This window comes from Heliconius melpomene, unplaced genomic scaffold, assembly GCF_056956725.1.
Source record: "Heliconius melpomene rosina isolate 202511_hmr_F unplaced genomic scaffold, ASM5695672v1 ptg000036l, whole genome shotgun sequence".
Classification (NCBI taxonomy): Eukaryota; Metazoa; Arthropoda; class Insecta; order Lepidoptera; family Nymphalidae; genus Heliconius; species Heliconius melpomene.
The window spans coordinates 20,177-81,124 of NW_028181859.1; the positions used below are offsets into that span (position 1 = coordinate 20,177).

At 48.8% G+C, this 60,948-nt stretch overlaps 3 protein-coding genes across 3 annotated transcripts; 2 read left to right on the top strand and 1 right to left on the bottom strand.

Annotated features, from left to right (window-relative positions):
• Positions 1 to 6,374: 6,374 nt before the first annotated feature.
• Positions 6,375 to 8,537, top strand: LOC146526599 (uncharacterized). Its single transcript, XM_085206935.1, has one exon. It carries the CDS (start codon positions 6,375 to 6,377, stop codon positions 8,535 to 8,537), a length of 2,163 nt encoding a protein of 720 aa, XP_085063061.1.
• A 30,108-nt stretch (positions 8,538 to 38,645) lies between these two features.
• Positions 38,646 to 39,630, top strand: LOC146526600 (uncharacterized). The gene has a single exon (XM_085206954.1). The coding sequence runs from the start codon at positions 38,755 to 38,757 to the stop codon at positions 39,508 to 39,510; it is 756 nt and encodes a 251-aa protein (XP_085063080.1). The 5' UTR covers positions 38,646 to 38,754; the 3' UTR covers positions 39,511 to 39,630.
• A 16,687-nt stretch (positions 39,631 to 56,317) lies between these two features.
• Positions 56,318 to 57,175, bottom strand: LOC146526601 (uncharacterized; the record flags this gene model as incomplete). Its single annotated transcript, XM_085206952.1, has 1 exon — positions 56,318 to 57,175. A coding segment is annotated over one exon (711 nt), but the record flags the coding sequence as incomplete, so codon positions are not given.
• Positions 57,176 to 60,948: the final 3,773 nt, after the last annotated feature.

Sequence of the window (60,948 nt, forward strand, 5' to 3'; positions counted from 1 at the left end):
TTCAGTGGACTATACAAAATTAAAATCCAAGATGGCCGCCGCTACAAGATGGCGGACAAGTTAGTTTTTTTCGATCCCATCAATATGGGTATCAAATGAAAGGGCTAGTCAAGTAGAATTCAGGGCACTATACAAAATCAAAATCAAAGATGGCCACTGCTACAATATGGCGGATAATGTAGTTTTCAATCCCATCAATATGGGTATCAAAATAAAGGGCTTGGTAAGTATAATACAGTATACTATACACAATTACAATATGAATCTCCCACCTAAGTCAAGATCTGGTATCCTGTCGAGGACTGTGTGGCTATAGGGTGCCTAAAAATGAGACGTCGCTAGGGGTACACCACCCAAGGTAAAAGGTAAAAGCGCGCCGAGAACTGTATGGCACTAGGTGGATAAAAATGATATGTCTTTAGCGTTTTCCCCTCAAGATTCAGGCACATCTTGTTGTACATAGCCTTGCTCCTCTATTGGACCTCTGGGGGGTCGATCGTAACATTCTCCATTAACCTTGCAATAATGAGGCACTCAACGAATTGAATAGTAGGAGAAATAAAAACTAAAAACTTAAAAATAAAAAAGTAAAAAAAAAATTTTAAGTTAAACGGTTTTATATTGCAGATAAATGTACTAAAAAATAAAAAATAATTTCATGGAAATTATGATTACTAAAATAAAATCGTGGGGCACGTCCAATATCTACAATCGAAAGACATGGCATGAGACTTCACCCACCTAGTGGTAAGTAGAAAGTGTCCCCACGATTTTATTTTAGTAATCATAATTTCCATGAAATTATTTTTTATTTTTTAGTACATTTATCTGCAATATAAAACCGTTTAACTTAAATTTTTTTTTTTACTTTTTTATTTAACATGAGGAAATCCTTTTACGGATACCGGCCCGAGTGGGGACTCGAGCGGGTTATGTGGGACTCATGGACCGGCTGAAGGCCAATCCCAATACCCACTAAAACCTCACGGTGCTCCTCCTCGACCGCCACTGACCGCGAGACGCGGGGACTAGAATCGTCCACGAAACGCGGCGGCGGGAGCCTGCTAGGCACGTCGCGGAGTCAAGGGTGTGTGGGCACCCTCGACGGCCTGCTCGGAGTAGCGCGCGGGAGCAACCTGCGCGCGCCTACTCGGGCCAGGTTGGTAGGCGGCCAGCTTCCCCAAGCTGACCGCCCTCTGGCACATTAGGGCGGAAGGTGGCGGTCGTGTGCCGCCCTCCGGCGACCCGGTCTCTTACGGTGGATGGCGACTTCGGCAAAAGCCTCCTTCGCCCGTTCCGCTGACTCCTTCTCGGGCACCACTGCCTCGCAGAAGGATGGTTTTCGCCACTTACCGCCGGCACCTTCCCGCGCATTCCCGCGGGTTGTATACCACCTTGAAGGCCCCTCGGAGCCCGAACGATCGACACCAGTTTCAACTGAATCCGAGCGGGGAAAACTGAAAAAATCGGTTTTCGCCACTTACCGCCCGCACCTTCCCGCGCATTCCCGCGGGTTAAATACCACCTTGAAGGCCCCTCGGAGCCCGAACGATTGACACCAGTTTCAACTGAATCCGAGCGGGGAAAACTGAAAAAATCGGTTTTCGCCACTAACCGCCGGCACCTTCCCGCGCATTCCCGCGGGTTGTATACCACCTTGAAGGCCCCTCGAAGCCCGAACGATCGACACCAGTTTCAACTGAATCCGAGCGGGGAAAACTGAAAAAATCGGTTTTTGTCACTTACCGCCCGCACCTTCCCGCGCATTCCCGCGGGTTGGAAAAAATCGTTTTTCGCCACTTAGCGCCCGTACCTTTCCGCGCATTCCCGCTTGTTGTATACCACCTTGAAAGCCCCTCGGAGACCGAACGATCGACACCAGTTTCAACTGAATCCGAGCGGGGAAAACTGAAAAAATCGGTTTTCGCCACTTACCGCCGGCACCTTCCCGCGCATTCCCGCGGGTTGTTTACCACCTTGAAGGCCCCTCTTTCAGTTTTCCCCGCTCGGATTCAGTTGAAACTGGTGTCGATGGCGGTAAGTGGCGAAAACCGATTTTTTCAGTTTTCCCCGCTCGGATTCAGTTGAAACTGGTGTCGATCGTTCGGACTCCGAGGGGCCTTCAAGGTGGTATACAACCCGCGGGAATGCGCGGGAAGGTGCGGGCGGTAAGTGGCGAAAACCGATGTTTTCAGTTTTCCCCGCTTGGATTCAGTTGAAACTGGTGTCGATCGTTCGGGCTCCGAGGGGCCTTCAAGGTGGTATACAACCCGCGGGAATGCGCGGGAAGATGCGGGCGGTAAGTGGCGAAAACCGATTTTTTCAGTTTTCCCCGCTCGGATTCAGTTGAAACTGGTGTCGATCGTTCGGGCTCCGAGGGGCCTTCAAGGTGGTATACAACCCGCAGGAATGCGTGGGAAGGTGCGGGCGGTAAGTGGCGAAAACCGATTTTTTCAGTTTTCCCCGCTCGGATTCAGTTGAAACTGGTGTCGATCGTTCGGGCTCCGAGGGGCCTTCAAGGAGGTATACAACCCGCGGGAATGCGCGGGAAGGTGCCTTCGGTAAGTGGCGAAAACCGATTTTTTCCAACCTGCGGGAATGCGCGGGAAGGTGCGGGCGGTAAGTGACGAAAACCGATTTTTTCCAACCCGCGGGAATGCGCGGGAAGGTGCGGGCGGTAAGTGACGAAAACCGATTTTTTCCAACCCGCGGGAATGCGCGGGAGGGTGCCGGCGGTAAGTGGCGAAAACCGATTTTTTCCAACCCGCGGGAATGCGTGGGAAGGTGCGGGCGGTAAGTGACGAAAACCGATTTTTTCAGTTTTCCCCGCTCGGATTCAGTTGAAACTGGTGTCGATCGTTCGGGCTTCGAGGGGCCTTCAAGGTGGTATACAACCCGCGGGAATGCGCGGGAAGGTGCGGGCGGTAAGTGGCGAAAACCGATTTTTTCAGTTTTCCCCGCTTGGATTCAGTTGAAACTGGTGTCGATCGTTCGGGCTCCGAGGGGCCTTCAAGGTGGTATACAACCCGCGGGAATGCGCGGGAAAATGCGGGCGGTAAGTGGCGAAAACCGATTTTTTCAGTTTTCCCCGCTCGGATTCAGTTGAAACTGGTGTCGATCGTTCGGGCTTCGAGAGGCCTTCAAGGTGGTATACAACCCGCAGGAATGCGCGGGAAGGTGCGGGCGGTAAGTGGCGAAAACCGATTTTTTCACTTTTCCCCGCTCGGATTCAGTTGAAACTGGTGTCGATCGTTCGGGCTCCGAGGGGCCTTCAAGGAGGTATACAACCCGCGGGGATGCGCGGGAAGGTGCCGGCGGTAAGTGGCGAAAACCGATTTTTTCCAACCCGCGGGAATGCGCGGGAAGGTGCGGGCGGTAAGTGACGCAAACCGATTTTTTCCAACCCGCGGGAATGCGCGGGAAGGTGCCAGCGGTAAGTGGCGAAAACCGATTTTTTCCAACCCGCGGGAATGCGCGGGAAGGTGCGGGCGGTAAGTGACGAAAACCGATTTTTTCCAACCCGCGGGAATGCGCGGGAAGGTGCCGGCGGTAAGTGGCGAAAACCAATTTTTTCCAACCCGCGGAAATGCGTGGGAAGGTGCGGGCGGTAAGTGACGAAAACCGATTTTTTCCAACCCGCGGGAATGCGCGGGAAGGTGCCAGCGGTAAGTGGCGAAAACCGATTTTTTCCAACCCGCGGGAATGCGCGGGAAGGTGCGGGCGGTAAGTGATGAAAACCGATTTTTTCCAACCCGCGGGAATGCGCGGTAAGGTGCCGGCGGTAAGTGGCGAAAACCGATTTTTTCCAACCCGCGGGAATGCGCGGGAAGATGCGGGCGGTAAGTGGCGAAAACCGATTTTTTCAGTTTTCCCCGCTCGGATTCAGTTGAAACTGGTGTCGATCGTTCGGGCTTCGAGAGGCCTTCAAGGTGGTATACAACCCGCAGGAATGCGTGGGAAGGTGCGGGCGGTAAGTGGCGAAAACCGATTTTTTCACTTTTCCCCGCTCGGATTCAGTTAAAACTGGTGTCGATCGTTCGGGCTCCGAGGGGCCTTCAAGGAGGTATACAACCCGCGGGGATGCGCGGGAAGGTGCCGGCGGTAAGTGGCGAAAACCGATTTTTTCCAACCCGCGGGAATGCGCGGGAAGGTGCGGGCGGTAAGTGACGCAAACCGATTTTTTCCAACCCGCGGGAATGCGCGGGAAGGTGCCAGCGGTAAGTGGCGAAAACCGATTTTTTCCAACCCGCGGGAATGCGCGGGAAGGTGCGGGCGGTAAGTGACGAAAACCGATTTTTTCCAACCCGCGGGAATGCGCGGGAAGGTGCCGGCGGTAAGTGGCGAAAACCAATTTTTTCCAACCCGCGGGAATGCGTGGGAAGGTGCGGGCGGTAAGTGACGAAAACCGATTTTTTCCAACCCGCGGGAATGCGCGGGAAGGTGCCAGCGGTAAGTGGCGAAAACCGATTTTTTCCAACCCGCGGGAATGCGCGGGAAGGTGCGGGCGGTAAGTGATGAAAACCGATTTTTTCCAACCCGCGGGAATGCGCGGTAAGGTGCCGGCGGTAAGTGGCGAAAACCGATTTTTTCCAACCCGCGGGAATGCGCGGGAAGGTGCCGGCGGTAAGTGGCGAAAACCGATTTTTTCCAACGCGCGGGAATGCGCGGGAAGGTGCTGGCGGTAAGTGGCGTGACAAGCCGTGGTCAAGGCTATGGCCGGCAGCGAGACGTCGTGGGATGCGGTCTCATCCTTCTGCGAGGCAGTGGTGCTCGAGAAGGAGTCGGCGGAACGGGCGAGGGAGGCTTTTGCCGAAGTCGCCATCCACCGTAAGAGACCGGGTCGCCGGAGGGCAGCACACGATCGCCGCCTTTCGCCCTAATGTGCTAGAGGGCGTTCAGCTTGGGGAAGCTGGCCGCCTACCAACCTGGCCCGAGTAGGCGCGCACAGGTTGCTCCCGCGCGCTACTCCGAGCAGGCCGTCGAGGGTGCCCACACACCCTTGACTCCGCGACGTGCCTTGCAGGCTCCCGCCGCCGCGTTTCGCGGAAGACTCACGTCCCCGTGTCTCGCGGCCAGTGGCGGTCGAGGAGGAGCACCGTGAGGTTTTAGTGGGTATTGGGATTGGCCTTCAGCCGGTCCACGAGTCCCACATAACCCGCTCGAGTCCCCACTCGGGCCGGTATCCGTAAAAGGATTTAAAAATAAAAAAAAAAAAAAAAAAGGTTAGGTTAGGTTGGGGTGCTTGGTCGGATAACCTCCTCGTGTGTTCGCTCGCTGTTGGCCCTTTCTCGAATGCTTGTCATTCGGGGGGGACGAACAGTGTGCGGGTCGGTGCACCCTGGGCGGCGAGTAATTGGTGTCCACAGGATTCGTCCTTGGGTAATGATTGCTCGCTGGCTAATAATCCGACGTGGTTCTCCGCGTGTCCTCTGTCATGCAGAGGTCACAGTGTGAGGAACCGGAGGGCGTGGTGTGTACTCACCCTACCGCCACGCAGGTGCAGTGATGTGCCTGCGCCGAATATATCGGAACTCCACTCTTGGTTGCGGTCATGTCTCGTAATCAGGAGTGGAACCGAGGGCCTTGCCTTTACCGGCCGGGCTGTGAGGAAGAAAACCTCTATAAAAATTACCCCAACCCAAGCGGCGAAGCAGCGCGAGGGGTTTATGGCTGATGGGGAGATCAGTTGCTACTGCTGGTCCCGTCAGGGTACCGGCCGACACCCTGGCGTAATAGGCTTATCCGAGTACAGGGGGCACTGCTCGGATGGACCGTTTTTCCCCCACACTCGTGGGAACAACATGTTCAACACAATTTCTAAAAACAAAAAACCAAAACGATGAGGTGGAGTGTGTTGAGCCCGAGAAGGGCGGCGATGTGATGTTGCCTGAGAAGGGAGGAGTAGATGTGCTTAAGGCTTAATGTGATTGCTCGCTGGCTAATAATCCGGCGTGGTTCTTCGCGTGTCCTCTGTCATGCAGAGGTCACAGTGTGAGGAACTGGAGGGCGTGCGTGGTGTGTACTCACCCTACTGCCACGCAGGTGCAGTGATGTGCCAGCGCCGAATATATCGGAACTCCACTCTTGGTTGCGGTCATGTCTCGTAATCAGGAGTGGAACTGAGGGCCTTGCCTTTACCGGCCGGGCTGCGAGGAAGAAAACCTCTATAAAAAATTACCCCAACCCAAGCGGCGAAGCAGCGCGAGGGGTTCATGGCTGATGGGATCTCCCCATCAGCCATGAACCCCTCGCGCTGCTGTCGCTACTGCTGGTCCCGCCAGGGTACCGGCCGACACCCTGGCGTAATAGGCTTATCCGAGTACAGGGGGCACTGCTCGGATGGACCGTTTTTCCCCCACACTCGTGGGAACAAAATGGAAAATGTTAACTTAAAAACCCAAAATGATGACGTAGGGAGGCCCGAGGAGGGCGGTGATCTGTTGTTGCCCGAGATGGGCGGAGTAGTAGTTGTGCCCGAGAAAGGCGTAGGGAGTACTTTGCTCGAAAGGGGCAAAAGTCCGGCACTTGTGCCAATAGGAGGGGGGTGGAAGGATGCGCGAGTCGTGTTAGAGCGTCTGGACCATGAGGAGGTTGCCTCTATTATAAGAGATAGGTCCAGGTCGTCACTTTCGTCGCGAGGCCGTTTCTGGGCGGCTTCCGAGTCAGACGCCGATGGCGTGATGTCTGTTGGGTCGAACAGCTCCAATGCTATCGAGGGGGCTAAAGCGCAGTTCCGAAAGGACAGAAAGAGGCGCCATCACAGGAAGAGTAACTCTGAATCCTCGGATGCGGATGGGGAGACAGAGACAAGCCGAAAGCGAAGGTTGCTTCGGCCAGAGGGAGTCGTGGTCGTACCAAATATTCCTGATGAGAATATAGGGCTAGCTGCTGGAAAGAAGGCGCTAAACGATGCCAAGCGCGAGGAGCGCCGGCTGAGGGCGGAGGAGGAAGTTGCTGAAATCTCCGCGGCGATACAAACTAGAGCAAGTTCTAGGCTCTCGGATGTGCCCCTGGAACTTTGCGGTGAGGAGCACATGGTCTCCGACTTGCGTAGCCAAGTATCTGATAGCTTGGCTATAATCAATAGAGTCGCCTGCAAGTCGGGGAATCTGAAGGGCACATTTACTAGGGCCCTTAAAGACGCTGCCGGAGTTATCTCTTCTGCCGTTAATACTCTGGCAAAGAGGACTGCATCAGAGGAAGTGGATATCCTCAAGGCAACAAACTCGCGACTGCAGTCGGAGTTGGTGGAGTTGCGGAAGGAGTTTGCCCTTTTGAGAGCGGAGTTGGAGCGGTCTAGAGCATCGGACTTGCGACCCACTCCCACGGAGTCTATTGCTGTGGAGGACATAGTGGGCACTATGGTCTCCACCAGGCTGGAAGCCTTTAAAGATCGGCTACCACCGGAGAGAAATCTGCGACCTCCGCTAGCGGCGGACAAGCGCAAGGTGGATAGCCCAAAGCAGGCGCAAGTGGACCCTGTCGCATCCACTTTGATGGCGCCGGCTAATCCGGCACCAAAGGAGCAAAGGTCTAAAAAGGCCAAGAAGAAGAAAGGCCCGGTGAAGACCGCATCTACTGAGCCTCGACCTCTGCCACCCGCTCCGGCTGATATGTCTGAGGGCTGGACTGTAGTAGCCCGGAAGGGGGCCAAGAAGAGAAAGCCAGCTCCTAAGCCGAAAGCGCAAAAGGCTAAAGCGCAAAAGGAGCCAAAGTTGCGTCGTCCTAGATCGCAAGTTGTGACGATTAAGTTGCAGCCAGCCGTCGCCGACAAGATGTCGTATAGCGATGTCCTTACCCGGGTCAAGGAAAGTATAAAGTTGGAAGACCTGGGTATAGAGGACCTGAGATTCCGTGTTGCGTCTACTGGCGCTAGAATGCTAGGCGCTAGAATGCCTGGCGCCAACACTGCTGAGAAGGCGGATGCGCTAGCTGAGAAGTTGCGTGGGGTTCTCAGCCCCGAAGAGGTCCAGGTGTCGAGGCCAGTGAAATGTGCGGAATTGAGGGTGTTTGGCCTCGATGACTCCGCCACTGCTGAGGACGTGACGGCGGCAATAAGCCGAGTTTCCGGCTGTGCTGCGGGTAATATAAAAGTCGGAGAGATCCGACAGGACCGGGCCGGTCTAGGAACAGTATGGGTCCGATGTCCTGTCGGCGCAGCGCAGAAGATTAGCGGGGCGAGACTACTTGTTGGCTTCGTCTCTGCTGGAGTGAGGCTGTTGATGCCCCGTGCGCAACGTTGTTTCCGTTGCCACGAAGTGGGCCACATGGCTGCGAAGTGCAGTAGCCAGGTGGACCGCAGCAAACAGTGTTTCCAGTGTGGCCAGACCGGGCATCAGCAGAGATCGTGTTCGGCAGAGCCTCATTGTCCGGTGTGTGAGGCGGCGCAAAGGCCCGCTAATCACATGTTGGGGAATGCTGCCTGTGGAAAGGCTAGCACCAATAACGGTGGAAAGCGCAGACGAGTGCCGGCAACATCGGCCAGGTCTAATATCCCAGCTGGGCCTGAGGAGGTGCAACACATGGAAGACCAATAATGGCTCTCCGCGTGTTGCATGCGAACATTAACCACTGTGCTAGGGCCCAGGACTTATTGGTCCAAAGCCTGGCGCAGTGGTCTATCCAGGTGGCGGTTGTTTCGGAGCCCTACAGCGTTCCCGACAGAGACAACTGGGTAGCCGACAACACCGGGGTGGTGACTATTATCACCCAGGTCGCCGCGGGCTCCCCGCCTTTCTCACGTGTAGAGAGAGGTGTGGGATGCGTCGCCGCACTTGTCGGCAACCTAGTTGTCGTAGGGGTCTACTTTTCCCCCAATCGAACTCTCGCGGAGTTTGAAGAGTTCCTTATACGATTGGGGGAAATGGTAGAGCGATTTCGTCCGGCGGAGATGTTGGTGGCCGGCGATCTCAACGCGAAGTCCAGCGTGTGGGGCTTCGCAACGACGGATGTGCGTGGTGTGACGCTGTCGGAGTGGGTTGTTGCCACCGGTTTGTCTGTGCTCAACCGAGCGACCAAGAACACGTGTGTGCGAAGGCTGGGCGGATCCGTCGTGGACGTTTCGGTCGCGAGCCCGGCCCTAGCATGTCGTGTTCGGGGCTGGCGAGTGCTGGATGATGTGGAGACTCTCTCGGATCACCTCTACATCTTGTACGAGATCTCCATACATCCTGCGGTGCCACCAGCCCCCAGTCCAAACTCGCGAGAGTACGGACCGCGGTGGCAACAGGGTCGTCTCGATAGGGAGTTGTTGGAGGAGGCCGCGATAGTGAAATCCTGGCGGCCCCAGAGCTTGGCGTCTGCAGAAGACGCCGCATCCTGGGCGCAGGGGGCGCTGACGCGTATCTGTGACGCGTCAATGCCCCGTTCCGGGCGCCGCCCTCAACGGCGGCAAGTGTACTGGTGGTCGTGGGAGATCGCCCAACTGCGTAACACCTGCGTTGCGGCGAGACGCCAGTACAGCCACTATCGCAGACGGGTACAGAAGGTGCAGGAGGAGGAAGACCGACTGTACCGCGTCTATGTCGAGGCGAGAACGCAGCTGCAGGAGGAGATCGGTCGTGTGAAAGGCGAGTCGCACGACCGGTTGATCGCGGGGATAGACTTAGACCCGTACGGCACACCTTACCGAATGGTGCTCGGTAGGTTACGGGCTTGGGCACCACCACTGACGCAGACACTCCAACCGGACGTACTCCGAGGGGTTCTGTTGTCGCTATTCCCGCAGCGGGCCAGTTTTGCACCACCCAGTATGGCCCGCCCTGCAGCGCGTGAGGAGGAAGAGGAGGACGACGAGGACAGCGTCACACCACCGGTGGAGGAGGAGGAGCTCGAAGAAGCTGTACGCCGATCTCGGCTCAAGAGCACCGCCCCGGGCTTCGATGGCATTCCCGGCCGGGCGCTAACTCTGGCCCTCAACACCTTAGGGCCCAGAGTGCGAGGACTATTCACTGCCTGTCTGGCTCAAGCCATAATTCCACAGCGGTGGAAGACAGGCAGGTTAGTCCTCATCAAGAAGGAGGGTCGCCCGGCGGATTCAGCCTCCGCCTACAGGCCCATCGTGCTCTTGAGCGAGATCGCCAAGCTCCTTGAGCGTGTTGTAGCCAGGAGGCTACAACACCATTTGGAGGGGACAGGTCCGGACCTCTCGGACCACCAGTATGGCTTCCGTAGGGGGCGATCGACGGTGGATGCCATACTGGAGGTAAAGTCCTATGCGCAGGATGCGGTGGCCCGAGGCAATGGAGTCTTGGCGGTGTCTTTAGACATCGCCAACGCCTTCAACTCCCTGCCATGGCCCTGCATAAAGGAGGCACTGTTATACTATCGTGTGCCTCCATACCTGCGCCGCGTCATCGGGGCTTACCTGTCCGGTAGGTCTGTGACCTTTCCAGCTCCTGGAGGAGGTTGGAAGGAGTTCGTTGTGTCGGCCGGTGCTCCACAAGGATCGGTGCGGTTTTCGCCACTTACCGCCCGCACCTTCCCGCGCATTCCCGCGGGTTGTATACCACCTTGAAGGCCCCTCGGAGCCCGAACGATCGACACCAGTTTCAACTGAATCCGAGCGGGGAAAACTGAAAAAATCGGTTTTCGCCACTTACCGCCCGCACCTTCCCGCGCATTCCCGCGGGTTGTATACCACCTTGAAGGCCCCTCGGAGCCCGAACGATCGACATCAGTTTCAACTGAATCCGAGCGGGGAAAACTGAAAAAATCGGTTTTCGCCACTTACCGCCATCGACACCAGTTTCAACTGAATCCGAGCGGGGAAAACTGAAAAAATCGGTTTTCGCCACTTACCGCCGGCACCTTCCCGCGCATTCCCGCGGGTTGTTTACCACCTTGAAGGCCCCTCGAAGCCCGAACGATCGACACCAGTTTCAACTGAATCCGAGCGGGGAAAACTGAAAAAATCGGTTTTCGCCACTTACCGCCCGCACCTTCCCGCGCATTCCCGCGGGTTGGAAAAAATCGGTTTTCGCCACTTACCGCTGGCACCTTCCCGCGCATTCCCGCGGGTTGGAAAAAATCGGTTTTCGTCACTTACCGCCCGCACCTTCCCGCGCATTCCCGCGGGTTGGAAAAAATCGGTTTTCGCCACTTACCGCCGGCACCTTCCCGCGCATTCCCGCGGGTTGTATACCTCCTTGAAGGCCCCTCGGAGCCCGAACGATCGACACCAGTTTCAACTGAATCCGAGCGGGGAAAACTGAAAGAGGGGCCTTCAAGGTGGTAAACAACCCGCGGGAATGCGCGGGAAGGTGCCGGCGGTAAGTGGCGAAAACCGATTTTTTCAGTTTTCCCCGCTCGGATTCAGTTGAAACTGGTGTCGATCGTTCGGGCTCCGAGGGGCCTTCAAGGTGGTATACAACCCGCGGGAATGCGCGGGAAGGTGCCGGCGGTAAGTGGCGAAAACCATCCTTCTGCGAGGCAGTGGTGCCCGAGAAGGAGTCAGCGGAACGGGCGAGGGAGGCTTTTGCCGAAGTCGCCATCCACCGTAAGAGACCGGGTCGCCGGAGGGCGGCACACGACCGCCGCCTTCCGCCCTAATGTGCCAGAGGGCGGTCAGCTTGGGGAAGCTGGCCGCCTACCAACCTGGCCCGATTAGGCGCGCGCAGGTTGCTCCCGCGCGCTACTCCGAGCAGGCCGTCGAGGGTGCCCACACACCCTTGACTCCGCGACGTGCCTAGCAGGCTCCCGCCGCCGCGTTTCGTGGACGATTCTAGTCCCCGCGTCTCGCGGTCAGTGGCGGTCGAGGAGGAGCACCGTGAGGTTTTAGTGGGTATTGGGATTGGCCTTCAGCCGGTCCATGAGTCCCACATAACCCGCTCGAGTCCCCACTCGGGCCGGTATCCGTAAAAGGATTTCCTCATGTTAAAAAAAAAAAATGTTAGGTTAGGTTGGGGTGCTTGGTCGGATGACCTCCTCGTGTGTTCACCCGCTGTTGGCCCTTTCTCGAATGCTTGTCGTTCGGGGGGGACGAACAGTGTTGCGGACCGGTGCACCCTGGGCGGCGAGTAATTGGTGCCTACAGGATTCGTCCTTGGGTAATGATTGCTCGCTGGCTAATAATCCGGCGTGGTTCTTCGCGTGTCCTCTGTCATGCAGAGGTCACAGTGTGAGGAACCGGAGGGCGTGCGTGGTGTGTACTCACCCTACCGCCACGCAGGTGCAGTGATGTGCCAGCGCCGAAAATATCGGAACTCCACTCTTGGTTGCGGTCATGTCTCGTAATCAGGAATGGAACTGAGGGCCTTGCCTTTACCGGCCGGGCTGCGAGGAAGAAAACCTCTATAAAAAATTACCCCAACCCAAGCGGCGTAGCAGCACGAGGGGTTCATGGCTGATGGGGAGATCAGTTGCTACTGCTGGTCCCGCCAGGGTACCGGCCGACACCCTGGCGTAATAGGCTTATCCGAGTACAGGGGGCACTGCTCGGATGGACCGTTTTTCCCCCACACTCGTGGGAACAAAATGGAAAATGTTAACTTAAAAACCCAAAATGATGACGTAGGGAGGCCCGAGGAGGGCGGTGATCTGTTGTTGCCCGAGATGGGCGGAGTAGTAGTTTGTGCCCGAGAAAGGCGTAGGGAGTACTTTGCTCGAAAGGGGCAAAAGTCCGGCACTTGTGCCAATAGGAGGGGGGTTGAAGGATGCGCGAGTCGTGTTAGAGCGTCTGGACCATGAGGAGGTTGCCTCTATTATAAGAGGTAGGTCCAGGTCGTCACTTTCGTAGGGGTGCTTGGTCGGATAACCTCCTCGTGTGTTCGCTCGCTGTTGGCCCTTTCTCGAATGCTTGTCATTCGGGGGGGACGAACAGTGTGCGGGCCGGTGCACCCTGGGCGGCGAGTAATTGGTGCCCACAGGATTCGTCCCTTGGGTAATGATTGCTCGCTGGCTAATAATCCGACGTGGTTCTCCGCGTGTCCTCTGTCATGCAGAGGACACAGTGTGAGGAACCGGAGGGCGCGCGTGGTGTGTACTCACCCTACCGCCACGCAGGTGCAGTGATGAGCCAGCGCCGAATATATCGGAACTCCACTCTTGGTTGCGGTCATGTCTCGTAATCAGGAGTGGAACCGAGGGCCTTGCCTTTACCGGCCGGGCTGCGAGGAAGAAAACCTCTATAAAAAATTAGCCCAACCCAAGCGGCGAAGCAGCGCGAGGGGTTCATGGCTGATGGGGAGATCAGTCGCTACTGCTGGTCCCGCCAGGGTACCGGCCGACACCCTGGCGTAATAGGCTTATCCGAGTACAGGGGGCACTGCTCGGATGGACCGTTTTTTTCCCCCATACTCGTGGGATCAATATGGAAGATTCAAAAAATAAAAACCAAATTGAGGATGTGGTGGGGCCCGAGGAGGGCGGTGAGGTGACGTGGCCCAAGATGGGCGGAGCTGAAGGAGTCGTGCCTGCTATAGGCGAGAGGAGGGCTTCTGTGCCCACAAGTGAGGCAGGGAGTATGAAAGACTCGAAAGTTGTCTTGAAACGACTGGACCTGGCGGAAATCGCCTCTATCATCAGTGGAAGGTCCAGGTCGAACTCAACATCCTCACGTGGCCGTTTCTGGGCGGCCACTGAGTCGGAGGCGGACAGTTGTGTCTCTATAGAGCCACAAACTGAGGAGATGCGGAGAGACCGCAAATATCGGAAGAGGCCAAGGAGCAAGAAGACCCGCTCCGGCTCTTCGGAAAGTGGAGAGGAAAGAGAGAAGCCGAAGGCCAAGTTATCCACGGCTAGGCGAAAGGAGCTTCGTCTCCAAGCGGAGGAAGAGGTCGTAGGGATGGCGGAGTCGGTGCAGTCTAGGGCAAGCTCCAGGCTCTCAGATTTGCCCGACTTTGCGGGACCTAGGGTGGATGGCCCTTTGGTGCATGATCTGCAGCACCAGGTCTCTGACAGCATTGCCATAATTAATAAAGTCGCCAGCAGATCCGGCAACCTTAAGGGCACCTTTACAAAAGCCCTTAAGGAGGCCGCCGGCGCAATTAACACGGCTGTGGGGATGTTGGCTAGCAGGACAGCTAACGAGGAGGTGACGCAGTTACGGGCAGCAAACATCCGACTGACCCAAGAACTGTCTGAGCTGCGCAAGGAGATGTCCTTAATGCGAGCTGAACTGGAGCGCTCTAGGACCCAGCGACAGGGCCCCGAGGAGAAGAAGAAGGAGGACGACGTGGCGCGTACAGTAATGGTGCAGGTGGGCACATTGCTTAATACGCGGCTGGCGGCGCTGGAGGACAGGCTACTACCGGCAAAGCCAGTTCGTCCTCCTTTAGCGGCGGACAAAAGGCGTCAGGCGGCCGTCTCAGCGGTAGCCGCAGAGCCTACTGTGGCGACCCTAGTAGCGCCTGCCAACCCTGGCCCGAAGCAGAAGCAGGGCCCTAAGAAAGGGAAAGGCAAACAGACAGGAAGAAAAGCCCTACAAGCCGCACCGGTAGAGCCTCGTCCGCTGCCTTCCGCTCCTGCAGACCTGAACGAAGGTTGGAGTACGGTGGTGCGTAAAGGGAAGAAGAAGGCGACAGCAGCGAAACAGACAACGCAGAAGGCAACGTCGAAGTCGGCTGCTAAGCCCAAGTTGCGCCCTCCGCGATCCGCGGCGGTGACGCTAACTCTGCAGCCGGCTGCCGCCAGTAAAGAGTTGACGTACAAAGACGTCCTGTCGCAAGTTAAGCAGGCGATAAAGTTGGAAGACCTGGGCATTTCTGACTTGCGTCTCAGAGTCGCCTCTACTGGTGCCAGGGTTCTGGAGCTACCTGGCGCCAATAGTAGCGAAAAGGCGGATGCCCTGGCTCAGCGGCTGCGCGGGGTGCTGGACTCCAGCGAGGTGTTGGTCGCAAGACCAGTGAAGTGCGCAGAGTTGCGGGTCAGTGGCCTGGATGACTCTGCCACTTCGGAGGAGGTGGTGCAGGCCATAAGCCGAGTTGGCGGCTGCGATGCTGGTCTGGTCAAAGTAGGAGAGATCCGACAGGACCAAAATGGCCTAGGCACAGCTTGGGTTCGTTGCCCTGTTATGGCAGCGAAGAAGGTCAGCGGGTCGAGGCTCCTAGTGGGCTTCGTTTCGGCGCGTGTGCAACTGCTGCAACAGCGAGCCCTGCGCTGCTATCGCTGCCACGAGATTGGTCACGTGGCGGCGAAGTGCAGCAGTGCACATGATAGGAGCCAGCAGTGTTTCAGGTGCGGACAAGCTGGGCACAAACAAAATCAGTGCTCGGCGGCACCTCACTGCCCGGTTTGCGTGGCGGCAGAACAGCCCGCAGACCATACAGTGGGAAGCGCCATATGTGGAAAAGCCAGCTCCTCGAGGAAGAGGAGGAGTGGCAGGAAGGGAGGAAATGGGCCACCAGCGGGCAAGCCAGACGCCCCAATTGGGCGAGAGGAGGCGCAGCACATGGAAGACCAATAATGGCTCTCCGTGTGCTGCAGGCGAATATAAACCACTGTGCCAGGGCCCAGGACTTATTGGTCCAAAGCCTGGCGTAGTGGTCTATCCAGGTGGCGGTTGTTTCGGAGCCCTACAGCGTTCCCGACAGAGACAACTGGGTAGCCGACAACTCCGGGGTGGTGACTATTATCACCCAGGTCGCGGCGGGCTCTCCGCCCTTCTCACGAGTAGAGAGGGGTGCGGGATGCGTCGCTGCACTTGTCGGCGACCTAGTTGTCGTAGGGGTCTACTTTTCCCCCAATCGAACTCTTGCGGAGTTTGAAGAGTTCCTTATACGATTGGGGGAAATGGTAGAGCGATTTCGTCCGGCGGAAGTGTTGGTGGCCGGCGATCTCAACGCGAAGTCTAGCGTGTGGGGCTCCGCAACGACGGATGTGCGTGGTGTGACGCTGTCGGAGTGGGTTGTTGCCACCGGTTTGTCTGTGCTCAACCGAGGGACCAAGAACACGTGTGTGCGAAGGCTGGGCGGATCCGTCGTGGACGTTTCGTTCGCGAGCCCGGCCCTAGCGTGGCGTGTTCGGGGCTGGCGAGTGCTGGATGATGTGGAGACTCTCTCGGATCACCTTTACATCTTGTACGAGATCTCCACACATCCAGCGGTGCAACCAGCCCCCAGTCCAAACTCGAGAGAGTACGGACCGCGGTGGCAACTGGGTCGCCTCGACAGGGAGTTGTTGGAGGAGGCCGCGATAGTGGAATCCTGGCTGCCCCAGAGCTTGGCGTCTGCAGAAGACGCCGCATCCTGGGCGTAGGGGGCGCTGACGCGTATCTGTGACGCGTCAATGCCCCGTTCCGGGCGCCGCCCTCAACGGCGGCAAGTGTACTGGTGGTCGTGCACCACCCAGTATGGCCCGCCCTGCAGCGCGTGAGGAGGAAGAGGAGGACGACGAGGACAGCGTCACACCACCGGTGGAGGAGGAGGAGCTCGAAGAAGCTGTACGCCGATCTCGGCTCAAGAGCACCGCCCCGGGCTTGGATGGCATTCCCGGCCGGGCGCTAACTCTGGCCCTCAACACCTTAGGGCCCAGAGTGCGAGGACTATTCACTGCCTGTCTGGCTCAAGCCATAATTCCACAGCGGTGGAAGACAGGCAGGTTAGTCCTCATCAAGAAGGAGGGTCGCCCGGCGGATTCAGCCTCCGCCTACAGGCCCATCGTGCTCTTGAGCGAGATCGCCAAGCTCCTTGAGCGTGTTGTAGCCAGGAGGCTACAACACCATTTGGAGGGGACAGGTCCGGACCTCTCGGACCACCAGTATGGCTTCCGTAGGGGGCGATCGACGGTGGATGCCATACTGGAGGTAAAGTCCTATGCGCAGGATGCGGTGGCCCGAGGCAATGGAGTCTTGGCGGTGTCTTTAGACATCGCCAACGCCTTCAACTCCCTGCCATGGCCCTGCATAAAGGAGGCACTGTTATACTATCGTGTGCCTCCATACCTGCGCCGCGTCATCGGGGCTTACCTGTAGGTCTGTGACCTTTCCAGCTCCTGGAGGAGGTTGGAAGGAGTTCGTTGTGTCGGCCGGTGTTCCACAAGGATCGGTGCTAGGTCCGATCCTCTGGAACATCGGATACGACTGGGTGCTGCGGGGCGGCACCCTGAGGGGGATAAAGGTCCTCTGTTACGCCGATGACACGCTGGTCTTGGCGCAGCAGTGGACCTATCGAGAGGCGGCGGTCCTCGCGACTGCTGGAGTTGCGGAGGTAGTCGGCCGCATAAAGCGGCTGGGCTTGGAAGTCTCCCTCAACAAGTCCGAGGCAATCTACTTCCATGCTCCTCGAAAGGGCCCACCGGCAGATGCCCACATCGTCGTCGGTGGCGTCAAAATTGACGTTGCCCGGAGCATGAAGTACCTCGGACTTGTTCTGGATGGTCGGTGGAGTTTTCGGGGCCGCTTTACATCTTTGGCCCCGAAACTGTTGAAGACAGCGGCGGCACTGGCGCGCCTTTTGCCCAATGTGGATGAGCCGAGCGCCTCTAGCCGTCGGCTGTACACCGGAGTGGTCCGATCCGACCGGCACAACATCACTCTGCTGCGACGTGCGCAGAGGGTGATGGCCATCCGGGCGATACGGGGGTACCGGACCATCTCCGGTGAAGTGGCGTGCGTGCTGGCTGGAGTCATGCCGTGGGACCTGGATGCTCTTTCTCTGGCGTCGGTCTATTGCCGGCGTCGAGGCCTAGCGTCCGGGGAACCGGCAAGCCAAGCACGCACTGAGGAGGCGCGGGTAGCCGCGGTTGAAATGTGGGAAACTCGGCTGGCAAATCCATCTGCCGGCCTGAGGAAGATCGAGGCTGTTCGTCCAGTGTTCCGCCAGTGGTTAGCGCGGCGTCACGGCGTCCTAACCTTCCGCATGACACAGGTGCTCACGGGGCATGGCTGCTTCGGGGGTTACTTGTGTCGGATCGCCGGGAGGGAGCCCGACGCTCGCTGCCACCACTGCGACGACTGCCTCGATGAGACGGCCCAGCACACGTTGGAGGTGTGCTCAGCCTGGGCGTCTCAACGTCGCGCTTTGCGCGACGTCATAGGGGACGACCTTTCCCTGCCGGCCGTGGTCAAGGCTATGGCCGGCAGCGAGACGTCGTGGGATGCGGTCTCATCCTTCTGCGAGGCAGTGGTGCTCGAGAAGAAGTCGGCGGAACGGGCGAGGGAGGCTTTTGCCGAAGTCGCCATCCGCCGTAAGAGACCGGGTCGCCGGAGGGCGGCACACGATCGCCGCCTTCCGCCCTAATGTGCTAGAGGGCGGTCAGCTTGGGGAAGCTGACCGCCTACCAACCTGGCCCGAGTAGGCACGCACAGGTTGCTCCCGCGCGCTACTCCGAGCAGGCCGTCGAGGGTGCCCACACACCCTTGACTCCGCGACGTGCCTTGCAGGCTCCCGCCGCCGCGTTTCGCGGAAGACTCACGTCCCCGTGTCTCGCGGCCAGTGGCGGTCGAGGAGGAGCACCGTGAGGTTTTAGTGGGTATTGGGATAATACTATCCAATTAGCAGAAAATGTTAAATTCTTAGGCATGATTCTCGATAAAAGACTGAACGGAATTGCCCATGCTGAACATGTCAGTAAAAAATGTGAAAACGGCATCAACGCTTTAAGAGCTGTGTCTGGTGTGTGGTGGCGTGCACACCCTTATACTCTCAAACTACTGTACAATGCCATTATCCGTAGTCACATTGACTACGGATTATTTGTTTTAGACCCCTTTAACAAAGTTGCTACTGAAAAACTCAATAGGATCCAATACAAATGCCTACGAATTATTATAGGTGCAATGAAGTCTTCTCCCACCAACGCACTGCAGGTTGAGTGTGTTGATCCTCCTTATCCTATCCGTCGCCAATTCCTGTCTGATCGGTTTGTTGGTAAAATGTTACAGCTGTCATCCCACCCTCTATGGTCCAAGCTATCTGATTTAGCGGAATATTTTTCTTATTTATTTTATTTTTCAGAACTATAATTCCTATTTCATCAAATTCATGATTAGGATGCTGACTTGGCTTAGAAATTAATTTACTTAGATTTATCCCCTTAATCTCTTCCCCCAATAATCTATTAAATTCAGAAGCTTCCTTAAAATATTTTTTAACTCAATCTATTGCATCAATTAATTTTTTATTTTCTATCCTATTGAATTTATTTCTTATAAAAATATTTATTAATGATTTATTATCAATTATTATAAATTCTGCAATATTAATAAAAATAGGTTCTGTTCCTTTTCATTTTTGATTTCCTAATATTATAGAAGGATTATCATGATTTAATAGATTTATTTTAATAACATGACAAAAAATTTCACCAATAATTTTATTATCTTATAATATAAATTTTATTTTTTTAATTTTTGAATTAAGGATTAGACGGAGAAGAGGACAAGGGATGAGGAAGAGAGGTAAATTTCAGGAAACTATTGAGCAAGTAGGGTAGGGGCCTGCCCGGAGGAATGAGGTCCGCTAAATCAGATAGCTTGGACCATAGAGGGTGGGATGACAGCTGTAACATTTTACCAACAAACCGATCAGACAGGAATTGGCGACGGATAGGATAAGGAGGATCAACACACTCAACCTGCAGTGCGTTGGTGGGAGAAGACTTCATTGCACCTTTTGGCGGGTAGACACAAAAGTAGATAGACGCGTTTTTAAAAGCTCTGTAATTATTTTATGTAAAAGTTTTTAAAAGTACATATATGTATTGAAATTTTAAATACCTGTGCTTAAGTTGATAGTAACTACACTCACACACTTATTTTCTACACCAATATCACTATAAATATGCCTGTGGATCAACTTTTAAAAAGTATGGAAGAGCTCTCCGCTGTATTTACATCCAGAATGGGTGAGTTTGAGAAGAATTTGTCACAGTCTGGTTCTGCGGTCCCCAATCCCACATTAAAAACCTTGACTGCCGAGTTTAACTCCTTCAGGTCCTTTGTGTGGAAAACACTTGGTCTTTTAAAGTCTCAGATTGAGCATGTAGTAGTTGGGTTAGATCGCTTGGAGGCACAATCCAGGAGAAAAGTTCTACTGTTCCATGGTCTAGAAGAGCATACTAATGAGGATGTTATGGAGAAGATGCTTCAGGTATTATCCAACCATTTTAAGATGTCAGATACCAAGTCCACTGCAATTGAGTCGTGCCACAGGTTGGGTGTCAAAAGAGACTCTGCCCGGCCCATACTTGTTAGATTCAATAGCTGCCAGCTTCGTTCCAGAGTATGGAAGGCGAAAACTAAGTTGAAAGGCACAAAGATAACTGTGACAGAGTTTCTAACTAAACCTCGCCAGGAGGTGTTCACTGCAGCACGCAAACACTTTGGCATTAAGAAATGTTGGACGTCAGATGGTATGGTCGTTATTTTATTGCCAAGTAATTCGACGATCAAGATTTCCACTCTGCCGGAACTCAAACAACTTATAGAAAAAGGTCCTGTAAAGAAGCCCACCTCTAGCAAATAGTCTGTTTACATCATTTTAGTTTGGCCGGTTAATAGTACAATGTAAAAAATGTAGGGTACACTGTATGTTTCTCATTTCAAATTCCAAATCTAAAATTAAATTTTTTAACCCTCAAATTTAGTGCTGCTGCTGCTGCTGCTGCTGCTGCTGCTCTTTATTTATGGCGTTCCGAGCGTGCCAATTCAGCACTAATCACTTCGCCAGTGTCACGTTGAATGGAAAACACACAAAGGAGAATGTACGGTAAAACAGATAATATAACGCAATAGGAGAATGCACGTCAAAAAGAGATCCAGCTAATATACTGCCTTCACCTATAAGTAAAAAGAATAGATATTATATATATACAAATATAACAATATATACATAATAAAGGGTTAGTACTAAGTAATATTTTACAAAATTGTTAGCTTATACTTTAATATTATTATATTTAATATATTTACATAAAAACTTACACAAAGGAGAAAATACAAACATTAACAAACATTGAACATTAAGGGGGCGGGGAACTATATAAGGAAGGACATCATACAAGGGACAAATTAACTTGGGACATGTGAAAAGGATGTGGGAAGGGGAACCTTCATCCAGGCCACACTCACACAGTGAGTGGTCCCTGACCCTGATCTTAGCTAGGTGCACAGGTGTACTTGCATGCCCAAGGCGCAATCGACAAATAGTTGATATAATCCTCCGTTTAGCAAATTTTTGAGAAAAGAACCAAGGTCGCCTTGGGATATTGGGTTGGATAGTAGCATAAAATTTACCTTTCTGAGATTTTGATAATTCCCAGAACTCAGACCAAGACACATCCAAATGAGTTAATGCAAGTGACAACAGATCCTGGGCCGAAATAAAAAAGTTATCTAAATTTCCACACTGGATGGCTAATTTTGCGCAAGAGTCTGCAGATTCGTTCCCACTGATTCCAGAATGCCCTGGAATCCATGCCAAAGTAACATCCAATCCCTTTAGATAACATGAGTACAGTTCTTCACGAATCCTTAAAATAATTGAAGACCTTAATTTACTACGAAATGGATTTCCCTTTATCGCCAATATACAGCTTAATGAGTCGGTACATATGACAGTCAGTTTAAAGTCATGGGAGAGTGTGAACCGGATTGCTTCTAACAAAGCAACAGCCTCACCAGTAAACACAGATGATTCGGGAGGACATTTAAATTGTAATATAATTTTGAATTTTGGTATCCAGCATGCTGCACCAACACAGCTTTCCTTAGAAAGCTTTGATGCATCTGTAAAGATGAGGACATGGTTTGAAAAATTTTCATTTACTATGGCTTGAAATTTTGTGTTGGTGTCAACATCTCCCTTGATTAGGCCAAGATTAGTGATGACAGTAGGATGGTGTACTAGAGCCTTATAAGGCGTGCGGAATAAAGGATTAGATGGAAAAGATGACAAGGGATGAGGAAGAGAGGTAAATTTAAGGAAACTATTGAGCAAGTAAGGGAGAGGCCTGCCTCGAGGGATGAGGCCCGCTAAATCAGATAGCTTAGACCATAGGGGATGGGAAGAAAGCTGTAACATTTTACCAACAAACCGATCAGATAGGAATTGTCGACGGATAGGAAAAGGCGGATCTACACATTCCACCTGCAGCGCGTTGGTGGGGGACGACTTCATTGCACCTATAATAATTCTTAGGCATTTGTATTGAATTTTATTGAGTTTCTCAGTAGCAACTTTGTTAAAGGGGTCTAAAACAAATAATCCATAGTCAATGTGACTACGGATTATGGCATTGTACAGTAGTTTAAGAGTATATGGATGTGCACCCCACCACACACCAGACACCGCTCTCAAAGCATTGATGCCGCTTTCACATTTTTTACTGATATGTTCAGCATGAGCAATTCCGTTCAGTCTTTTATCAAGAACCATGCCTAAGAATTTAACATTTTCTGCTAATTGAATAGTATTATTACCGCAAACTATTTGGAAATCAGGAGTTACTCTCTTTTTGGTAAACACTACCGCCCGGCACTTTGCTACTGATAGTGCCAAGCCATGATTGGAGAGCCACTGGTTTAGATAGTGCAAAGCAGTATTTAAACGATAAGTTATGTCCTCCACAGATTTTGAGCTGTAGTAAAGGACGATGTCATCAGCATACTGAAGAATGTTACAAAAACTATTGACAGACAATTCGAGGTCATGGGTGTATACATTATACAGCAGAGGACTGAGAGCTGAACCTTGAGGCAAACCTTGCCAGACAAGTCTGGGAGGTATAGTAAGAAGTGGATGCTTTACAGATATTGATCTACCGGTCAGCAGATTACATATGAAATGAGTCATCCTTGGCGGAATACTCAGCTGATGCAATTTTTGCCTGAGTACCGGAAGAAGAACATTGTCATATGCAGACGCAACATCTAGAAAAACACCAACCAAATACTCTCCTTTGGCATATGCTCGTCGAATGTCTGTAGTAAAAACACTGAGACTATCTGTAGTACTTAACCCCTTTCTGAAGCCAAATTGAGAGGGTGCTAAGATATTTCTGCTTTCCACTGTCCACTCCAAACGATTTTTTAAAAGCCGTTCCATAATTTTTGATAAAGCAGATGCTAGGGCAATGGGTCTGTATGAATTAGGGTCAGAGGGACATTTTCCAGGTTTTAGGATGGGAATAACAATTTGGGATTTCCAGGATTCGGGAATGTTACCTGATTGAAAGATGTTGTTAATCAAATTTAAAAAATGTAGCTTAGACTTCTCATTTAGTCTAGCAATAAAAGAGTACGAAACACAATCCTCGCCTGGGCTAGTGTCTCTCAAATCCGTTAAGACATTATTGAGTTCCTCAAATGAAAAACAAGCATCCATTTCATCCGAAGATTCAATCAGAGGGGATATAATTAAATCATGGGATGGAACAAAAGGAGGAGCCAGTTTGTTAGCAAAATCATTAAGCCACAAAGAGGGATTATTGGAATTGGGACTGGGAGCATTGTTAAGAGAACGACGAAATCTCTTAACATTAGTCCACATAAGGGAAGGAGGAGAACGGGGATCAAGGGATTCACAAAAATTGACCCATCCAAGTTTCTTCTTTTTCCCAATCATTCTTCTAAACTTCGCATCGTTACGTGCATACTCAATATAATTCTCCATAGTCATACAGACTGTGTACGACTCCTCAGCAGATGTTCGCCGAAGGACAGAATCAGAGCATTCCTGATCCCACCAGGGATTGAAATGCATCCAATTCTGAATGGAGTGTTTTTTTGGAATATGAGAGTCAGCTGCAGATACAATGGCAGAGATAAACCGATCATAGCAAAGAATGATATTCTCAAAATTACTAGACTCAGGAAGATTGTCAAGCATGCAATCCACAGAGTTAGCATACTTATTCCAGTTAGCTCTTTTAAGGTTATATTTAGGCAGAGCATTAGGGATGGGAGCAAGAGGAAGTCCATGGTACAAGGAAAGTAGAATAGGGAAGTGGTCACTACCATGGGTGGAAGGAAGAACAGACCATGATAGCTGGGAGGCAAGAGACGGGGACGATAGGGAAAGGTCAATAGCAGTCCTTGGATTCTGGTTAGGAAGAACCCTACGAGTCGGTGAGCCATCATTGAGAATGCATAGAGATACATCATCAATCATGTCTACCAACGAAGGAGAAACTCCGTCACAGTAATAACACCCCCACAAAGTGTGATGAGTGTTAAAATCTCCCAGGACTAGCACAGGACTAGGAAGCGAAGAGATAACAGACTTAAGCTCAAGGAAAAGAGAGGAAGAGGGATGAGGAATATAGACTGATAGGAAGGAGATATTGAAAGCCCTCACGGCAACAGCATTAATCTGTTGGCTATGAGGGGGGAGAGGAATTAGGGAGTAGGGTGAGGAGTGCTGGATAAGGATAGCACTGCCTCCATACCCATCATTTCTGTCCTCCCTTAAACAGGAGAACCCCGGCACCCTAAAACGGGAACCAGGGACCAACCATGTTTCCGAGAGGGCAACAATGGCAGGTTTGTGCAGAGAAATAATATGAAGTAATTCATGCTTTTTAGCACGAATACTACCACTATTCCACTGCAGAATGGACAACGGCGCCATTGTTGAGAGTATTAAGGATATTGAGTAGGTTCGAGGCAACGTTGGACGGTATAGGAAGTTCATTGGCTGTTGAGATTATGCTTATGAGGGTTTTAGTTAAAGCAATCAACAGATCCTTACTAGATTCTGTTGAGCTGCCAACACCTTGATTAACACCTTCATTCAGAGCGCAGCCATTAGGAAGAGATGAGGAACAATTTGCAATTATGGATTGGTGAGCCTGTCTGTCATATCCCTTCAAATTTAGTGCACTGCCATATGTAACTTTGTTTATTTTCTACATTTTGACATATGTCATATATCTATGTTGTCAACTGTCATATTTTGATTTGTTTCACGTTCCGTTTTTTTCTTAGATTTTATAACTGGTAACTTTTAACTTGTTTTTTGTTTATTTTTAGTGTAAAAATGTATTTTATTCAACTTGTGCAGGTATTATTATATTGTTTTTTTTTTTAATAGTATATTTTTATATTTTATATATTTTTTTTTATAATTTTATTTATATATTCTGTATTATTATTTAAATATTAACTTTATGTTGGATGATTTTGAATATTTTTCATGTTCTTCTAGTATTTATGATAGTGCTGACAGTGATGAAAACTCTGATTCTGAACCACTTTTCGATAAATTGTCGAAAATTTTTGACAATAATTGTTCTACAGCTCTCTCCTTGGTGCATATTAACGCGCAGAGCATTCCAGCTCACTATACTGATCTTCTCGCATCCTTTAGCTCCGGTGTAGTTGACTGTATACTTATTTCTGAGACCTGGTTAAAACCATCGCTTTCCTCTGCTTCTTACCTTCTTCCAGGTTATAACCTATATCGCAATGATCGCACTGGTCGTGGTGGTGGTGGCGTTGGTATTTATCTTCGCGACAACATACCGGCCCGTGTCGTTTCTTGCTCTCCTTCTCAACCTAATGGGTCTCTCGAATACCTTTTCCTAGAGTTGTCGTTGCGTCATACAAATGTACTTGTCGGAGTCTTGTACTCACCGAATGACCAAGTTAATTATTTTAGTACTCTGGATGGTATTTTTGAGATCCTCCGACCCCAATATGAACATATGATTTGCATGGGCGATTTAAATACTTGCCTTTTAAAAAACGACCGTAGAACACTTTTGTTAAAGGAATTATATGAGTCGTTTAATTTAAATATTTTACCTATGACTTCCTCCACTCATTACTTTCCTAATTCTAGGCCATCTCTTCTTGATCTTATTTGTGTCTCTAACCCTAATCTTGTTTCTTCTCACGGTCAAACTACCGCTCCGTTTTCCTTTCATGATCTTATCTTTCTTTCCTATAAATTACGTCCGCCTAAGTTCAGAGGCAAAATTTTTTTTCAGCGCAATTTTAAGCATATGGATGTTGAACGCTTAAGAGAGGAGGTGAGGAACATCGACTGGTCTTTCCTAATGTCATCTACTAATATTGACAATATGGTTGAATCTTTAACAACTGAACTGATTAACATTTACAATATCTATGCCCCTGTAAGACCAGTTCGTATGAAGCATGCGCCTGCCCCTTGGTTAACTGATGTTATTAGGAATATTATGGCAAAACGCGACAGAGCCAAACTTAAGCACAAAAAATCTCCTACTCCAGAAAATTTCACTGTGTATAAAAAGCTGCGAAACATCTGCAACAGAATGTGTAGGGATGCTAAGCGTCGCTATTTTCATAATACTATTCAGAATCTCAGTCAGGCACAAGTATGGAGATTCTTGGAGTCGTTTGGTGTAGGCAAAACCACTGAAGCTCGTCGTTTCATTGGATCTTAATACTCTCAATGTTTTTTTCACTACTCCACCATTGAATATAAATCCTATAGTAAAATCTGAAACACTTACTTTATTGTCCCGAATTGACCTACCAGACTCCATTCCCTTTTCTTTTAAAGCTGTATCAGAGGATGATGTCAAAAAGTGTGTTAGCTCCATTTCCACCAAAGCCTTTGGAGTTGATAATCTCAGCCTTGAGATGATTCTTCCTGTGTTGGAAGGCATTGCACCAGTGCTCACCCACATTATAAACTATTCACTGTCCAATAATGTCTTTCCTTCACAATGGAAGAATGCTCATGTCATTCCATTACCCAAAACATCTAATCCCTCCAATGTCACTGATTACCGTCCTATATCTATCCTCCCTGTTCTATCCAAAGTCCTCGAATCTTTAGTCAATACCCAGCTTTATTCCTTTCTCTCATCCAACAATCTACTGTGTCCCTTCCAGTCCGGTTTCCGTCCCTTCCACAGCACAGTTGGAGCACTGCTGAATATTACGGAGGATATACGGTGCGCTATGGAGAACACCAAGCTTACTGTTATGGTTTTGCTGGATTTCAGCAGTGCTTTTAACTCTGTGGACTTCGATATACTTCTTGGCACTCTTCGAGCAGTCAATGTTTCTACTACAGCGATAAATTGGTTCCGTTCTTATCTCTTCGGCCGCCGACAGTGTGTGAAAGCAAACGATATCACATCGACTTGGCTTGAACTCACTGCTGGCGTTCCCCAAGGCGGCGTTCTTTCTCCACTTCTCTTTTCTGTCTTTATTAATAATATTTCTAGAATCATTACTTCTCCCTTTCATCTGTATGCAGATGATTTGCAGCTTTACCGTCACAGTTATTTGAATGAATTGGCTGAAACCATCGAAAGCTTAAATAGCGATCTTGGTGCTATACAGTCGTGGGCTCAATCTTTTGGTCTATTAATTAACCCTAAAAAATCACAAACTATTATTATAGGCAGTAATAGACTTAGACACAAAATCAACTGGGATTCTGTACCAGCGATACGCTACTCTGGAGTGCCAATACCGTATTGTAGTGAGGTTAGGAACTTGGGTCTTATAATGGATTGTAACATGTCTTGGGCACCGCATATTAATGCAATCAGCAGGCGCATGCATTTCTCCTTCCATTCTCTTAGACGTCTCCAATACTTTCTCCCTCGAAAAACCAAAATTATGCTAGCGCAATGTCTTCTTCTTCCAATTCTCGACTACGCTGATGTTTGCTATTTGGATGCGACCGAGGAGCTACTTAATAAATTAGAGCGACTTCAAAATCTCGCCATACGCTTCATTTTCGATCTACGTAAGTATGACCACGTTTCTCAACTTCGTGCTCAACTTAATTGGCTCCCAATTCGTCTTCGCCGTGATATGCACATCCTTACTTTACTTTTCAAGATCCTTAATTACCACAATTTTCCTGTTTACCTACGTTCCCGCTTCAACATTCTCCCTCGTCCTTCACGTTCTAGGCGATCGTGCGTTATTCCGGCGCTCGAAATACCTAGGAGCAATACCAAATTCCTCCACAAATCATTCACAGTGTACGCCGCATCACTTTGGAACGATCTCCCCATCCCTATCCAAAGAAGTCCTTCCCTAATGTCTTTTAAATCCCAATTGAAAAAACATTTACTCACTGCTGTGAACAATTAACTCACTGGATTCAGACAGTTTTTTTTTTCCACACTTCACTCGTTTGTATATATGTATCTATGTATATGTATATGTATATATATATATGTATGTAAGTAGGTGTGTACGTATGTGTATGTATGTAAGTATAAATATGTATGTTATAAGTATAAATATTTATGTATACGTACTTATTATCATAAATTTAGTATGTATGTATTTGCTATTATTTATTTATTTAATTTGTAATTACAGTATATATGTATATAGGATGCATGTCTTTGGATGTATATGTAGCTATTTATGTATTTGAATCATTATGTGTCTTCTTTATTATTATTACTTTTAATTTCTTATTTATTTTTCTCTCTGTGTTAAAAACTGCACTGTAATCTCTTCCTGCTGTTGGACAGTCATATCCACTTCCTTTGGTTGGCTGGAAGAGATTTCTTTTAGAAATAAGCCCACCATTGTTAACGAATATCTCAATTTTGTTTTACTTATATGTTTTTTTAAAGTGCAATAAAGTATATATATATATATATAATAATTCGTAGGCATTTGTATTGGATCCTATTGAGTTTTTCAGTAGCAACTTTGTTAAAGGGGTCTAAAACAAATAATCCGTAGTCAATGTGACTACGGATAATGGCATTGTACAGTAGTTTGAGAGTATAAGGGTGTGCACGCCACCACACACCAGACACAGCTCTTAAAGCGTTGATGCCGTTTTCACATTTTTTACTGACATGTTCAGCATGGGCAATTCCGTTCAGTCTTTTATCGAGAATCATGCCTCAGAATTTAACATTTTCTGCTAATTGGATAGTATTATCCCAATACCCACTAAAACCTCACGGTGCTCCTCCTCGACCGCCACTGGCCGCGAGACACGGGGACGTGAGTCTTCCGCGAAACGCGGCGGCGGGAGCCTGCAAGGCACGTCGCGGAGTCAAGGGTGTGTGGGCACCCTCGACGGCCTGCTCGGAGTAGCGCGCGGGAGCAACCTGTGCGTGCCTACTCGGGCCAGGTTGGTAGGCGGTCAGCTTCCCCAAGCTGACCGCCCTCTGGCACATTAGGGCGGAAGGCGGCGATCGTGTGCCGCCCTCCGGCGACCCGGTCTCTTACGGCGGATGGCGACTTCGGCAAAAGCCTCCCTCGTCCGTTCCGCCGACTCCTTCTCGAGCACCACTGCCTCGCAGAAGGATGAGACCGCATCCCACGACGTCTCGCTGCCGGCCATAGCCTTGACCACGGCCGGCAGGGAAAGGTCGTCCCCTATGACGTCGCGCAAAGCGCGACGTTGAGACGCCCAGGCTGAGCACACCTCCAACGTGTGCTGGGCCGTCTCGTCGAGGCAGTCGTCGCAGTGGTGGCAGCGAGCGTCGGGCTCCCTCCCGGCGATCCGACACAGGTAACCCCCGAAGCAGCCATGCCCCGTGAGCACCTGTGTCGTGCGGAAGGTTAGGACGCCGTGACGCCGCGCAACCACTGGCGGAACACTGGACGAACAGCCTCGATCTTCCTCAGGCCGGCAGATGAATTTGCCAGCCGAGTTTCCCACATTTCAACCGCGGCTACCCGCGCCTCCTCAGTGCGTGCTTGGCTTGCCGGTTCCCCGGACGCTAGGCCTCGACGCCGGCAATAGACCGACGCCAGAGAAAGAGCATCCAGGTCCCACGGTATGACTCCAGCCAGCACGCACGCCACTTCACCGGAGATGATCCGGTACCCCCGTATCGCCCGGATGGACATCACCCTCTGCGCACGTCGCAGCAGAGTGATGTTGTGCCGGTCGGATCGGACCACTCCGGTGTACAGCCGACGGCTAGAGGCGCTCGGCCCATCCACATTGGGCAAAAGGCGCGCCAGTGCCGCCGCTGTCTTCAACAGTTTCGGGGCCAAAGATGTAAAGCGGCCCCGAAAACTCCACCGACCATCCAGAACAAGTCCGAGGTACTTCATGCTCCGGGCAACGTCAATTTTGACGCCACCGACGACGATGTGGGCATCTGCCGGTGGGCCCTTTCGAGGAGCATGGAAGTAGATTGCCTCGGACTTGTTGAGGGAGACTTCCAAGCCCAGCCGCTTTATGCGGCCGACTACCTCCGCAACTCCAGCAGTCGCGAGGACTGCCGCCTCTCGATAGGTCCACTGCTGCGCCAAGACCAGCGTGTCATCGGCGTAACAGAGGACCTTTATCCCCCTCAGGGTGCCGCCCCGCAGCACCCAGTCGTATCCGATGTTCCAGAGGATCGGACCCAGCACCGATCCTTGTGGAGCACCGGCCGACACAACGAACTCCTTCCAACCTCCTCCAGGAGCTGGAAAGGTCACAGACCTACCGGACAGGTAAGCCCCGATGACGCGGCGCAGGTATGGAGGCACACGATAGTATAACAGTGCCTCCTTTATGCAGGGCCATGGCAGGGAGTTGAAGGCGTTGGCGATGTCTAAAGACACCGCCAAGACTCCATTGCCTCGGGCCACCGCATCCTGCGCATAGGACTTTACCTCCAGTATGGCATCCACCGTCGATCGCCCCCTACGGAAGCCATACTGGTGGTCCGAGAGGTCCGGACCTGTCCCCTCCAAATGGTGTTGTAGCCTCCTGGCTACAACACGCTCAAGGAGCTTGGCGATCTCGCTCAAGAGCACGATGGGCCTGTAGGCGGAGGCTGAATCCGCCGGGCGACCCTCCTTCTTGATGAGGACTAACCTGCCTGTCTTCCACCGCTGTGGATTTATGGCTTGAGCCAGACAGGCAGTGAATAGTCCTCGCACTCTGGGCCCTAAGGTGTTGAGGGCCAGAGTTAGCGCCCGGCCGGGAATGCCATCCAAGCCCGGGGCGGTGCTCTTGAGCCGAGATCGGCGTACAGCTTCTTCGAGCTCCTCCTCCTCCACCGGTGGTGTGACGCTGTCCTCGTCGTCCTCCTCTTCCTCCTCACGCGCTGCAGGGCGGGCCATACTGGGTGGTGCAAAACTGGCCCGCTGCGGGAATAGCGACGACAGAACCCCTCGGAGTACGTCCGGTTGGAGTGTCTGCGTCAGTGGTGGTGCCCAAGCCCGTAACCTACCGAGCACCATTCGGTAAGGTGTGCCGTACGGGTCTAAGTCTATCCCCGCGATCAACCGGTCGTGCGACTCGCCTTTCACACGACCGATCTCCTCCTGCAGCTGCGTTCTCGCCTCGACATAGACGCGGTACAGTCGGTCTTCCTCCTCCTGCACCTTCTGTACCCGTCTGCGATAGTGGCTGTACTGGCGTCTCGCCGCAACGCAGGTGTTACGCAGTTGCGCGATCTCCCACGACCACCAGTACACTTGCCGCCGTTGAGGGCGGCGCCCGGAACGGGGCATTGACGCGTCACAGATACGCGTCAGCGCCCCACTATCGCGGCCTCCTCCAACAACTACCTGTCGAGACGACCCAGTTGCCACCGCGGTCCGTACTCTCGCGAGTTTGGACTGGGGGCTGGTGGCACCGCAGGATGTATGGAGATCTCGTACAAGATGTAGAGGTGATCCGAGAGAGTCTCCACATCATCCAGCACTCGCGACCGAAACGTCCACGACGGATCCGCCCAGCCTTCGCACACACGTGTTCTTGGTCGCTCGGTTGAGCACAGACAAACCGGTGGCAACAACCCACTCCGACAGCGTCACACCACGCACATCCGTCGTTGCGAAGCCCCACACGCTGGACTTCGCGTTGAGATCGCCGGCCACCAACATCTCCGCCGGACGAAATCGCTCTACCATTTCCCCCAATCGTATAAGGAACTCTTCAAACTCCGCGAGAGTTCGATTGGGGGAAAAGTAGACCCCTACGACAACTAGGTTGCCGACAAGTGCGGCGACGCATCCCACACCTCTCTCTACACGTGAGAAAGGCGGGGAGCCCGCGGCGACCTGGGTGATAATAGTCACCACCCCGGTGTTGTCGGCTACCCAGTTGTCTCTGTCGGGAACGCTGTAGGGCTCCGAAACAACCGCCACCTGGATAGACCACTGCGCCAGGCTTTGGACCAATAAGTCCTGGGCCCTAGCACAGTGGTTAATGTTCGCATGCAACACACAGAGAGCCATTATTGGTCTTCCATGTGTTGCACCTCCTCAGGCCCAGCTGGGATATTAGACCTGGCCGATGTTGCCGGCACTCGTCTGCGCTTTCCACCGTTATTGGTGCTAGCCTTTCCACAGGCAGCATTCCCCAACATGTGATTAGCGGGCCTTTGCGCCGCCTCACACACCGGACAATGAGGCTCTGCCGAACACGATCTCTGCTGATGCCCGGTCTGGCCACACTGGAAACACTGTTTGCTGCGGTCCACCTGGCTACTGCACTTCGCAGCCATGTGGCCCACTTCGTGGCAACGGAAACAACGTTGCGCACGGGGCATCAACGTCCGACCAACGTAGACCGGCCCGGTCCTGTCGGATCTCTCCGACTTTTATATTACCCGCAGCACAGCCGGAAACTCGGCTTATTGCCGCCGTCACGTCCTCAGCAGTGGCGGAGTCATCGAGGCCAAACACCCTCAATTCCGCACATTTCACTGGCCTCGACACCTGGACCTCTTCGGGGCTGAGTACCCCACGCAACTTCTCAGCTAGCGCATCCGCCTTCTCAGCAGTGTTGGCGCCAGGCATTCTAGCGCCTAGCATTCTAGCGCCAGTAGACGCAACACGGAATCTCAGGTCCTCTATACCCAGGTCTTCCAACTTTATACTTTCCTTGACCCGGGTAAGGACATCGCTATACGACATCTTGTCGGCGACGGCTGGCTGCAACTTAATCGTCACAACTTGCGATCTAGGACGACGCAACTTTGGCTCCTTTTGCGCTTTAGCCTTTTGCGCTTTCGGCTTAGGAGCTGGCTTTCTCTTCTTGGCCCCCTTCCGGGCTACTACAGTCCAGCCCTCAGACATATCAGCCGGAGCGGGTGGCAGAGGTCGAGGCTCAGTAGATGCGGTCTTCACCGGGCCTTTCTTCTTCTTGGCCTTTTTAGACCTTTGCTCCTTTGGTGCCGGATTAGCCGGCGCCATCAAAGTGGATGCGACAGGGTCCACTTGCGCCTGCTTTGGGCTATCCACCTTGCGCTTGTCCGCCGCTAGCGGAGGTCGCAGATTTCTCTCCGGTGGTAGCCGATCTTTAAAGGCTTCCAGCCTGGTGGAGACCATAGTGCCCACTATGTCCTCCACAGCAATAGACTCCGTGGGAGTGGGTCGCAAGTCCGATGCTCTAGACCGCTCCAACTCCGCTCTCAAAAGGGCAAACTCCTTCCGCAACTCCACCAACTCCGACTGCAGTCGCGAGTTTGTTGCCTTGAGGATATCCACTTCCTCTGATGCCGTCCTCTTTGCCAGAGTATTAACGGCAGAAGAGATAACTCCGGCAGCGTCTTTAAGGGCCCTAGTAAATGTGGCCTTCAGATTCCCCGACTTGCAGGCGACTCTATTGATTATAGCCAAGCTATCAGATACTTGGCTACGCAAGTCGGAGACCATGTGCTCCTCACCGCAAAGTTCCAGGGGCACATCCGAGAGCCTAGAACTTGCTCTAGTTTGTATCGCCGCGGAGATTTCAGCAACTTCCTCCTCCGCCCTCAGCCGGCGCTCCTCGCGCTTGGCATCGTTTAGCGCCTTCTTTCCAGCAGCTAGCCCTATATTCTCATCAGGAATATTTGGTACGACCACGACTCCCTCTGGCCGAAGCAACCATCGCTTTCGGCTTGTCTCTGTCTCCCCATCCGCATCCGAGGATTCAGAGTTACTCTTCCTGTGATGGCGCCTCTTTCTGTCCTTTCGGAACTGCGCTTTAGCCCCCTCGATAGCATTGGAGCTGTTCGACCCAACAGACATCACGCTATCGGCGTCTGACTCGGAAGCCGCCCAGAAACGGCCTCGCGACGAAAGTGACGACCTGGACCTACCTCTTATAATAGAGGCAACCTCCTCATGGTCCAGACGCTCTAACACGACTCGCGCATCCTTCAACCCCCCTCCTATTGGCACAAGTGCCGGACTTTTGCCCCTTTCGAGCAAAGTACTCCCTACGCCTTTCTCGGGCACAACTACTACTCCGCCCATCTCGGGCAACAACAGATCACCGCCCTCCTCGGGCCTCCCTACGTCATCATTTTGGGTTTTTAATTTAACATTTTCCATTTTGTTCCCACGAGTGTGGGGGAAAAACGGTCCATCCGAGCAGTGCCCCCTGTACTCGGATAAGCCTATTACGCCAGGGTGTCGGCCGGTACCCTGGCGGGACCAGCAGTAGCGACTGATCTCCCCATCAGCCATGAACCCCTCGCGCTGCTTCGCCGCTTGGGTTGGGGTAATTTTTTATAGAGGTTTTCTTCCTCGCAGCCCGGCCGGTAAAGGCAAGGCCCTCAGTTCCATTCCTGATTACGAGACATGACCGCAACCAAGAGTGGAGTTCCGATATTTTCGGCGCTGGCACATCACTGCACCTGCGTGGCGGTAGGGTGAGTACACACCACGCACGCCCTCCGGTTCCTCACACTGTGACCTCTGCATGACAGAGGACACGCGAAGAACCACGCCGGATTATTAGCCAGCGAGCAATCATTACCCAAGGACGAATCCTGTAGGCACCAATTACTCGCCGCCCAGGGTGCACCGGTCCGCAACACTGTTCGTCCCCCCCGAACGACAAGCATTCGAGAAAGGGCCAACAGCGGGTGAACACACGAGGAGGTCATCCGACCAAGCACCCCAACCTAACCTGACATTTTTTTTTTTTTTTTTTTAACGTGAGGAAATCCTTTTACGGATACCGGCCCGAGTGGGGACTCGAACGGGTTATGTGGGACTCATGGACCGGCTAAGGCCAATCCCAATACCCACTAAAACCTCACGATGCTCCTCCTCGACCGCCACTGACCGCGAGACGCGGGGACTAGAATCGTCCACGAAACGCGGCGGCGGGAGCCTGCTAGGCACGTCGCGGAGTCAAGGGTGTGTGGGCACCCTCGACGGCCTGCTCGGAGTAGCGCGCGGGAGCAACCTGCGCGCGCCTACTCGGGCCAGGTTGGTAGGCGGCCAGCTTCCCCAAGCTGACCGCCCTCTGGCACATTAGGGCGGAAGGCGGCGATCGTGTGCCGCCCTCCGGCGACCCGGTCTCTTACGGCGGATGGCGACTTCGGCAAAAGCCTCCCTCGCCCGTTCCGCCGACTCCTTCTCGAGCACCACTGCCTCGCAGAAGGATGAGACCGCATCCCACGACGTCTCGCTGCCGGCCATAGCCTTGACCACGGCCGGCAGGGAAAGGTCGTCCCCTATGACGTCGCGCCAAGCGCGACGTTGAGACGCCCAGGCTGAGCACACCTCCAACGTGTGCTGGGCCGTCTCATCGAGGCAGTCGTCGCAGTGGTGGCAGCGAGCGTCGGGCTCCCTCCCGGCGATCCGACACAAGTAACCCCCGAAGCAGCCATGCCCCGAGAGCACCTGTGTCATGCGGAAGGTTAGGACGCCGTGACGCCGCGCTAACCACTGGCGGAACACTGGACGAACAGCCTCCATCGTCCTCAGGCTGGCAGTTGGTGTTGCCAGCCGAGTTTCCCACAACTCCATTGCGGCTACCCGCACCTCCTCAGTGCGTGCCTGGCTTGCCGGTTCCCCGGACACTAGGCCTATTATTTCTTCATTTGGTTCATATATTTCATTATTTTCCATAATTTTAATTATTATTATTATTTGAGAATCAATAATTAATCAACGAATAATCCTATTTTCATTAAATATACCATCCTCTATTGAATGATATCAAAATTTACCTCCTTCTGAACATTCTTATAATGAATAATAATCCTTTTTTAACCGACTTCTGTAAGAAAAGGAGGTTATCAATTCGACTGTATTTTTTATTTTTTTTTATGTTTGTTACCTCATAACTTTTAACTGGGTGAACCGATTTTAATATTTTTATTTAAAAGGTATAGCTTCCCGAATGGTCATATTTTTTTTTTGTCCATGTCTGACAATGGTATCCATGAGAAAATCACATAAGTCTTAAATTTGCATTATGCATGTGCGCGACTAATAGCCGAATAACTCAATGTCGCGCCAACCGATTTTGATGATTCTTTTTTTATTTGAAAGGATACACTTCAAGGATAATTTGGTGAAAGTTTGGTTAGGTTTCGATTATGGAATTCGGAGAAAATTGAGAAAGTTTGTTTTTGTTGGTCAAAAATTAATTATACTGTAATAGTTACAAGCAAAAACTTTTTAAATTGATGTCAGAAGTGAGATTCCTGATCGTTGCATTTCTTTTCAACCAATCTCAAAAAAGAGGATGTTCTCATTTTCAACCAACTTCAAAAAAGGGAGATTCCGAATTCACCCGAATACTTTTTATGTTTGTTCTTGTCAATATACCAAAATGTAACTTTGCACAAAAATAATAGCTAATTAAATGAAGTTTTACATAGAACAATCATAACCACTCGTTGACAACCACTACCACCACCATCACCACTCACACCACATTCCTCAAATAATACCTATCAATTGAATAATTTCATTATTATTTTTTATTTCTATTTTTATTAGTTTAATAATTATAAATTATTTTATTTTTAATTATAAAAATAATTTTAATTTTAAAAAAAATAAGAAAAATAATTTCAAAAAATTTTTTTGAAAATGATAAATAATCTTTTTTCAATTTTTGATCCTTCAACAAATTTATTTAATTTCCCATTTAATTGAATTAGAACATTTATTGGATTATTATTTATTCCTTTATCTTTCTGATTTTTTCCTAATCGTCATTATTTATTATGAAATTTTATTTCTAATAAGCTTCATAATGAATTTAAAACTTTATTAGGACCAAATAGAATTAATGGATCAACTTTTATTTTTATTTCATTATTCTTTTTTATTTTATTTAATATTTTTTTAGGTTTATTCCCATATATTTTTACTAGAACAAGTCATCTTAATGTATCCCTTTCATTATCTTTAACATTATGATTAAGATTTATAATGATTAAATAATACACAACATATATTTATTCATATAATTCCTCAGGGAACACCAACTATTTTAATACCTTTTATAGTACTAATTGAAACTATTAGTAATATTATTCGACCTGGAACTTTAGCAGTTCGATTAACAGCTAATATAATTGCAGGTCATTTACTTTTAACTTTATTAAGTAATACAGGTATTAAAATACTTAATTATTTATTAATTATTTTAATTATTGTTCAAATTTTATTATTAATTCTTGAATCTGCCATAGCAATTATTCAATCTTATGTAATTTCTATTTTAAGAACTCTTTATTCTAGAGAAGTAAATTAATGTCTAATCATAATCATCCCTATCACTTTTTTTTCTGAGGGTAGGTGCCAAAAAGTAAATACGTTTTTAAACGGTTTTATTTAGCTCACCCCGTTTGTTTGTTTGGGTCAAATTTAGTAATTGAAATTTAACCCTCTTCCCGTTAACCGATTGATCTGAAATTTGGTATACGCCTTTGATTCTGGTGACAATACAATTATCCATATTCAATATTATTGTGAATCCAAGATGGCCGCCGCTACAAGATGGCGGACAACTTAGTTTTTTTCAATCCCATCAATATAGATATCAAATGAAAGGGCTTGTCAAGTAGAATTCAGTGGACTATACAAAATCAAAATCCAAGATGGCCGCCACTATAAGATGGCGGACAAGTTAGTTTTTTTCAATCCTATCAATACGGGTATCAAATGAAAGGGCTTGTCAAGCAGAATTCAGTGGACTATACAAAATCAAAATCCAAGATGGCCGCCGTTACAAGATGGCGGACAAGTTAGTTTTTTCGATCCCATCAATATGGGTATCAAATGAAAGGGCTTGTCAAGTAGAATTCAGTGCACTATACAAAATCAAAATCAAAGATGGCCACTGCTACAAAATGGCGGATGATGTAGTTTTCAATCCCATCAATATGGGTATCAAAATAAAGGGCTTGGTAAGTATAATACAGTATACTATACACAATTACAATATGAATCTCCCACATAAGTCAAGATCTGGTATCCTGTCGAGGACTGTGTGGCTATAGGGTGCCTAAAAATGATACGTCGCTAGGGGTACCACCCAAGGTAAAAGGTAAAAGCGCGCCGAGAACTGTATGGCACTAGGTGGATAAAAATGATATGTCGTTAGCGTTTTCCCCTCAAGATTCAGGCACATCTTGTTGTACATAGCCTTGTCCCTCTATTGGACCTCTGGGGGGGTCGTTCGTAACATTCTCCATTAACCTTGCAATAATGAGACATCGAGCCTCATTTCAACGAATTGAATAGCATGAGAAATAAAAACTAAAAACTTAAAAATAAAAAAGTATAAAAAAATTTTTAAGTTAAACGGTTTTATATTGCAGATAAATGTACTAAAAGCTAAAAAATAATTTCATAGAAATTATGATTACTAAAATAAAATCGTGGGGACACTTGCTACTTACCACTAGGTGGGTGAAGTCTCACGCTATGTCTTTCAATTGTAGATATTGGACGTGCCCCACGATTAAATTTTAGTAATCATAATCATAAACCGTTTAACTTAAAATTTTTTTTATACTTTTTTATTAAAGTTGCTCCCAAATAATTTTCTTTTAAAAATAGTTAAAACAAATTATAAGTGAAATGTGTTATGTATAAGTGATGTATTAACAGTCACCAACCTGCCAGCAGTTATTCGTGCAATAATTTCTACACCAAAACTTTTTATCCATAATCACTAGTCTTTTGAACTCAATTACATCAACATGGAAGCTATTAAGCAATCAATACAAGAACTGTCACTACACTTCAATTCGCAAATGGCTGACTTTCAGCAAAATTTGAGTTCTGCGCTTCCTGCGGCAAGCCCCACTTCCCACATTGCAGCTCAATTTAGTGCATTTCGATCTTTTGTATTGAGTGCACTGGAGGGGCTTCAGCTGCAGGTAAATATACTGTCAAAACAGTTAGACCTTCTTGACTTGCGGACCAGAAAGAAGATACTGTTGGTGCATGGTGTGCCCGAGGAGAGAAGTACAGCTGATTCTGCCATTGCGGTGAAGGTCCTGTCCCAACATCTGAAGTTGCCTGATCTGGAGCTGGGTGACATTAGCAGATGTCAACGCCTGGGTACTGTAACATCTGATAAACCAAGACCCATACTTGTAAAATTCCGAGAGTTATCTATGCGAAATCAAATATGGTATGCTAAAACCAATTTGAAAAATACAGGCATCACTTTATCGGAATTCCTCACTAAATCCAGGCACGAGACTTTCATGGCAGCCCGAAAACGTTTTGGCATAAATAAATGTTGGACGAAGGAGGGCTACATCATTGTCATTGGGCCAGATGGGAAGCGCCATACTATTTCCACATGCAGTGAGCTAGACAATATCCACGACACGGCTGGGGCTCAACCTCTTAAAGCACCTATGGCGAGCTCAAGTGCTGGTGATTCTAAGACAAAGCCAGTTCCTCAGGTTACACGAATGAAGAGGATCGTAAACTCGAAGAAGTAAACAACTTCCTTAATGCATTAGTTTGTTCAATTAATGTTGATAGAATACTTTTAACCTTATATCTAATAACTTATGAGCTAGTGTCCTATAAATCACTAATATATTCACTAAAATGTACAAATTACCCACAACTTAAATCGTTAATATACTTATCCATTAATATATATAATTTACCCACAATTTTAAAACGTAATATTAAATGTTGTAATGTTCGGTCCGGTTCGGTTCTTTATTTATGGCGCTTCGAGCGTGCCAGTTGAGCACTATTCACTTCGCCAATGTCACGTTGTATGGAAAACACACAAAGGAGATTGTACGGTAAAAAAGAGATTATATTACACAATAGGAGAATGCATGTCAAAAAGAGTCCAGTTAAAGTGTTGCCTTCACCTATAAAATAAAAAATCATAAAATAAATATATACATGAACATGAGTTTGTAATGTTTACTTTTTGTTAGTTATTTTGACAGGCTTATTGACACTTAATCTGTCAATGGCCGGAACTGTCTTAAACGTTTCTTTTCACGATAACTCCTAGATTACGGACTTAGTTGTATTTATCGTGTTTTACCTCTTTTTTTTTTTTGTTATTGTAAGTGATTATTTGTTTATTTTATTTTTTTTATTTTTATTTTTCTAATTTTATCACTAATATTTATTTTGCTAATTTATTTATTTATTTGGACATACATATATTATATAGCTCTTATTATTATTATCATTAACATTCTGCATATACACACATTTTATTTTAATCTTATTTTTATTTATTATATATATTTATTATCTTATTAATTTTTACTTGATTATTATATTTTGGTACTGCACTATGTTCAACAACGCTAACTCAAACAGTGACACCTCCGATAATGATATATTTTGTCAGTCTACATCGTTATCATCAGATTCTAGTTTCCATAGCACTTCCGCGTCGCTAAGCACTGTTTTGGGCACGACTTTTGCGAACTCTGCCAAGCACTTCAACGTGGTGCATATCAATGCACAAAGTGTTCCCGCTCATTATCCTGATCTCCTAGCTTCCTTCGATGCCAAAAACGTTCACGCGATCCTAGTTTCCGAAACTTTCCTAAAACCTTCCTTACCATCCACATCCTATGCTTTACCCGGCTTCCATCTTATTCGTAATGACCGTACAGGGAAAGGCGGTGGTGGAGTTGCTATCTACTTACGCAGCCACATCCCTTTTTCTATTCTTGACAAATCTCCTACACTGTACTCAAATACTTCTGAGCATATTTTTATTGAAGTGTTATTTGGCACATTAAAACTATTACTTGGTGTACTTTACAGCCCTTCACTTCATATAAATTATTTTGACACCTTTGAAACTTTACTAGATAAGTATGTTCCAGGTGTTGATCACACCATCATAATGGGAGATTTTAATACTTGTCTAATTAAAAATGACTGGCGTGCTATTCGATTACAAAATATTATTAAAAGTGCTAATCTTAATCTTCTACCCACTAACGCTACCCACTTCTTTCCTAATACCGCTCCGTCACAATTAGACTTAATGATCGTTTCGTCGAATGAGCAAGTCGCTACTTATGGTCAGTTGTGTGCAGAAGCGTTCTCATATCACGATCTCATATATATGAGTTATAAAATTCGTACACCCAAAATTAAACCTACTATAATCATGCGTAGAAGCTTTAAAAATTTTAACAACGAAGCTTTCTTAGAAGATCTAGATAATATAGATTGGGAGAGTGTATTAAATGCTCCAACTGTTAATGAAAAAATTATTATATTTAACTCTCTTTTAACTGAGCTTTTTGACCTGCACGCTCCACTTCGACCAATAAAACTCAAGCACCTTCCTGCCCCCTGGTTAACGGAAGATATTAAAAAACTTATGGTAAAACGTAACTCGGCTAAATCGAAGTACAAGAGAAATCCTACTGAGGAAAACCTTAACAGGTTCAAAATACTACGGAACCGATGTAACAAAACTTGCAGGGATGCTCAACGCACTTTTATTTATAATTCTATCGAAAATTGCAATTCTGCTAGTATTTGGAAATTCCTTGACTCAATGGGTATTGGACGCTCACGAAAAACTACCGCGTTAGGCGATAGAACGGATATCAACGAAATGAATAAGCACTTCGCGAATGTCAACTTATTAAGTCAAAATGTTAAAATTAATACTATTAAGTCTATCCCTTCAATCTCTGGTCCTTCTCCCTTTCATTTCACTTCTATTTCTCCTGACGAAGTGAAGAAGCATGTTCTTGCCATTAAGTCCGATGCTATTGGCAGTGATCGAATCAGTCGGAAAATGATTCTTTTAACCATGAAGACTGTACTTCCTATCCTGTGCCATATTTTCAACTATTCCCTTTCCTCAAATACTTTCCCTGATATCTGGTGCCAGGCGATAGTTGTTCCTATACCTAAAGTGTCTAGCCCCACTTCCTTTACAGACTATCGCCCGATATCTATCCTCCAGTTCCTGTCCAAAATACTAGAACGTATAGTCCATAAACAACTCTCCTCCTTCCTTACCAGAAATCATATCCTATCTCCCTTCCAGTCTGGTTTCCGCCCTGGTCACAGCACTGTCACTGCGCTCAATAAGGTCAATGATGATATAAGATATGGAATCGATAACCAACAAGTCACTATTCTCGCTCTCCTAGACTTTTCTAACGCTTTTAATACAGTAGATTTCGAAATCCTTTTAGCTGTTCTAAAGTCTATTAATATTTCATCAGAGGCTACTGAATGGTTTTATTCCTATCTACATAATCGAGAGCAGTACATTCGTTTAAATGAAAAACTGTCAACTGTTTGCCGCCTTAATGCTGGTGTTCCCCAGGGTGGCGTACTTTCTCCTTTACTTTTCTCCATCTTCATAAATTCCGTCACCAAGCTTTTATCCTTGCCTTTTCACTTATACGCTGATGACTTACAGATTTATACAACCACGGACGTTCAAGACATTGCGAGGGCTATTAGTCTAATTAATTCCAACCTGCTAACAATTAGTACCTGGAGCAAGTCTTACGGTTTATCTATAAATCCTAAAAAGTCTCAAGTGTGTATTCTCGGCAATCCTAAACAACTATCCAAGATCTATTTTCCTTCCCTTCCTCCTACAGTCTTCGACACCTGTAACTTGAAATACTGTTGCACTGTCAAAAATCTAGGTATCATGGTGGACAGCAAACTCTCCTGGGCTCCTCAAGTTTCCGAGTTGAGCCGCAAGTTGTACTGCGCTATAGGTAGGTTAAAAAGATGGAAAAATATTCTGCCAATCAAAACCAAAATAACCCTAGCCCACTCACTTTTGCTACCTATCCTAGATTATGCAGACACCTGTTACCTGGATTTATCGCAGCAACTACTTAACAAGTTGGAACGTCTCCAAAACCTGGTTATTAGATTCATTTTCGGACTGAAAAAGTTCGATCATGTCAGTGAGTATCGTACTAGACTTGGCTGGCTTCCTATTAAAGACCGTCGAAATCTTCACACTCTTTCTCTTCTCTACTCTATCCTCTTCCACCCTGAAACTCCAACCTACCTTAAGCAGCGTTTTTCCTTTCTCGATTCCAACTCCCGTCTCACACTAAGTCTCCGCTCCCAAAAAGATAATAAGCTGGAGATACCTTTGTGCCGTACTCGTTGTTACAGTAAATCGTTCACGGTGCAAGCAGCGAAACTATGGAATAAAAACTAACTAATAAAAAACTACGACGTACTATCAGGCAGTCTAAGTCTAAGAAAGCATTCAAATATAAAGTAAAAAACTATTATCTTCAATTGTAGTGTATATTTACTAATATTTATATATATTATTTATTATATTTGTGTATTATACTCTATTTATTTATTTATTAAACTGCCACGAAAACCGATTTTTTCAGTTTTTCCCGCTCGGATTCAGTTGAAACTGGTGTTGATCGTTCGGGCTCCGAGGGGCCTTCAAGGTGGTATAGAACCCGCGGGAATGCGCGGGAAGGTGCGGGCGGTAAGTGGAAAAAACCGATTTTTTCAGTTTTCCCCGCTCGGATTCAGTTGAAACTGGTGTCGATCGTTCGGGCTTCGAGGGGCCTTCAAGGTGGTATACAACCCGCGGGAATGCGCGGGAAGGTGCCGGCGGTTAGTGGCGAAAACCGATTTTTTCAGTTTTCCCCGCTCGGATTCAGTTGAAACTGGTGTCGATCGTTCGGGCTTCGAGGGGCCTTCAAGGTGGTATACAACCCGCGGGAATGCGCGGGAAGGTGCCGGCGGTTAGTGGCGAAAACCGATTTTTTCAGTTTTCCCCGCTCGGATTCAGTTGAAACTGGTGTCGATGGCGGTAAGTGGCGAAAACCGATTTTTTCAGTTTTTCTCCGCTCGGATTCAGTTGAAACTGGTGTCGATCGTTCGGGCTCCGAGGGGCCTTCAAAGTGGTATACAACCCGCGGGAATGCGCGGGAAGGTGCCGGCGGTTAGTGGCGAAAACCGATTTTTTCAGTTTTCCCCGCTCGGATTCAGTTGAAACTGGTGTCGATGGCGGTAAGTGGCGAAAACCGATTTTTTCAGTTTTCCCCCGCTCGGATTCAGTTGAAACTGGTGTCGATCGTTCGGGCTCCGAGGGGCCTTCAAGGTGGTATACAACCCGCGGGAAAGCGCGGGAAGGTGCGGGCGGTAAGTGGAAAAAACCGTTTTTTTCAGTTTTCCCCGCTCGGATTCAGTTGATACTGGTGTCGATCGTTCGGGCTTCGAGGGGCCTTCAAGGTGGTATACAACCCGCGGGAATGCGCGGGAAGGTGCCGGCGGTTAGTGGCGAAAACCGATTTTTTCAGTTTTCCCCGCTCGGATTCAGTTGAAACTGGTGTCGATCGTTCGGGCTCCGAGGGGCCTTCAAGGTGGTATACAACCCGCGGGAATGCGCGGGAAGGTGCGGGCGGTAAGTGGCGAAAACCGATTTTTTCAGTTTTCCCCGCTCGGATTCAGTTGAAACTGGTGTCGATCGTTCGTGCTCCGAGGGGCTTTCAAGGTGGTATACAACCCGCGGGAATGCGCGGGAAGGTGCCGGCGGTTAGTGGCGAAAACCGATTTTTTCAGTTTTCCCCGCTCGGATTCAGTTGAAACTGGTGTCGATCGTTCGGGCTCCGAGGGGCCTTCAAGGTGGTATACAACCCGCGGGAATGCGCGGGAAGGTGCGGGCGGTAAGTGGCGAAAACCGATTTTTTCAGTTTTCCCCGCTCGGATTCAGTTGAAACTGGTGTCGATCGTTCGGGCTCCGAGGGGCCTTCAAGGTGGTATACAACCCGCGGGAATGCGCGGGAAGGTGCGGGAAGGAGCGGGCGGTAAGTGGCGTAAACCGATTTTTTCAGTTTTCCCCGCTCGGATTCAGTTGAAACTGGTGTCGATCGTTCGGGCTCCGAGGGGCCTTCAAGGTGGTATACAACCCGCGGGAATGCGCGGGAAGGTGCGGGCGGTAAGTGGAAAAAACCGATTTTTTCAGTTTTCCCCGCTCGGATTCAGTTGAAACTGGTGTCGATGGCGGTAAGTGGCGAAAACCGATTTTTTCAGTTTTCCCCGCTCGGATTCACTTGAAACTGGTGTCGATCGTTCGGGCTCCGAGGGGCCTTCAAGGTGGTATACAACCCGCGGGAATGCGCGGGAAGGTGCGGGCGGTAAGTGGAAAAAACCGATTTTTTCAGTTTTCCCCGCTCGGATTCAGTTGAAACTGGTGTCGATCGGTCGGGCTCCAAGGGGCCTTCAAGGTGGTATACAACCCGCGGGAACGCGCGGGAAGGTGCGGGCGGTAAGTGGCGAAAACCGATTTTTTCAGTTTTCCCCGCTCGGATTCACTTGAAACTGGTGTCGATCGTTCGGGCTTCGAGGGGCCTTCAAGGTGGTATACAACCCGCGGGAATGCGCGGGAAGGTGCCGGCGGTTAGTGGCGAAAACCGATTTTTTCAGTTTTCCCCGCTCGGATTCAGTTGAAACTGGTGTCGATCGTTCGGGCTCCGAGGGGCCTTCAAGGTGGTATACAACCCGCGGGAATGCGCGGGAAGGTGCGGGCGGTAAGTGGCGAAAACCGATTTTTTCAGTTTTCCCCGCTCGGATTCAGTTGAAACTGGTGTCGATCGTTCGTGCTCCGAGGGGCTTTCAAGGTGGTATAAAACCCGCGGGAATGCGCGGGAAGGTGCCGGCAGTAAGTGGCGAAAACCGATTTTTTCAGTTTTCCCCGCTCGGATTCACTTGAAACTGGTGTCGATCGTTCGGGCTCCGAGGGGCCTTCAAGGTGGTATACAACCCGCGGGAATGCGCGGGAAGGTGCGGGCGGTAAGTGGAAAAAACCGATTTTTTCAGTTTTCCCCGCTCGGATTCAGTTGAAACTGGTGTCGATGGCGGTAAGTGGCGAAAACCGATTTTTTCAGTTTTCCCCGCTCGGATTCAGTTGAAACTGGTGTCGATCGTTCGGGCTCCGAGGGGCCTTCAAGGTGGTATACAACCCGGCGGGAATGCGCGGGAAGGTGCGGGCGGTAAGTGGAAAAAACCGATTTTTTCAGTTTTCCCCGCTCGGATTCAGTTGAAACTGGTGTCGATCGGTCGGGCTCCAAGGGGCCTTCAAGGTGGTATACAACCCGCGGGAACGCGCGGGAAGGTGCGGGCGGTAAGTGGCGAAAACCGATTTTTTCAGTTTTCCCCGCTCGGATTCACTTGAAACTGGTGTCGATCGTTCGGGCTCCGAGGGGCCTTCAAGGTGGTATACAACCCGCGGGAATGCACGGGAAGGTGCCGGCAGTAAGTGGCGAAAACCGATTTTTTCAGTTTTCCCCGCTCGGATTCAGTTGAAACTGACGTCGATCGTTCGGGCTCCGAGGGGCCATCAAGGTGGTATACAACCCGCGGGAATGCGCGGGAAGGTGCCGGCGATAAGTGGCGAAAACCGATTTTTTCCAACCCGCAGGAATGTGCGGGAAGGTGGGGGCGGTAAGTGACGAAAACCGATTTTTTCAGTTTTCCCCGCTCGGATTCAGTTGAAACTGGTGTCGATCGTTCGGGCTCCGAGGGGCCTTCAAGGTGGTATACAACCCGCGGGAATGCGCGGGAAAGTGCCGGCGGTAAGTGGCGAAAACCGATTTTTTCCAACCCGCAGGAATGTGCGGGAAGGTGCGGGCGGTAAGTGACGAAAACCGATTTTTTCAGTTTTCCCCGCTCGGATTCAGTTGAAACTGGTGTCGATCGTTCGGGCTCCGAGGGGCCTTCAAGGTGGTATACAACCCGCGGGAATGCGCGGGAAGGTGCGGGCGGTAAGTGGCGAAAACCGATTTTTTCACTTTTCCCCGCTCGGATTCAGTTGAAACTGGTGTCGATCGTTCGGGCTCCGAGGGGCCTTCAAGGTGGTATACAACCCGCGGGAATGCGCGGGAAGGTGCGGGCGGTAAGTGGCGAAAACCGATTTTTTCACTTTTCCCCGCTCGGATTCAGTTGAAACTGGTGTCGATCGTTCGGGCTCCGAGGGGCCTTCAAGGTGGTATACAACCCGCGGGAATGCGCGGGAAGGTGCGGGCGGTAAGTGGCGAAAACCGATTTTTTCACTTTTCCCCGCTCGGATTCAGTTGAAACTGGTGTCAATCGTTCGGGCTCCGAGGGGCCTTCAAGGTGGTATACAACCCGCGGGAATGCGCGGGAAGGTGCGGGAAGGAGCGGGCGGTAAGTGGCGTAAACCGATTTTTTCAGTTTTCCCCGCTCGGATTCAGTTGAAACTGGTGTCGATCGTTCGGGCTCCGAGGGGCCTTCAAGGTGGTATACAACTCGCGGGAATGCGCGGGAAGGTGCGGGCGGTAAGTGGCGAAAACCGATTTTTTCAGTTTTCCCCGCTCGGATTCAGTTGAAACTGGTGTCGATCGTTCGGGCTCCGAGGGGCCTTCAAGGTGGTATACAACCCGCGGGAATGCGCGGGAAGGTGCGGGCGGTAAGTGGAAAAAACCGATTTTTTCAGTTTTCCCCGCTCGGATTCAGTTGAAACTGGTGTCGATCGTTCGGGCTTCGAGGGGCCTTCAAGGTGGTATACAACCCGCGGGAATGCGCGGGAAGGTGCGGGGCGGTAAGTGGCGAAAACCGATTTTTTCACTTTTCCCCGCTCGGATTCAGTTGAAACTGGTGTCGATCGTTCGGGCTCCGAGGGGCCTTCAAGGTGGTATACAACCCGCGGGAATGCGCGGGAAGGTGCGGGCGGTAAGTGGAAAAAACCGATTTTTTCAGTTTTCCCCGCTCGGATTCAGTTGAAACTGGTGTCGATCGTTCGGGCTTCGAGGGGCCTTCAAGGTGGTATACAACCCGCGGGAATGCGCGGGAAGGTGCCGGCAGTAAGTGGCGAAAACCGATTTTTTCAGTTTTCCCCGCTCGGATTCAGTTGAAACTGACGTCGATCGTTCGGGCTCCGAAGGGCCTTCAAGGTGGTATACAACCCGCGGGAATGCGCGGGAAGGTGCCGGCGGTAAGTGGCGAAAACCGATTTTTTCCAACCCGCAGGAATGTGCGGGAAGGTGCGGGCGGTAAGTGACGAAAACCTATTTTTTCAGTTTTCCCCGCTCGGATTCAGTTGAAACTGGTGTCGATCGTTCGGGCTCCGAGGGGCCTTCAAGGTGGTATACAACCCGCGGGAATGCGCGGGAAGGTGCGGGCGGTAAGTGGCGAAAACCGATTTTTTCAGTTTTCCCCGCTCGGATTCAGTTGAAACTGGTGTCGATCGTTCGGGCTCCGAGGGGCCTTCAAGGTGGTATACAACCCGCGGGAATGCGCGGGAAGGTGCGGGCGGTAAGTGGAAAAAACCGATTTTTTCAGTTTTCCCCGCTCGGATTCAGTTGAAACTGGTGTCGATCGTTCGGGCTTCGAAGGGCCTTCAAGGTGGTATACAACCCGCGGGAATGCGCGGGAAGGTGCGGGCGGTAAGTGGAAAAAACCGATTTTTTCAGTTTTCCCCGTTCGGATTCAGTTGAAACTGGTGTCGATCGTTCGGGCTTCGAGGGGCCTTCAAGGTGGTATACAACCCGCGGGAATGCGCGGGAAGGTGCCGGCGGTTAGTGGCGAAAACCGATTTTTTCAGTTTTCCCCGCTCGGATTCAGTTGAAACTGGTGTCGATCGTTCGGGCTCCGAGGGGCCTTCAAGGTGGTATACAACCCGCGGGAATGCGCGGGAAGGTGCGAGCGGTAAGTGGCGAAAACCGATTTTTTCAGTTTTCCCCGCTCAGATTCGGTTGAAACTGGTGTCGATCGTTCGGGCTCCGAGGGGCCTTCAAGGTGGTATACAATTCGCGGGAATGCGCGGGAAGTTGCGGGCGGTAAGTGGAAAAAACCTATTTTTTCAGTTTTCCCCGCTCGGATTCAAATGAAACTGGTGTCGATCGTTCGGGCTTCGAAGGGCCTTCAAGGTGGTATACAACCCGCGGGAATGCGCGGGAAGGTGCGGGCGGTAAGTGGAAAAAACCGATTTTTTCAGTTTTCCCCGTTCGGATTCAGTTGAAACTGGTGTCGATCGTTCGGGCTTCGAGGGGCCTTCAAGGTGGTATACAACCCGCGGGAATGCGCGGGAAGGTGCCGGCGGTTAGTGGCGAAAACCGATTTTTTCAGTTTTCCCCGCTCGGATTCAGTTGAAACTGGTGTCGATCGTTCGGGCTCCGAGGGGCCTTCAAGGTGGTATACAACCCGCGGGAATGCGCGGGAAGGTGCGAGCGGTAAGTGGCGAAAACCGATTTTTTCAGTTTTCCCCGCTCAGATTCGGTTGAAACTGGTGTCGATCGTTCGGGCTCCGAGGGGCCTTCAAGGTGGTATACAATTCGCGGGAATGCGCGGGAAGTTGCGGGCGGTAAGTGGAAAAAACCTATTTTTTCAGTTTTCCCCGCTCGGATTCAAATGAAACTGGTGTCGATCGTTCGGGCTTCGAGGGGCCTTCAAGGTGGTATACAACCCGCGGGAATGCGCGGGAAGGTGCCGGCGGTTAGTAGCGAAAACCGATATTTTCAGTTTTCCCCGCTCTGATTCAGTTGAAACTGGTGTCGATCGTTCGGGCTCCGAGGGGCCTTCAAGGTGGTATACAACCCGCGGGAATGCGCGGGAAGGTGCGGGCGGTAAGTGGAAAAAACCGATTTTTTCAGTTTTCCCCGCTCGGATTCAGTTAAAACTGGTGTCGATCGTTCGGGCTCCGAGGGGCCTTCAAAGTGGTATACAACCCGAAGTTGGAAGGTGAAGGTGCGGGCGGTAAGTGGCGAAAACCGATTTTTTTCAGTTTTCCCCGCTCAGATTCAGTTGAAACTGGTGTCGATCGTTCGGGCTCCGAGGGGCCTTCAAGGTGGTATACAACCCGCGGGAATGCGCGGGAAGGTGCGGGCGGTAAGTGGAAAAAACCGATTTTTTCAGTTTTCCCCGCTCAGATTCAGTTGAAACTGGTGTCGATCGTTCGGGCTTCGAGGGGCCTTCAAGGTGGTATACAACCCGCGGGAATGCGCGGGAAGGTGCCGGCGGTTAGTGGCGAAAACCGATTTTTTCAGTTTTCCCCGCTCGGATTCAGTTGAAACTGGTGTCGATCGTTCGGGCTCCGAGGGGCCTTCAAGGTGGTATACAACCCGCGGGAATGCGCGGGAAGGTGCGGGCGGTAAGTGGAAAAAACCGATTTTTTCAGTTTTCCCCGCTCGGATTCAGTTAAAACTGGTGTCGATCGTTCGGGCTCCGAGGGGCCTTCAAGGTGGTATACAACCCGCGGGAATGCGCGGGAAGGTGCCGGCGGTTAGTGGCGAAAACCGATTTTTTCAGTTTTCCCCGCTCGGATTCAGTTGAAACTGGTGTTGATCGTTCGGGCTCCGAGGGGCCTTCAAGGTGGTATACAACCCGCGGGAATGTGCGGGAAGGTGCCGGCGGTAAATGACGAAAACCTATTTTTTCAGTTTTCCCCGCTCGGATTCAGTTGAAACTGGTGTCGATCGTTCGGGCTCCGAGGGGCCTTCAAGGTGGTATACAACCCGCGGGAATGCGCGGGAAGGTGCGGGCGGTAAGTGGAAAAAACCGATTTTTTCAGTTTTCCCCGCTCGGATTCAGTTAAAACTGGTGTCGATGGCGGTAAGTGGCGAAAACCGATTTTTTCAGTTTTCCCCGCTTGGATTCAGTTGAAACTGGTGTCGATCGTTCGGGCTCCGAGGGGCCTTCAAGGTGGTATACAACCCGCGGGAATGCGCGGGAATGCGCGGGAAGGTGCGGGCGGTAAGTGGCGAAAACCGATTTTTTCAGTTTTCCCCGCTCGGATTCAGTTGAAACTGGTGTCGATGGCGGTAAGTGGCGAAAACCGATTGTTTCAGTTTTCCCCGCTCGGATTCAGTTGAAACTGGTGTCGATCGTTCGGGCTCCGAGGGGCCTTCAAGGTGGTATACAACCCGCGGGAATGCGCGGGAATGCGCGGGAAGGTGCGGGCGGTAAGTGGCGAAAACCGATTTTTTCAGTTTTCCCCGCTCGGATTCAGTTGAAACTGGTGTCGATGGCGGTAAGTGGCGAAAACCGATTGTTTCAGTTTTCCCCGCTCGGATTCAGTTGAAACTGGTGTCGATCGTTCGGGCTCCGAGGGGCCTTCAAGGTGGTATACAACCCGCGGGAATGCGCGGGAAGGTGCGGGCGGTAAGTGGCGAAAACCGATTTTTTCAGTTTTCCCCGCTCGGATTCAGTTGAAACTGGTGTCGATGGCGGTAAGTGGCGAAAACCGATTTTTTCAGTTTTCCCCGCTCGGATTCAGTTGAAACTGGTGTCGATCGTTCGGGCTCCGAGGGGCCCTCAAAGTGGTATACAACCCGCGGGAATGCGCGGGAAGGTGCGGGCGGTAAGTGGAAAAAACCGATTTTTTCAGTTTTCCCCGCTCGGATTCAGTTGATACTGGTGTCGATCGTTCGGGCTTCGAGGGGCCTTCAAGGTGGTATACAACCCGCGGGAATGCGCGGGAAGGTGCCGGCGGTTAGTGGCGAAAACCGATTTTTTCAGTTTTCCCCGCTCGGATTCAGTTGAAACTGGTGTCGATCGTTCGGGCTCCGAGGGGCCCTCAAAGTGGTATACAACCCGCGGGAATGCGCGGGAAGGTGCGGGCGGTAAGTGGAAAAAACCGATTTTTTCAGTTTTCCCCGCTCGGATTCAGTTGATACTGGTGTCGATCGTTCGGGCTTCGAGGGGCCTTCAAGGTGGTATACAACCCGCGGGAATGCGCGGGAAGGTGCCGGCGGTAAGTGGCGAAAACTGATTTTTTCCAACCCGCAGGAATGTGCGGGAAGGTGCGGGCGGTAAGTGACGAAAACCGATTTTTTCAGTTTTCCCCGCTCGGATTCAGTTGAAACTGGTGTCGATCGTTCGGCCTCCGAGGGGCCTTCAAGGTGGTATACAACCCGCGGGAATGCGCGGGAAGGTGCGGGCGGTAAGTGACGAAAACCGATTTTTTCCAACCCGCGGGAATGCGCGGGAAGGTGCCAGCGGTAAGTGGCGAAAACCGATTTTTTCCAACCCGCGGGAATGCGCGGGAAGGTGCGGGCGGTAAGTGACGAAAACCGATTTTTTCCAACCCGCGGGAATGCGCGGGAAGGTGCCAGCGGTAAGTGGCGAAAACCGATTTTTTCCAACCCGCGGGAATGCGCGGGAAGGTGCGGGCGGTAAGTGACGAAAACCGATTTTTTCCAACCCGCGGGAATGCGCGGTAAGGTGCCGGCGGTAAGTGGCGAAAACCGATTTTTTCCAACCCGCGGGAATGCGCGGGAAGGTGCCGGCGGTAAGTGGCGAAAACCGATTTTTTCCAACGCGCGGGAATGCGCGGGAAGGTGCTGGCGGTAAGTGGCGTGACAAGCCGTGGTCAAGGCTATGGCCGGCAGCGAGACGTCGTGGGATGCGGTCTCATCCTTCTGCGAGGCAGTGGTGCTCGAGAAGGAGTCGGCGGAACGGGCGAGGGAGGCTTTTGCCGAAGTCGCCATCCACCGTAAGAGACCGGGTCGCCGGAGGGCAGCACACGATCGCCGCCTTTCGCCCTAATGTGCTAGAGGGCGTTCAGCTTGGGGAAGCTGGCCGCCTACCAACCTGGCCCGAGTAGGCGCGCACAGGTTGCTCCCGCGTGCTACTCCGAGCAGGCCGTCGAGGGTGCCCACACACCCTTGACTCCGCGACGTGCCTTGCAGGCTCTCGCCGCCGCGTTTCGCGGAAGACTCACGTCCCCGTGTCTCGCGGCCAGTGGCGGTCGAGGAGGAGCACCGTGAGGTTTTAGTGGGTATTGGGATTGGCCTTCAGCCGGTCCACGAGTCCCACATAACCCGCTCGAGTCCCCACTCGGGCCGGTATCCGTCAAAAGGCCTTGGTGAAAGTTCCTTTAAGGTTTCCCGATCTGCTGGCAACCTTCCTTATCACCGCTAGGCTGTCCACCACCTGATTTTGTAGGTCAGACGCAAGTATGGCTTCGTCCTGCTCTTTCTCGGATGGTAGAGACATGTCCGAGAGCCTGGAGCTAGCCCTGGCCAGTACGGCCGCAGCGCTGTCAGACACCTCCTGTTCTGACCTCAGCGGCGGGATTCCACAGAGCACAGATTATATAATAAGTTAGTACAAAAGTGAGGTGACACCTTCTGCCATAGTGTTGTATCAATCGGTAAAGTCAAATTTTAATATTTCAACACTCTCACCAAATTTGAACTTTAAATCTACAAGTTATACAAAAGCAGAAGAATTCAACACTCTCACCAAATTTGAACTTTCAATTTATAAGTTTTACAAAAAATATAAAAATGTTCATTTTAACTTTAACCATTATGCACTTACATTTAACAAACTCTTAGTAACTACATTTACAACTTGAGTTGTCATACTTAGTTAATACAATTTTATAAAATTGATAATTGTTTAACACCAATTTTATCTCTAAGATATTGAAATTTTTCTTTGGGTAAAGCCTTAGTAAAGATGTCAGCATATTGTTCTTTGGTATTTACATATTTAAGATCTATTTCTTTCTCTAAATATTTTTCTTTAATAAAATTATATCTTATATCAATATGCTTGCATCTTTTGTGGTAATCTACATTTTTAATTAAACAAATTGCACTTTGATTGTCAATGTTTAAACAGATAGAGTTCTGGTTAAATGCATTTATATCTATTAATAATCTTTTTAACCATATGGCTTCTTTGGTTGCTGAACATGCAGCCATGAATTCTGCTTCAGTAGTGGATAATGCCACACTGTGTTGACGTTGTGTTGCCCATGTCACAGCAGCACTATTTTTTATGAATATATATCCTGTCAAAGACCTACGTGTGCAAGTATCTTTTGCATAATCTGCATCGCTGTAGCCTTCAAGGCAGCTCTTCGAGGGCGAGTAGCATAGACCATAGTCTTTTGTTCCTTTTAAGTATCTAAATATTTTCTTTACAACATTCCAATGTGTTTGATTATAACTATTCAAATAGCGACTCACCAAACTGACTGCGTACATTATATCAGGCCTGCTTACCACTGCAAGGTGCATTAGTGAACCAACAGCTTCTCTGTACTGTATATTCTTGTCTGGTGTTTCAGTTCCCTTTTCTAGAGTTGTATGCGGGTCAACTGGAATGTTATTACTGTTAGCATTGTTCATATCAAACTTACATAATAATCTCTCAATGTATTTTGTTTGGTGGATAAAAATACATTTTTCAAATCTTTCTAATTGCATTCCTACAAAATTCTTTGGATCACTCTGTGTAATTTCAAAATTATCTTTAAGTTCACATATTACTATCTGTAATGCTTTGTTTGACTTTGACATTAGTAGACCGTCATCAACATATAGTAATAAATAGATATTATTATTATCAACATTTCCAAGATAAACACATCTATCTGCATGGCTGTTCTTAAATCCATATTTCTTAAGCAGATTGTCAAATTTTTGATTCCAGCATCTTGGTGCTTGTTTTAAACCATAGAGTGAACGATTAAGTTTACATACCTGATTTGGTGAGACATCCAAACCTTCAGGTGCTCTCATATAAATGTCTTCTTTCACATCTCCATATAAAAATGCAGTCTTGATATCAAACTGCATCATTTCATATTCATGTTGAACAGCTTCTGAGAGTAAGATTCTTATTGAATCATATCTTGCTGTTGGTGAGTAAACTTCAGTGTAGTCAATATCTTTTATTTGTCCACATCCTTTGGCACATAGTCTTGATTTAAACACTGACCCATTATCTTTTACTCTGAAAACCCATTTACAGTCAATTAGTCGTACTCCTTTTGGTTTTTCAATTAAACTCCAGGTGTTGTTCTTTTGGTGTGCATTTAGTTCTTTCTTGATTGACTGTTTCCATTTCTCAGCATGCACATTGTCAGTGGATATTGCTGCAGCATAGGTTTCTGGAACATCATATTGATCAATTATTTCGTCTGCACACATATAAGTATTACCTTGCATTTTAGCAGTCCGCATTTTAGATCTAGTTGTTATATTTCGTTCTGATTCCATTTCCTCAATTGTTTCATCTGGTTCATATATAGATCCATCATCTGATTGGTAGGAGTCTTCAGTGCTTTCAGATGTTGTGTCATTATTAGTCGGGCTTTCATTTTCAATTTTTGATTCCGAGACCGACTCAGATAATGGCACCGCTGCATAATCTCTCTTTACTGAACTTTCAATAAAAATTGCATCTCTGCTGATTAAGGTTTTTCTTGTCTTTGGATCAAAGAACCTATAGCCTTTTGTTTGTTCACTATAGCCTACAAAGATCATCTTTATTGCCTTTGGATCCCACTTCCTGTTTTTTTCTTTAGGGATGTGAACCATAGCTTCACAACCAAAGACTTTTATATTACTAATATCTGGCCTTTTACCAGTCCATTTTTCTTCTGGTGTTAAATAATCTAACACCCTTGTTGGACATCTATTAGTGATATGTGCTGCTGTTGTCACTGCTTCAGCCCAGTATTGTTTATTTAGTTTTGCATTAAGCAACATACATCTTGCTCTTTCTAATAGAGTTCTGTTCATTCGTTCTGCCAGACCATTTTGTTGAGGGGTATAGGGGGCGGAAGTTTGATGAGAAATGCCAGACATTTTAAGAAAATGCTTAAAATCATTGCTTAAATATTCATTCCCATTATCAGTACGGAGTGTTTTTATATTAACACCAAGTTTATTTTCCACTAAGGCTTTAAATTCCTTAAATTTTTCAAACACTTCTGATTTCTTATTTAATATGTATATAAATACCTTTCGAGTGAAGTCATCAATGAATGTAACAAAGTAACGGGCACCTCCAAGAGATGATACCTCCATGGGTCCACAAACATCAGAGTGGATGAGTTCCAGTACATTTTGAGCTCGTGATCCCTCAGTAGGGAAAGGTATTCTTGATTGTTTTCCTTGTAGACAAGAAATACATATTACTTTTTCTTTATTTTCCAACTTCAATCCAGAGCTTTCTGTTAATTTATTCAATTCGAAACGAAAAAATCGGCGTCCGCGTTACGTTCCTATAAACTACGAAACGTCTACAAAACAGTCCAAATGTCGAACGTGAGAGAGCCCGCCCGGCAACGATGCTCGATGCGCGACTCCCGCACCGCAGTGTCGGTTCGAATTTGTATAGGCTAAGTGAAAATCTTAGAGTACGTACATAATTTGTAATCGTTATTTGTTTGAATCATTCCGAGAGTCGCGAGCGCTCGCTCGCGGGTAGTCGCATCCGTTACGTCTGACTAGTCGCTGTATCTCACGAGCCCGCCGCCGCGCGCCGGGGCCAAGAAAATATACGATTCAAAGTATGTACACAGAAGTATGTTTATTTCGTGGGAGAGCTCCGCGGCCGGCCCGACCGGTGGAGGAGCGTACACGTGTAATTTTCATAATATCGAATAATCGGGAATACAAATCACGAATCTCTTACAAAAGCATAATACGAGTAAGTCTAGTGGGGGGCCGCGCGCTACGCCGTGCCGTTCACCAGCGGCTCGCTCTTGGCGCTCGGCTTGGGCGCGTCGCGGCGCTTGGGGCCGCCCGTTGCCGCCCCCGCGCCTGCTGCCGCCCCCGCACCCGCCGCCGCCCCCACGCCGGCCGCCGCCCCCACGCCCGCCGCTCCAGTCGCCGCCGCCGCTCCGGCCGCCCCGGCGCCTCCGGCTCCAGTGGCTGCCGCACCGCTGGCGTTGGCGTTAGGGGCGCTCACGCCATTCTTCCATCCGCCACCTCTGTCGGCGCTGGACACATCCTGGCTGTCGAGCGCGGAGCTGTTCTCGTCCGGCTGCCTTCGACGGTCATCACGTCGCCGCCCGCTCGCGTCCCGCGTGTCACGGGTGTCACGGGTGTCACGGGCGTCGCGCGGCGGCCGGGGGTGCGCGCGCCCGTTCTCCAGCGGCACGCGCCGCTCCTCGCCGCGACGCTCGCTCGACCTATTGGGCCTCTGTGGGCGTTGACGTCCACGATACGAGCCATCACCGCGCTCCCCGCGTTCCTCTCCCAGCTCTGGTGTCGTCCTGCGAGCACCAGGCGGGTATCTGGCGTGCGGAGGTCGCGGGCGGCGCGCGCGGGCGGCAGGAGCGCCCCGCGGTGGCGGGTACGAGGACACCGTACCGCCCATCACCACGCGCAGCTGCTGGTCTATCTCCAGCTTGTCCGCGCGTAGCTGTTCTACTTCCTTAAGATGAGTGTTGTATCAATCGGTAAAGTCAAATTTTAATATTTCAACACTCTCACCAAATTTGAACTTTAAATCTACAAGTTATACAAAAGCAGAAGAATTCAACACTCTCACCAAATTTGAACTTTCAATTTATAAGTTTTACAAAAAATATAAAAATGTTCATTTTAACTTTAACCATTATGCACTTACATTTAACAAACTCTTAGTAACTACATTTACAACTTGAGTTGTCATACTTAGTTAATACAATTTTATAAAATTGATAATTGTTTAACACCAATTTTATCTCTAAGATATTGAAATTTTTCTTTGGGTAAAGCCTTAGTAAAGATGTCAGCATATTGTTCTTTGGTATTTACATATTTAAGATCTATTTCTTTCTCTAAATATTTTTCTTTAATAAAATTATATCTTATATCAATATGCTTGCATCTTTTGTGGTAATCTACATTTTTAATTAAACAAATTGCACTTTGATTGTCAATGTTTAAACAGATAGAGTTCTGGTTAAATGCATTTATATCTATTAATAATCTTTTTAACCATATGGCTTCTTTGGTTGCTGAACATGCAGCCATGAATTCTGCTTCAGTAGTGGATAATGCCACACTGTGTTGACGTTGTGTTGCCCATGTCACAGCAGCACTATTTTTTATGAATATATATCCTGTCAAAGACCTACGTGTGCAAGTATCTTTTGCATAATCTGCATCGCTGTAGCCTTCAAGGCAGCTCTTCGAGGGCGAGTAGCATAGACCATAGTCTTTTGTTCCTTTTAAGTATCTAAATATTTTCTTTACAACATTCCAATGTGTTTGATTATAACTATTCAAATAGCGACTCACCAAACTGACTGCGTACATTATATCAGGCCTACTTACCACTGCAAGGTGCATTAGTGAACCAACAGCTTCTCTGTACTGTATATTCTTGTCTGGTGTTTCAGTTCCCTTTTCTAGAGTTGTATGCGGGTCAACTGGAATGTTATTACTGTTAGCATTGTTCATATCAAACTTACATAATAATCTCTCAATGTATTTTGTTTGGTGGATAAAAATACATTTTTCAAATCTTTCTAATTGCATTCCTACAAAATTCTTTGGATCACTCTGTGTAATTTCAAAATTATCTTTAAGTTCACATATTACTATCTGTAATGCTTTGTTTGACTTTGACATTAGTAGACCGTCATCAACATATAGTAATAAATAGATATTATTATTATCAACATTTCCAAGATAAACACATCTATCTGCATGGCTGTTCTTAAATCCATATTTCTTAAGCAGATTGTCAAATTTTTGATTCCAGCATCTTGGTGCTTGTTTTAAACCATAGAGTGAACGATTAAGTTTACATACCTGATTTGGTGAGACATCCAAACCTTCAGGTGCTCTCATATAAATGTCTTCTTTCACATCTCCATATAAAAATGCAGTCTTGATATCAAACTGCATCATTTCATATTCATGTTGAACAGCTTCTGAGAGTAAGATTCTTATTGAATCATATCTTGCTGTTGGTGAGTAAACTTCAGTGTAGTCAATATCTTTTATTTGTCCACATCCTTTGGCACATAGTCTTGATTTAAACACTGACCCATTATCTTTTACTCTGAAAACCCATTTACAGTCAATTAGTCGTACTCCTTTTGGTTTTTCAATTAAACTCCAGGTGTTGTTCTTTTGGTGTGCATTTAGTTCTTTCTTGATTGACTGTTTCCATTTCTCAGCATGCACATTGTCAGTGGATATTGCTGCAGCATAGGTTTCTGGAACATCATATTGATCAATTATTTCGTCTGCACACATATAAGTATTACCTTGCATTTTAGCAGTCCGCATTTTAGATCTAGTTGTTATATTTCGTTCTGATTCCATTTCCTCAATTGTTTCATCTGGTTCATATATAGATCCATCATCTGATTGGTAGGAGTCTTCAGTGCTTTCAGATGTTGTGTCATTATTAGTCGGGCTTTCATTTTCAATTTTTGATTCCGAGACCGACTCAGATAATGGCACCGCTGCATAATCTCTCTTTACTGAACTTTCAATAAAAATTGCATCTCTGCTGATTAAGGTTTTTCTTGTCTTTGGATCAAAGAACCTATAGCCTTTTGTTTGTTCACTATAGCCTACAAAGATCATCTTTATTGCCTTTGGATCCCACTTCCTGTTTTTTTCTTTAGGGATGTGAACCATAGCTTCACAACCAAAGACTTTTATATTACTAATATCTGGCCTTTTACCAGTCCATTTTTCTTCTGGTGTTAAATAATCTAACACCCTTGTTGGACATCTATTAGTGATATGTGCTGCTGTTGTCACTGCTTCAGCCCAGTATTGTTTATTTAGTTTTGCATTAAGCAACATACATCTTGCTCTTTCTAATAGAGTTCTGTTCATTCGTTCTGCCAGACCATTTTGTTGAGGGGTATAGGGGGCGGAAGTTTGATGAGAAATGCCAGACATTTTAAGAAAATGCTTAAAATCATTGCTTAAATATTCATTCCCATTATCAGTACGGAGTGTTTTTATATTAACACCAAGTTTATTTTCCACTAAGGCTTTAAATTCCTTAAATTTTTCAAACACTTCTGATTTCTTATTTAACCCTTAACTTGGCAAAATTTTTTTTTTTTAGTATTAAAATAATATTCATACCACTTGACGTTTAAGACCCAAGGATGTCTAGAAAAATAACAAAAAAAATCTAACGAGCATAGTTTTAAAAAAATCATATGTATCTTGTGGGATACATTGCCAAGAGCATTAACAATTACACTACGCTAACAATGTATCTCTACAGATACATTGCCATACACAGCGATGACTTAAATTATAAACTTATTTTTATGAAAATCATTATAATTAAATAGCGTTTATTATCAGTAGTTTATACTATAAGGATTGAACCTTCTATTGCAATAGAAATAAAACAAAATCACATTAATTTTGGAAATTTATATTATGAAAATTGAAAAAACAGTTTCGATCCGGTAACATACAAAGCCTCATACCACATTTAATACATATGACAGTTGTTTGGCCTTTGATGCACAGCTTGCAACGTCCTTTAGGCCCAAAAGTAGGGAAATGATTGTATCCATCATATTTTACGTCTGGAGTTGGTCTTAGGCTACTGGGTGTTTTTATGATTTTTTTTGGTGCTGGTGGTAAAGAATCAAAATTTTCAAATGGTTGCTGTCGCCCAGAATGTAAAAGCCCTTGTATAATATGATTCCGGAATTTTTTTAAACTCATATATTTTACGTTATTTATGGCAGTATGCCTGCGATATAAAATCCAGCTATTGTTCACGCACATGTCTAAAATTTGGGAAAATATGGGTAAGTACCATCGGTGACTTTTCATCTCCGTTCTGTACAAAGCCACTAACATATCTGCAAGGTCGACACCACCCATATGGGCGTTGTAGTGCTTTATTATATTGGGACAGGGCACAGCAGCTCTCTGTTTCAAATCTTTGTTGTACCGCTGTATAACTCCAACAGGTGTTTCCGAAACATAACTACTTGCAACAGTGACTACTTTGTTGTCATACCATTTTACAACACACACTTTGTTTTTGTTGCAAACCACTCGTGAATAAGATCCTCGACCTTTCTTCTTGAGGGCTTTATCAGATAGCAGTTTCTGTTCTGCACCACGTAGTCGATTCGATCTGATTGTTCCTAAAGAAAATATTCCCATATCATATCGCAGCATGTGAATAAGCTCTAAGCTGGTGAAAAAGTTGTCAAAATAAATAAC

Bases quoted from the DNA above. Each gene is read 5' to 3' on its own strand.
- LOC146526599 (XM_085206935.1), top strand. From the start codon at position 6,375: ATGGAAAATGTTAACTTAAAAACCCAAAATGATGACGTAGGGAGGCCC.
- LOC146526600 (XM_085206954.1), top strand. From the start codon at position 38,755: ATGGAAGCTATTAAGCAATCAATACAAGAACTGTCACTACACTTCAAT.